Raw genomic sequence first — 72,089 nt, forward strand, 5'->3', positions numbered from 1 at the left:
AGCCAGAATGGTCACACAATGCAAATGGATTGGTGGCACATATTTATATACATATGTCCTCATTTAATAGGTTCCCATTTAAAGCCATTACCGGTTACACCACTGTCGTTAAAAATTATACTATAAAGGTATTTTTCATTTGTTTTATAAATTATTTCTTTCCCTACAGCTCTTTATTTTAAGTGGCTCCTGAAAAATCTGAAACGCATTTCTATCATGTGCTTAAAATGGGGGGTAATGTAGAGGTGCTCATCCTGAGCACTGGACTACTAACACAGAGTTATTTTGGCATAAAGAGCACTGCAGTATTTATTTTAAGTTGATTAACATAGTTATTAACACAATAAAGAAATACTGTATAATGAGGCACACCGGTCATCTCAGCTGGGCCTAGATTACATGGAAGGCCCAGGAAAGTGACCAAACAGAATGACATTGCAGTGACTGCTGGCCAATGACAGCCCAGCTATGGACAAGAGTTTTTACTAGTGCTATAATTGACCAGTAACAAGTGCTAGGATTGATGGACAGGCAGAAGGTCTCTTGCTCGGTCAACCACCGCTGCAAACATCTGCACTCATATCTCTTTCCACTTCTGTCCAGCCTTCTTCCATCCAACCCTGCACTCAGCCATTCTGTCAGCTCTTCTTGAATGCCTCACTTCTAATTTCTACTTAAACATGGCCAAATCTGAATTGACGTCTCCCATTCACTGCCACTGAGAAGAAGGAATATAAAGACAGTGGAACTGAAGCTGTGGAGTGCTGGGAGGGAAAGACAAACAGACTGAGTGGTGCTGAGAGAAGGGATACTAAAAGACACATGCTTATCACCTCCTGATCATTTTGCTTGTATGATATCCATCTTATGTATTCACATGGCCTGCCTATAAATCTGTATTATCACTGTATATCTGAGCACCTCACAATTATAAATGTTTTTTATCCTCAACACCTCTGTGTAGTAGGGAGGTATTATCCCCCATTTTACAGATGGAGAACTGAGGCACCGAGGTACACTAAGGACTTGCCCAGAGATCACAGAGGAAGTCTGTGGCTATGTCTACACTTGGAGCTGGGGGATTTGATTCTCAGCTTAAGTAGACATATTTGCGCTAGCTCTCATCAGGCTAGAATGCTAAAAATAGTAGCATAGCCACAATAGCAGCAAAGGCTAGCTGACCAGAATACAAACCTGCCCAGACCTAGTGGGTATGTGGTTGGGGTGGTTAGCCCATGCTGCCACTTGCAGCTGCCTATGCTAGTGCAGCTACACTACTATATTTAGCACATGAGCTCAAGGAGAGCTAGCATTAGTATTTTTACTTACGCTGAGAATCACACCCACAGCTCCAAGTGTCGATAGCCTGTGGCCAAGCCAGGAATTGTACCTAGATCTCCTAAGTCGTAGGTCAATGTTCTGTCCACTACACCATTCTTCTTACCATACTAGCATGCTGTATTTCTTTCCTCTGTCCTTCAACTGTCTTTATGTTAATGTTTATTTTAACATTAAAAATGTTTATTACAAAATTAAAGATATAGTTGGATTAAAACAACATGACTTGTGATGTTGGGCATTTTTTTAAAACTACACATTTGTGATTTTTGCCTTTTTACCATTACAGGGCATTTTGCACAATTTACTGTGTCAAACAACGAGTCCTGGCAATTCCCATTACTACTTGCAGCTATTCCCAGATAACAGTAAATTGAATGGATTTGTATCCCTCTTTGAGAAAATTCCAGGGGATTATAGAATTCATTAAGATATCAGGTTTCAGAGTAGCAGCCGTGTTAGTCTGTATTCTCAAAAAGAAAAGGCGTACTTGTGGCACCTTAGAGACTAACCAATTTATTTGAGCATGAGCTTTCGTGAGCTACAGCTCACTTCATCGGATGCATTCAGTGGAAAATACAGCGGGGAGATTTATATACATTGAGAACATGAAACAATGGGTGTTACCAGACACACTGTAACGAGAGTGATCACTTACGGGGGGGAGGGAACCTTTTGTAGTGATAATCAAGGTGGGCCATTTCCAGCAGTTGACAAGAATGTGTGAGGAACAGTATGGGGGTGGAGGGGAGGGAATAAACATGGGGAAATAGTTTTACTTTGTGTAATGACCCATCCACTCCCAGTCTCTATTCAAGCCTAAATTAATTGTATCCAGTTTGCAAATTAATTCCAATTCAGCAATCTCTCGTTGGGGTCTGTTTTTGAAGGTTTTTTGTTGAAGAATTGCAAATTTTAGGAAATGGCCCACCTTGATTATCACTGCAAAAGGTTCCCCTCCCCCCAGCTCTCCTGCTGGTAATAGCTCACCTTACCTGATCACTCTCGTTACAGTGTGTATGGTAACACCCATTGTTTCATGTTCTCTCTGTATATAAATCTCCCCACTGCATTTTCCTTCCAAGGCTCTCACTGCTGCTGTCATGCTTACTGCCTCTTTGAGGTTGCATGGGCAGAAGTGAGTCAGGCCTATTGTGTATATCTAGCAAATTTATGTAGTTGTGATCTCATCCTTCTCCTTCTCTGCCAACGCCACTCATCTTCACGTGTCCTTTGCATTGTTCTCCCACACTGCCCCCTTCAGCTGGAATGATCTTCCTGGTCTCCTCTCTCAAGCAGCGTCCCTTTCTTCCTTAAATCCACCCACAGCATCTATTTCTTTCAGTACATTTCCAGCAATAACCCACCACAAATCCTGCAAAATGTTATATTTTAAAGGAATTAGAACATTATGTACATTACAAAACCATCTCATGAACATTTGTCTCCCCTTACCCACCGCTGCCCCTTGCTTGATCTCATTTCTCCGTATGTCATGCCAGACTACAAAATTCTCAGAACACGGGCCAGTTACATTTTTTTCTATATATGTAATGTGATGCATACCAGTGGTGCTAGAGTTTTAATATTATGTTCCCATTTCAAGCTTGGACCATGATGTTACCTTTCAGATGGTGAATGCAATAGTCATTTGTATGTCCACATCTTCATCATGTTTTGTTTCTATAATGTCAACCATCATCTGCCTTCCTCGCATATTGTTAGTATTTTGAACTTTTTTAGACTCCATACAAATGAAAGCATTGAATTGGCCTGGTCATCTCTTTCATCTTGAAGCCCTCAACCCTGTTCATTTATTCCCTCACAATTTGTTTCTAGATAGCCAGATGCAACCTTTTCAAGTAAGCCTCCTCTTTGATTTCTGTGTACAGAGATTTCAAATTGTAGCCATAAACCATGCAAGCACCCTGCAAGATATCCCATTATAAGTTAAGCTGAAATTGTCTCATCTTGCCTGCAGATGTCTGGTTGTTTGTTTTTTTAAACTTATTCCTGAGTAACATACAGTGTTATTTCTACAAATGTACATGTTGGAGAATATTAAATACAGCCTTCCTTAAATAAAAATGGCTCTTCCTTTAGCATAGTAGTGCATAGGGAAAGTAAAAAGGGAGAAAGAAAGAAAAATTTCAACAAGCCACACACACACACACACACACACACACTCTTCTGTTGTGGAGTGGAATGTGATATTTTAATGCAAACAAAGTCAGAAATTTCCATGTGTACTTGTAAGCAAACAGTAGCAATGGCATGACCTTCCCTTTCTTGTTTCACATGGGAAAGAAATATCAACAGTGCTAATGCAGACATCTGAATCTACTTACCTAACAAACAAATACCGTTGTTTTAAAAAAAATCTAATAGATCATTTCTTACTATAAAATACAGTAACTACATGACAGATGTTATCTTTTTAAATTCTGTTGTACTTACACTTGATTTAAGAACAAGGTTCGTGTTTTATTACATAGTTCATTATCTACTACTAAGGGATTGATTCCAAACTGACATTTGCCAGCTTGTAATGCCAAAAACTGGCACAACCTATGCAGAGGAGACATTTGCAACAATCTATGCTCAAAGACAGCTGCCTTTGAACAGTCTTGTGATAAATTTGGGTCAGACCCTTGGCTGGTCTAAACTGAGACGTAAAAGAGAAAACGGGACTTTTCCCACTATTCCAGAACAAATTGGAAGTGCTTTTTTTTATTTTTTAGGGCTGTCAATTAATTGCAGGTAACTCACACGATTAAGTTTTTTAATCATGATTAATTTTTTGGGTTAATTATGATTAATTGCAGTTTTAATCATACTGTTAAACAATAAAATACCAATTGAAATTTATGAAATATTTTGGATGTTTTTCCTACATTTTCATATATATTGTATTCTGTGTTGTAATTTAAGTCAAAGTGTATATTATTTTTGATCATCATTTTTACAGTGCAAATATTTGTAAATGAAAGAAATAGAATTTTTCAATTCACCTCATACAACTACTCTAGTGCACTCTCTTGGTCATGAAAGTGCAACTTACAAATGTAGATTTGTGTGTGTTACATAACTGCACTCAAAAACAAAAGAATGTAAAACTTCAGAGCCTACAAGTCCACTTAGTCCTACTTCTTGTTCAGCCAATCACTCAGACAAACAAGGTTGGTTACATTTACAGGAGATAATGCTGCCCTCTTCTTATTTACAATGTCACTAGAAAGTGAGAACAGGCATTTGCATGACATTTTTGTAGATGGCATTGCAAAGTATTTACATGCCAAATATGCTAACCATTCGTATGCCCCTTCATGCTTTGCCCACCATTCCAGAGGACGTTCTTCCATGCTGCTGATGGTTGTTAAAAAAAAAAAAAAAAAAGTGTTAATTAAATTTGTGACTCAACTCCTTTTGGGGGAGAATTGTCTGTGTCCTGTTCTGGTTTACCTGCATTCTGCCATATATTTCATGTTATAGCAGTCTCGGATGATGACCCAGCTCATGTTCATTTTAAGAACACTTTCACTGCAGATTTCACAAAATGCGAAGAAGGTACCAATGTGAGATTTCTAAAGATAGCTACAGCACTTGACCCAAGGTTTAAGAATCTGAAGTGCCTTCCAAAATGAGAGAGGGACGAGGTGTGGAGCATGCTTTCAAAAGTCTTAAAAGAGCAACACTCTGATGCGGAAACTACAGAACCTGAATCACCAAAAAAGAAAATCAGCCTTCTGCTGGTGGCATCTGACTCAGACGATGAAAATAAACATACGTTGGTCTGGTTTTGGATGGTTTTTGAGCCAAACCCGTCATCAGCATAGATGCATGTCCCCTGGAATGGTGGCTGAAGCATGAAGGGACATATGAAACTTTAGTGCATCCAGCACGTAAATATCTTGCAACACCAGCTACAACAGTGCCCTGAGAACGCCTGTTCTCACTTTCAGGCGACACTGTAAACAAGAAGCGAGCAGCATTATCTCCTGCAAATGTAAACAAACTTGTTTGTCTGAACAAGAAGTAGGACTGAGTGGACTTGCAGGTTCTAAAATTTTACATTCTTTTGTTTTTGAATGCAGGGGGGTTTTTTGTTACATAATTCTACATTTGTAAGTTCAACTTTCATGAGATTGCACTACAGCACTTGAATTGAAATATTATTTCTTTTGTTTTTTTACAGTGCAAACACTTGTAATCAAAAATAAATATAAAGTCAGCACTGTACACTTTGTATTCTGTTTTGTAATTGAAATAGATATATTTGAAAATTGTAGAAAACATCCAAAATATTTAAATAAATGATATTCTATTATTGTTTAACAGTGTGATTAATCATGCAATTAATTTTTTTTAATCTCTTGACAGCCCTAATTTTTTTAAATTAAATAAAGCACTCAGGGTACTATTATTCAGCATTTTTCCACTCCAAATTGTGTTAGGTACTTCACAGGGTCAAGACAATAATTGCAAGATCTCTGGTCTGAAGAGGTTACAGTCTAAGGCCCAAGACCTGAAAACTCATACATAGGTGCTTAACTTTAAACACATGAATAATGTCCACAAACATAATAAAAGTTAAGTATATATGTAAGTGTTTGCAATATTGGGTCTTAAATTGAGACCTGACACTAATGAGGGTAATAAACAAACACAGGGCTAGACTGTGACGTGGAGTCCACGTCTGTTCAGGGGAGTAACAGCGGCATCATTCACTATGGGACAAGGGAGGCAGCTGTCCCCCAAGACTTTTCCTAGGTCTCTATGCTCCATTAGGTCTTCCACTTCCCTCCCCATTTTTTCAGGATATAATAGACACAAAAAACTCTGCCTCCCGCTCTTCACCCAATTTTTTTCTGACATGACATCCCTAAGTAAAACTCTCTAATAAGCCCAAACACAGGCTACTGAGAATTTTTGGTCCAGACATCTAGGAGTTAGCACAGTTACATATCCATTTATTTCCTCCCTTGGTGCAGGAATTGCTGGAGTTTTGGCTACCCAGCTACTGTGCAACACCACATAGAGTCAGTGTAGGAAAGTGGAGTAGTAACTCATTCGTACTACTCACAAAAAGAGGACCAGGGAGCAGGGAAGGAAGTGTCATTCTTGCCCTGGGATGCTCTTCGGGTAGCGTAGTAATGTGCCATCCTTTATTATGGGCTGCGTCTTCATGGATAATACAGAAAGTGGAGTAAGATGAGTTTCAACATATCAGAAAGGCCTGTGCACATTGGTAATTCTGTTCAATCTCTTTATCTTGGTTTGTTTGTATTACCATATTTCACTTCTTATAGACTATCCTATACATTTGAGAATTGACCCATCTTTGCAGGGGAGTGATTTTTTTTTCCCTCCCACACCCTTGCTGCATGCTGCTAATAAACTCAGCTATGTAGTTTTGGCTCAAGCCATCCCCCAAATATAGATACTGAGTGGATATGAAAGATTTTGAATTTGATTCTAATTGCCGTTTGTTAAACTGGAACTCATATTGACAATGTGATAAAGCAAATGTGTCACTTGTCAGTTTATTTTGCAATAACTGTTGAAATCAAGTAAATAGCATGTTGAAAAGAAAGGTGCTACTTGTATGTACTTATGCTTAGCTATTTTGTGTCCAGCACAATACTGGAAGGTTCTTTGCTGTATATAATAAATAGAGGGTCAAGATTTCAAGTTTCTAATCTAGTAAATACAACTTCTACTCTGGAATAAAAAGATGTATTGAAATAACTGATCAGTACAACAGGGAGTCTTGAGATATGTTCCTCTCAGGGAAGGTTGTGCTGTAACTTATTGTTCTCAGGGACTGTAGGAGGAGAATTTATTCTGTGTTTAGCTAACAATTTGTCCTCAAAACCACACTGATTTTCACTTTCAGATTGTTTCCAGGAAGATAATACAAACACGGATGATCTATAAAACTCTTATTCATGTAGGTTTTGTAAATAGTATAAGACAGTGAAAGACCAACTATAAAAACAGGCTTTTCCTTAGGCAAGTTCATGAAAAATATTACAAGGAAGTAATGCAAGGTCTTCAGAAAAACTCCATTAACACCCAGAAAAGAAACAAAATGAAATGCACTAAGATCCTTCCCTTGAGTTCAAAGATCCCTAAAAGCTCCACTTAAGAACCTATAAATATGGGTTTCCCCAGAAGAGGAAGAAGATTGAGATGGTGCTGCTACCAAGAATGTCCTTCACTGTTAAAAGATGTACTGTCAAAATAAGAGAAACATGTAAATGAGGGCTCCCTTTAAATGTCTATGAGAACCTCTTTCGAGATTCTTTGTAGGAACAGAATTCACAGATTCCAAACTGGTTTGCCCTGTGCTTCACAAATCAGCCACCAAGAAAGTGCTGAAAGAATAAAGCAAAATGAGGCAAATCTGACAGGCTGGGTGGGTCAGCCAACAAGTGCTAATGATATAACATTTATTTATATCTCACCTTTACTTACTAATACCTGGTATCTACCTGGCATCTAAAATTTGGTTAAAATTGGGATGAAAGAGATATTAAAATGAAAGGCAAATTGCTATGTCTGCTGCTACGAAAGGTGGCAACCAATTCTATAAGAGGAGAATATTTTTAGGTTAACTGTTCTGAATGATTTACCATTTGCTTCTTTCCAGGATAGCTGTGTTTCTGTTGATAAGAAAGAACAAACACTTATCTTTCAGACAAAATGTAAAGCTGAGCCTCTGGTTACCTGTGGGGACAAAAGATCCCTTGGTACATTTAGGGGTGTTAGTCCTGGTGTCCTAGAAAATTTCATCTTGAGGAATTAGGGAGTTACATTCCTGCCTTGTAGTTTCAACTTTATTATTTATTCTTCACATCCTGTCCTAAAAACAGTTGTGTAGGGTTGATGTAGAGCTGTTTTAATGTTTCACTCTACAAGTGGGTGCATTGGTGCATTTAAGTGGTGTGTGAAGTGATCCATATAAACACACACATTATATATATTTAGGACAGTGCTATAACAGCTCCTCTGACACTTTCCACCTGCCTGCAGACACAGGAGGGGGGACATGGAAAAGTGGGCGTAATCAGAGTATCCCTGCAGTCTCTGATCTCTTGATGCCATAAGGGCCTTTGTCAACCAGCATAGGTTAGAAATAGCCTGAAAGATGTTCTCATTTATGCCAGGGACTAAATAGACCCTGGCTGGCCCCATGATTAGAGGAGCACAATGTGATTCAAGCACTCCTCAGCTGGACCCTGAGCGTGAGAGAGCGTGAGAGTGTGTGAGAACTGAGGCCCATAGGGTCTGTTTTATTTCATAACACTAGTTTATAGTGCCTGGCACAATAGAGCCTCTATTCTCATGGAGGCCTTTGGGCACAACTTCAATTAAATAATTTGCTATTGGTAATCTCCACCTGTGGGGGAAAATATGAATTAACCTTATTAAGACAAATAATTCTTATAACTGTATTCTTAATATAGCCTACAACATACAGCCTCAATTCTGAGCTATTCACTTATTCTGTGTACCTGGCAGGTTTTTTAAAAAGCTGATTAGAGAAAATAACTTGTACTACCAAGAATTATGTTAAACTTTAATAAAAAATTAGTATTTAATATTTACTCCATCTCTTTGTTATATCGCATTTGAACTTCACTGTGTTAAACCTAAATCAGGATGGAACTCAGAAAATGATTGTGCTAAGCAGATGAAAGAGCTACAAGGAACAGAAGTGGCTTTCATATTGTTTTTCATTTTTTTTATAAAGTGACATGAAATATTGAAACACATTCTTTGAAACTGCAGGATTATTCCTAGGGAACAGCAGATCTGTAGGAATGGCATGAATGTTTTAGAGCAGATTTGAAGTCTGTGTATGAGAGACAGAGAGAAATTGAGTGTTTTCCATGCTCCTGTGTTTCTTCTTAAGAAACAAAGACATATAGTATGGCAGATGCCCATTCAACCTTCTCTGAGCTGTAGCAACAATAATAGAGACAGCAGCTTCATAATGGTGTACCATTTGCACTAGCTAATGAAGCATTGTGGTGAGCAATCAGCCTAGTAACAAAGATGGCTCTGGCATGGCAGGAATCCTCTTATGTCACTTTGTTCTTGTTCTGTGAGTTTTGTAAAATGATGATATGCACATACACATATCTCTGCCTTAGGAGTACTGCTGAGACCTTGCCATTTTCCTACTTATGGACCATTCTGCAACCTATACTCATTTTATTGCAGAGTCCACCCCACACTGGTGTCTCCTGTGGCCCTGGTCCAATGGAGCTGGCTAGAGATTCAGCTTCCTGCTCTAGATGGTGCAAACTCTGGGGTCACAGCACTGCTCAGTTGTGCCCCCACTTCCTGTGGGGGGCCACCTAAGTCAAATTTGTTTGAATGTCATTGTGACCTGGTGCATGGGGTCTTAGCGCCAGTCACTCAAATTTGGCCCAGCTGGGCCAAAAGTGAGTGGCGCTCTGACGCTGGAGATGGCAACACCAAGAGAAGGGAGCCAAGCCCAGCCAGTCCCATGGGACCAGAACCACAGGAGATGCCCTGGGCTCCTTTGAAACAGTCTGCTGACACAATTTGGGGTTGGGAAGCCCTGCTTTATACCATCTGTCTACCATAGTGTGTTCATCGCAGTATTATATAAAAACCTGTGTAAAATTCTGGTGATTTCAATAGGCCAACACAGGGTAGTGATTTCCAGTTGGTTCTGTCTAAAGCTATATTCAGACTTGCAGTTTTATTATAGTTGCTTCTTTGGCTGAGTTGTAGCTGAAATCCAGGAACTTGCAGGATATTTTCCATTTGGGTGAGAAATAGGTGACATGAGGTCACATTTTCTTAGTGCAATTTATTTACAAATGTATTTACCAGACCTGTGTTCCTCAGCAGCTGTATAAGCAATCCCATTTTTATGCATAAAGGAAACCCATTTTTGCAGGAACTCCAGGTAAAGAGTCACTGCCCTGTCCCAAGAATGAAGCTGGTTGGGAATTCTCCATCAAAATATTTTTTCAGTGCAAAATGCCATTTCCACAAAATTGAAATTACTTACAGGATGGGGTACTCTAGCCTGGAAAGCAATGACTTGAAAAGATTTTGGAGTTGTGGCACAAACAGCTGAACATGAGCTCTCAGTGCAATACTGTGGCCAAAATGGCTAATGAAATCCTCGGATGCATAAACAGGGGAATCTAGAATAGGAGTAGAGAGTTTATTTTACCTTTCTATTTGGCATTGGTGTGACTGCAACCAACATACTGTATCTAGTTCTGGTCTCCAAAATTCAAGAAGAATGTTGATAAATTGGAGAGGGTTCAGAGAAGAGCTATGAGAATAATTTAAAAATTAGAAAATATGCCTTGTAGTAGTAGACTCAAGATGTTCATTCTATTTAGACGAACAAAGAGGAGGTTAAGCAGTGACTTGATCACAATCTGTAAGTACCTAAATGGGGAACAAAATATTTGATACTGGGATCTTTAATCTACCTGAGAAAGGTTTAACATAAACCAATAGATGGAAGTTGAAGCTAGACAAATTCAGACTGGCAATTTTGAAACCAAGATTTGATGGGTTATTAAAAGAGTCCTGTGGCCTGTGTTATAGATGATCAGACTAGATGATCAAAATGGTCATTTCTGGCCTTTGAATCTATGAAGTTTTGCATAGTATAATTTTGATTTTGCCAAAAAATTTATTTTTCTAAGAAAATTGAAATAAAATACTTTTGTATGTTAGGTCAGTTCAACATTAATCTGTGTCTGCCTGAGCTGTTGTGGTGCCTCATGGGGAGTTGTAGTTTGGGTGTCTCAGGCCCCCATTCTCTTCCATGGCCTGGGGTCCCTGTCTGAACTACAACTCCCAGCAGGTAATGTGGCAGTTTAGGGGGACATGGATTAATGTCAGCCAAGCTGAAACAGAATGTTCCATCTTAATTCAAGAGTATTATCAAACACTTCTATTTGGGAATACCAAAAAACTTTTCCTTCCTTCTCTTGGAAATGTCAAAATGACATTGCTCAGAAGTTTCCATTCTGTGAAAAACTTGGACTTTTCATCTCTACTCAGGAGAAAGCAAGATTGAAATATCAGTTTCCCAGAGGGCAGAAATTCTGCTATTCAACTAACTCTACTCAAAAAGCAGCTATTCTTAGCCTCTCTCTCTCTCTCCAGGTACTCACAAAGACTCACTGTCCAATGCAAACTGGGTCCTTCCAGGGACTGCACCAAACTTGAGCTCTAAACTGCATAACAGAGGAACTCAGGACTGGAAGGGATTTTCTGGGTCACCGAGTCTAGTCTCTTGCTATCAGAGCCAATTTTTAATCCTATTCATAAATGTCTCAAGTTCATAACTTTGTTCCATTTTCCTTCCCATGAGTTTGAAACCTAGGAAACCTGTTAGCTCCACACTTGCCCTGTGGACCCCATGATCTCCCTGGTAACTCCAGGGATGAGCCCCCTCCTTGGAGCGCCTCTGTTTTATACTACAAGAGGGGTCTAGCTCCTCCTGCTGTAAGGCACAAAGGAAAGTGCTTTAGACACCTGTTCACAGAGGTCTGTGATCAGTTTACCATCCAAGATCTCTAAAGGTGGCGAATTAATGCCTCTTTCATATCAGTAATAGTACATGCAGTTGGGAGAGAGGGTAGTTCACTTTGTACTCCAACATAAACTTTTTCACTTTCCTATACACAAACAACCCTCACATTTGAGGCAGCCAGCTATGCCATCATTATTTACAAAACAATGGACAACCCTCAGATATCCACCTCAAACATTCATCCCCAATCACATCAAACTCATCCATAACAATTTTATATTCAACAACGAACACTTTTTCCAACTGAAGAGGAAAAGCCCTGGGTACCAGGATGGCTCCCCAATACGCCAACCTCTTCAGGGCCACACTAAAGTAGTATTTCAGGACAAATGCACCATGAGATGTATTCACAATATTTTCATCCTATGGATAGACAGCTTAAACTCCCTCATTGATTTCTACCACAACCATCCATCCATTAAACTCTCTGGAACACTCCCACACTAGAATTGACATCCTGGACACCACAATCAGCTTCAACAGAACCCTACAGACAACTACATACAAGAAACCCCTGGATCACTGTACTTATCTTCATAGAGCCAGTAGCCACCACAACCACACCAAGAAATCTGTTATCTACAGCCAGGCACTCAGATACCACAGAATATGCTCTGAGGAGCAAGTCCAGGATATACAGAAGAATGGCCATACTGGGTCAGACCAAAGGTCCAGCCAGCCAAGTATCCTGTCTACCGACAGTAACCAATGCCAGGTGCCCCAGAGGTAGTGATCAAGTGATCTCTCTCCTGCCATCCATCTCCACCCTCTGACAAACAGAGGCTAGGGACACCATTCCTTACCCATCCTGGCTAATAGCCATTGATGGACTTAACCTCCATGAATTTATCCAGTTCTCTTTTAAACCCTGTTATAGTCCTAGCCTTCACAACCTCCTCAGGCAACGAGTTCCACAGGTTGACTGTGTGCTGTGTGAAGAAGAACTTCCTTTTATTTCTTTTAAACCTGCTGCTCATTAATTTCATTTGGTAGCCCCTAGTTCTTATATTATGGGAACAAGTAAATAACTTTTCCTTATTCTCCACACCACACATGATTTTATATACCACTACCATATGCCCCTTTGTCTCCTCTTTTCCAAGCTGAAAAGTCCTAGCCTCTTTAATCTCTACTCATATGGGACCAGTTCCAAATCCCTAATCATTTTAGTTGCCCTTCTCTGAACCTTTTCTAATGCCAGTATATATTTTTTGAGATGAGGAGACCACATCTGTACACAGTATTCAAGATGTGGGCATACCATCGATTTATATAAAGGCAATAAGATATTCTCCATCTTATTCTCTGTTTTTTAATGATTCCTTACATCCCGTTTGCTTTTTTGACTGCCGCTGCAAACTGCGTGGACATCTTCAGAGAGCTATACACAATGACTCCAAAAATCTCTTTCCTGATTAGTTGTAGCTAAATTAGCCCCCATCATATTGCATGTATAGTTGGGGTTATTTTTTTCCAATGTGAATTACTTTACATTTATCCACATTAAATTTAATTTGCCATTTTGTTGCCCAATCACTTAGTTTGGTGAGATCTTTTGGAAGTTCTTCACAGTCTGCTTTGGTCTTAGCTATCTTGAGCAGTTTAGTATCATCTGCAAACTTTGCCACCTCACTGTTTACCCCTTTCTCCAGATCATTTATGAATAAGTTGAATAGGATTGGTCCTAGGACTGACCCTTGGGGAACACCACTAGTTACCCCTCTCCATTCTGAAAATTTACCATTTATTCCTACCCTTTGTTCCCTGTCTTTTAACCAGTTCTCAATCCATGAAAGGATCTTCCCTTTTATCCCATGACAACTTAATTTACACAAGAGCCTTTGGTGAGGGACCTTGTCAAAGGCTTTCTGGAAATCTAAGTACACTATGTCCACTGGAAGCCCCTTGTCCACATGTTTGTTGACCCCTTGGGGGGGGGGGGGGGAAACCTGGATTTGTGCTGGAAATGGCCCACCTTGATTATCATACACATTGTAAGGAGAGTGATCACTTTACATAAGCTATTACCAGCAGGAGAGTGGGGTGGGGGGAGAGAAAACCTTTTGTAGTGATAAACACCCATTTTTTCATGATTTGTGTGTATAAAAACAAACATCTTCTGTATTTTCCACAGTATGCATCCGATGAAGTGAGCTGTAGCTCACGAAAGCTTATGCTCAAATAAATTGGTTAGTCTCTAAGGTGCCATAAGTACTCCTTTTCTTTTTGCAAATACAGATTAACACGGCTGTTACTCTGAAACCTTTAATAGATTAGTAAGACATGATTTCCCTTTACAGAAACCATGTGGACTTTTGCCCAACAATTTATGTTCTTCTATGTGTCTGACACGTAGAACATACTCAAAACCACCTTCACAAACAAGGACTTTCAACCAGAGAATTAGATTGCATCATGGAATGGGCCACCCAAATACCCCCAAAGAAGTTGATTCAATACAGAAATAAATCCTCCCCCCCCCCGACCACAAACCCCTAGTTGTCACCTACCACCCTGCACTGGAACTCACATCGTATATATCAAATAACTACAACCCATACGTGATAGAGACCCCATTGTGAAAGAAATCTTTCCTGAATCCCCATTTCTGGGCTTCAGCACACACACACACACACTCCAAGCTCATCAGAAGCAAGCTCCCCACAGACCAGGGCACACCAACTCCAAGGGGCACCAGACCTTGACAGAACAGATGCAAAACTTGCAGACATATCCTCACTGCTACAATGATCAATACCCTCCACAAGTCCCATGGGTCCTATACACGCCTATCACAACATGTGGTGTACCTCATCCAGTGTACTAATAACCCCAACAACAACTATGTGGGTGAAACCAGACAATCACTACACTCTCAAATGAACTCACAGGAAAATGATAAAGTGATCACTCTATATCTGACGTATCAGTCCTCCTCCTCAAAGGAAACCGGCACACCACCACTTTCAAAAGACAGGCCTGGGAGCTTAGATTCATAACTTTGCTAGACACTAAAAATCGTGGTCCTAATAAACACACTGGATTTATCATAGAATCATAGAATATCAGGGTTGGAAGGGACCTCAGGAGGTCATCTTATGGCTTATTAAAACAATCTGTAACCCACTTAACCTCCTTTTTAATCTTATGAGGATAGGGGTATTAACAGGACACTTCACCTTGAATGGTCCCTTAGAACGTGCGCTAACTACTTATGCTAAACTATCTGTTGGATCTTAGCTGAAGAATCTGCATAGTTCAAAAGCTCATCTCTCTCTCCAACAGGAGTTGAATTAGAGAGATTACCTCACCCAGCTTGTCTCTCGAATATCCTCGGACTGACATGGCTGCAACTACACAGCATACACAAAACCTTGGTTATTCTGCCGACACTACCCATAAGAGGAGTAGTGATTTTTGTGAAATGTAGATATCTGTTCATTTGAAACTGTACAGAGGATCACTGTCTATTTCACACAGATAGCAAAGTCTTTTGTTCTTATTTAAATGCTTCTGTGTCTGGTTTGAGTCTGTTGAGCTATGATTGGAGAAAGTGAAATGTAACAGCTATTCAGGAGTCTGACAGGACAAATCCACATTGACACAGCCACACATAATAGGCTGCTGTTCTCCAGGATATGTTCTTTCGATCATCAGTGCTCCTGTTTCACCAGATGCTACCACCTCTGGTTTTGTTCTATGTCCTTCCAAACAGGATTTGTTGGATGGCTTAGAAAACCTGCACAGCGCATGAGAATTATGCAAACCTGAAAGTCCAAAAGCACCTTAGAGATATTAACCCATACAAATGAGCTTGGCTCTTTGGGTTTGCCAACACTATGAGAATCTAAATCTGGTTTTGCAGTTATAACTCAGACCTTAAGAAATACTCACAATTGCCAAATTTCTCTTCTGAAATTGGCCCTATTCCTCTTATTATTTTGTATGACATTTTTTAGATTGATCTGAAGAACTGTGAGGCCTGTGCAGTGGCAGTCCATAAAGATGGAAAACACATGAAAATGAATAGACGTGCAAATACTCACATAATGGAAAACAAATTGGAAGAATAAAGTTGCTTTGTTAACTGTAGAGGCATCTTATTTTTGTGTGATGTTCCCCATGAAACATGCGTGCAATGTACCTAGACAAAACTGAGCAACCAGTAACAAAAACATAATCCCTTTCATTTTGTTCCAAGAAAGGGAACAAAGGACATTTTATTTCTCGGAAGGGAGAACTTGGTGCACCTTTGCAGCTAGCTGTAAAATATCTGAACCGGAAAAGAGAATTGAAAAACCCCAGCCCTGCCTAGCGCACAGTGGTATCCTGGGCTATCGGCAGCATAATGCTCTGTAGGTGGAAACAGAGAATGGGGTGAGCTCAGCATGCCGCCAGAAAAAGCACCTGAAACCCAGCCGTTTAAATAGGAAAAAAAATTATCCTGAAAATGAAACTATTGAACAACACGTATGTACTGAAACTTTAACTATTTTTTTTATAGTTTTCCTTTTCTCAGGTGTCTTCACAGTGCAGCCTCAGCAGGGAGAAATGATTTATAGGCAAAACCCTCCTCCTGACTCCTAAACTAAAATGTTTGGGGCTAGGTTGTGTGCAGTCCCTGTAAGGGGTAAGCAAGAAGCTTTTCCGCCTTCCACAGCTGTACATGGGCCACACCCAATGGTGTTTCGGGTACCAATAAGTGAGTGGGTTTATGTGGGGAAGAGGCAGAGTCATGACTCCACCTATCCCCTACACATGGGTATCAGAAAAGAGCGGAATCAATTTGCTCACCTTGCTTTGTGGAAGGAGCACACCCCAGCAGAGATTGCATCTCACCCAAACACACTTTTTCCAGTGCTCCTCCTGGGGCAGTGGCCCTGTGCACTGTTCCCTCCATAGGATGTCACTTCAAAGCCACAATCTAGCTCTAAAAATTTAGATTTGATTCATTTTGGTTTTTTTTCTCCTTGACATGCAGGACAAAGTGTTGCCTTTCTCAAAAAGCAGCCAACTAAAATACTTGCCTGTAGTATCAGGAGTGAAGAAAGATCTTATGACCCAGATGAACTTTCTGAAGCAGTGAGAAACCTTTCGGTAAGTGTCTGCACTGCTAATCACATCAAGACATGCTAGATACATGGTATGTTGTCAGTCAAATGCCAACCAGATTAACGTACCCAGGTTTATTGAGACAAAGGAACTTTATCAAACAGGCTCAGCCCATCCTAGATAAAATTAAGAAAAGCATGTGACAGTGTGTCCAGTATGATTTTGTATCTTATTTTCTCAGAAAATTTATTTGCACTTATGTAAATCTTCCAACATCAAAATTCTCTTAGTAGATCATTTGTTAGTTGTTCAATAATATAAAATCCTGATTAAGATTTCTGGGAAAAGATAATTGAAAAGTGAAATCCTACACTTTTGTCTCCGACACAATTTTATCAGGTACACAGCAATAAACCATTGTTACCTAGCAGCTCTGTGTTCTTGGGGAACCAGGGCGCAGTACCGAGCCTGTCTGACTAAGGAAAGACCTTCCCCTCCACCTGCACCCCCAGCCTCTGCTTGAACCAAAACTGATCAGAAGGAAGACTTACAAAAAGCAATGAAAAGGCAGTGGAAGACACACCTAAACCTCTGGAATAAGGGTGACAGGATTAAGGAAACTCCCCTAGCCTCATTTGCATTGAAAATAGAACAAGGAGGCATCTCCATTAGCATACAAAATGGAGAACAGAGATTCCAATGCAAGAACCGCACGGAACTTTAAGACCAGAAAAGCAAGGAAGCACTGCATGATGGGGGAAATCTCTGCTCCAGGTGTTAATGAACCCATGCCTGCACACACGCAGCTCAGTAGTTATCAGACCAATTCTAGTAATAAATCCGTTACTGGTATCCAAAATAGTTAAGCTCCCAAATTGCATTGTGAGATCCCTCCAAGGAGCACTGCCCATAGTCAGGAATGATCAGCTCCCATTGTCTAACCTGAACAAAACAGCTTTGGTATACTCCCTTGAGCTATCAGTTTACACATAAACAAATCTAGTGTTCTCCCTTGAACCACTGAGAAACTTAACAATAACAAGTCACCAGGACCAGATGACATTCACCCAAGAGTTCTGAAAGAACTCAAATGTGAAATTGCGGAACTACTATCTATGGTTTGTAATCTGTCCTTTAAATCAGCTACTGTACCCAATGACTGGAAGATAGCTAATGTAACGCCAATATTTAAGAAGGGCTCTAGAGGTGACCCTGGCAATTACAGACTGGTAAGTCTAACATCAGTACCAGACAAATTAGTTGAAACAGTAGTAAAGAATAAAATTGTCAGACACATAGAAGAACAAATTGTTGGGCAAAAGTCAATATGGTTTCTGTAAAGGGAGATCATGTCTTACTAATCTATCAGAGTTCTTTGAAGGGGTCAACAAACATGTGGACAAGGGGGATCCAGTGGACATAGTGTACTTAGATTTCCAGAAAGCCTTTGACAAGGTCCCTCACCAAAGGCTCTTATGTAAATTAAGTTGTCGTGGGATAAGAGTGAAGATCCTTTCATGGATTGAGAACTGGTTAAAAGACAGGGAACAAAGGGTAGGAATAAATGGTAAATTTTCAGAATGGAGAGGGGTAATTAGTGGTGTTCCCCAAGGGTCAGGCCTAGGACCAATCCTATTCAACTTATTCATAAATGATCTGGACAAAGGGGTAAACAGTGAGGTGGCAAAGTTTGCAGATGATACTAAACTGCTCAAAATACTTAAGACCAAAGCAGACTGTGAAGAACTTCCAAAAGATCTCACCAAACTAAGTGACTGGGCAACAAAGTGGCAAATGAAATTTAATGTGGATAAATGTAAAGTAATGCACATTGGAAAAAATAACCCCAACTATACATACAATATGATGGGGACTAATTTAGCTACAACTAATCAGGAAAGAGATTTTTGGAGTCATCGTGGATAGTTCTCTGAAGAGGTCCACGCAGTGTGCAGCGGCAGTCAAAAAAGCAAAACGGGATGTTAGGAATCATTAAAAAAGGGATCGAGAGTAAGACTGAGAATATCTTATTGCCCTTATATAAATCGATGGTACACCCACATCTTGAATACTGCATATGGATGTGGTCCTCTCATCTCAAAAAAGATATACTGGCATTAAAAAAGGTTCAGAAAAGGGCAACTAAAATGATTAGGGGTTTGGAACCGGTCCCATATGAGGAGAGATTAAAGAGTCTAAGACTTTTCAGAGCAGACAAAGGGGGGATATGATAGAGATATATAAAATCATGAGTGGTGTGGAGAAAGTGAATAAGGAAACGTTATTTACTTGTTCCCATAATATAAGAACTAGGGGCCACCAAATGAAATTAATGGGTAGCAGGTTTAAAACAAATAAAAGGAAGCTATTCTTCACTCAGAGCACAGTCAACCTGTGGAACTCCTTGCCTGAGGAGGTTGTGAAGGCTAGGACTATAACAGGGTTTAAAAGAGAACTGGATAAATTCATGGAAGTTAAGTCCATTAATGGCTATTAGCCAGGATGGGTAAGGAATGGTGTCCCTAGCCTCTGTTTGTCAGAGGGTGGAGATGGATGGCAGGAGAGAGATCACTTGATCACTACCTCTGGGGCACCTGGCATTGGTTACTGTCGGCTGACAGGATACTTGGCTGGCTGGACCTTTGGTCTGACCCAGTGTGGCCATTCTTATGTTCTTAACCATTGTTGTTGCTCTACAAAAATCCCTAACCATGCTCAAGTAAGTGTTTGATGCCTGGATCTTCATCTGCATCAGTTCCATTGGGACTTCATCTTCTCCTGACTGATTGTGCTGGGGGCTCTGCCTGACTTCAGCACTCCGGACCCTCAGCTACCACCACCTCCTAGGACCCAATCAATTCAAGATTCACGGAGTGGTGAGAAAATTGTGTGTGTGTGTGTGTGTGTGTGTGTGTGTGTGTGTGTCCATCCTTCTGACCCTGACTTGTGTGATCAGTTACAGTTTCCTAAACTTGACTTTTATAATCAAAATTAAGTTAGATTTAATATTATCACTGTTTTGTTTGTCTCTCCTATGGTTATTACCTGGCAATAAATAACTTTCGTGATTAAGCTGGTTGCTTCTCTTTCCCCCTCGTGGGTGTTTTTTGGTTTCCTCATTCACTCTGCAGCCATGCTCCTCGTACCTAAGCTAAAAAATCCCTGCAGCGCCCAAAAATCCTGTGGGGTTTGCTCATCAAGTGGGTTACTACCAGAACAACTGTAATATGAAAGGGGGGACAGGGACATGCTGAACCTGGGACATATGAGGGTAGCAGCTTGGAAGTGCTGTTTGACCGAGCCTGTTGAATCCAAGGGCCTATGAGGGTGACAGCTTGGAAACACTGCTCAACCCAGCCTGCTGAGTCCAGGGACATATAAGGGGTCAGCTTGGGAGTGCTGATTAACCCGGTCCTCTCAGACACACTCTGTTAATGTGTATGTGTGTGTGTGCTTATCTGATTCTGGGGCTGGAAGAACCCAGCCCTGGGGAACCTAGGTCCTGCAGGATAGCTCCATTGGGAGGAAATTTGCAGCAGGGAGAAGTAGAGCTCCGTATGAGAACACAAGTGACACAAGCAGTACATTGACAGAAGTACAGAAACCTTCTCCCCCAGAAGAGTAAGCCTAATTAATGAGCATACCCCAAAGTAATGGTAAAGCTGGTAATACCATCAAGGGGGAATGATTAACTCAGACTTGTTTGTATTGTCTCAAAGCCAACCCAGACCTATAACTGAACTTAAACTATCTTGCTTATGCCTAACTGCTGGATCATCCCTTTCCATATTAGGAACTTAATCCATTATGCCATTAGACAAAAGTATTACTGATTCCTTGAAACCCTGAGCAGCTCTTCCTAAGACTAATTCTGAATAACTCAGAAAGTCAGCATCTGCAAACCACAATAAAGTTCATGCATTAACCATCTATCTACTGATAAAAATCTGAAGGGTTCACCAGTAATCAGTTATAAGAATAGTAACCAGACGACCTGGACTAGTATATGTTTACTCTAACTCAGTGTCCTAAGAAAACATCTTAATAAGTACATATTTTATCATTCAAGTATGTTTAATTGATTTGAACTGAACATTCAGAAAAAACTACCACATAAAAAATATTTGATGCAATCCACACATTTTTCTTAAACTAGCATGTGTTTAAAATATAAAGCATAACATTGTGAATAATTTGTTACTAATTAATTATTAACTACACAATCAGTTTACAATGGTGCAAAAACCAACATGCTGAAAATAACCTTAGTCAATATTAGAAAAAAATATAATTGTTTGACTCAAAGCAGTTAATAGATTTTTTATTATATGTAGATCTAAACAAATCACTCAAGTTCTGTGTGCTCATTACACAATGAAAGACAAGACAAGCATAAAGATGTGCACAAGAAACAAAGGAGTATTTGAGTAACAAAAGATAGATGTCCTTAAACTGAGAGAGAACATTGCTAAGTTCTCTCAGCTGCAATATTTCTAATTCCTACTGGAAACTCTCATTAACTAGTTCTGCCATCTGATGGGACGTTCACATGTACGTAAGTGAAAGAAGGAGTTTGTCTAGGGGGAATGCCAACTGGATAAACTGTCACCTAAACACAGGCCTATGTGATTTACTGAGAAAGAATGAAACAATAAAGGGGAAGATAATGGAAAGGAAAAACTAACTATGGTGCTCCATGGTTCTTAAATTGAGTAATATAGGTAATGACAATCATTGGACAAGTTTTTTATTTCACTTTAACTTCATAGGATAACAGTCTTGTCTGCAACTTTCCACTCATGTATGTTGTCTTTGTTAAATACATAGTGATAGCCTGTCTCACAGCTCACTGTCATGACTGTGATGTGGAGACCATTATCAAAAATAATTTTGATAAGGAAAAAAAAAAATCACAAAAGTATGACACAACCAATATTCACTACAGCCACTCCAGTAGGGTCAATGTTGAGTGATAAGAGGCTGGTTAGTTCCCATCTATACTACAAAAATGCCATTTTTAAAGCCTCATGTCTAGTACAAGAATGGTATGTTCTCTCTTCTGTGAGCACTATCCTCCTAAATAAACTAGAGACATTAGCAAACGGCACCATTGGCTCGGTCTCTCCTTTTTCCACCAAATGATCATTACAAGACCAAAAACTGTTAAACAAGAGAGGAAGCTACAATGATGTACATTTTCTTTGTTAACCATCAAATCTGATGGATCAATATAGACACTTAATATTTTAGAAACTCAAAATGAAAGTGACTATAAGAAGCAATTGTGAATTGTAGAAATATTTTTTTCACACCTGACAGTTCTGAATAGCACACACTGCATTCTCATTTACTCCTGGGCAATGGAATATATACTGTACTTTTAAAAAGAAAAAAAAACAGGATACTCAGTAAAGTATTGGAAAATTGCAGAAAGTGCTTTTTTGACACCTGGTCATTTTCTGAACAGGGGCCAGTAAAACTCTGTTCTTGCATGAATTAGGGCATTTCTACATAGCAGTTACTAACTTACTTAATCAATTATGTAACTAACCTAGTTTTCATTTCTCTCTCTTTTTTTAGAGGGACGTCGAGACTGTACTTTTCCATTCACTGTGATGCAAAATGACACCACCATTACATAATTAAGTGACATTGCTAAATATATTACAGGTAATGCAATGGTAGCATTTTCTCATCAGCAACACACACATTATACAGCTAACACTGTCTCTCACACTGGAGGTCACTATGTCTAATCTAATCAATCTATATAAAAATCTAAGATAATATAGCATAACCAAGTAAACCTTGCTCTTAAGCAGAGATGGTTGAACCATGTGTTGCAAACAACTTATTCATTGGCTTTCACCCTTTATTTCTGTTCATTAACTCCGGTCATGCTTTCCTGAATCCGTATGGGGTTTTCAGTTGTTCAGACGCGCTTGGGTTCATGAGTTTTTCTACAAGTCTTCAACTCAAGCACTGCTCTGTGTTTTCAATGTTTGGAATAATGGCTATATGATTTGGTCACTTAAATCACATGGTAGAATATCCATTTCCTGATTGACTGACCTAAACATTATTAGATTGAAAGACATTAGTGACTGCCATCTAACCCAGTCTATGATTAAGCTGAGGGGTATACTAAGCCACCCATCAGGCTATGTGGAAGGAGTAATTAAATGCCCCTTTGAGTAGTGGTAGCTGAAACAATAGAAGCCACAGTCCAATGCTTGGGCAACATGGCTAGGCTAATCAGAAGCAAAGCTGTATGATGGAAAGCTCTCTCAGCCAACTGGCTGCAAATGCAGGAGCTGAGGATTGACTGGTTGCAGCTGTGTGTCTGTATGCTTAGGAGACAGAAAGCAAGAGACGCACTGGTGAGTATGGCTCTGGAAGAAAGCCAAGATACAGTATTAGTTTTGAGCACAGTACTCACTGAAAAGGCAGATTTGGATTCCTGAACAAGAAAAATGCCTTCTGTTTGTTTCTGCTGTGTTAAAGGAAACAGGACTTTTTGTATATTCTTTGAAAATAAAACAGGATCGTACGACAGAAATACCTGACTTATAATCACTTTTCTCCTAATGAAAACCACCCAGCAAGGCTCCACAGCTAGAGCTTCAGCTGAATACAAGTAATATTATAAGTAATGAGAAATTCCTGAAGATATTACTGTCTTCCATTTAATGGACAGATGTGAGGAGTACTGTAGGGACAGAGACACAGGAGTTAAGGAAATGGCACATTTCAATTATTTTCCTGTTCTTTTTGTAGAAGAACAAACATTGAATTTGGCTATATGTGTGGGGCCCAGGTTTAAAAATAGCTTCATTCTTTCCTTAGTGAGAGAAGGAATAACATAGGACAGATATATTCGCAATCTAGCATATTTCACTTTTCCTTTTCTCTTGTCAAATTCCCACCAAATAATTGGAAGCATAGTATACATAGGATATCTGGGCAAGTACTTACAAAATCCTTGTTTATGCACATACATAATTTGTTTGTGTAAATATATCTGTATTCACTTTTGTATCAAGCTCTTCCCCAAACATTTATCTGAACAAAAAACGGTTGCTTTAATGTCTGTGGAAAAGCCAATACGTAAAGAGTAAAACACATGTGGATAAAAATCACAAATTGGATTTAGCTACCATATTCTCAAATACATTTTTCCATTCTTCACCCAGCTGAGCTCTTCAAAATAGAATGTAGCTCATCTGAACAGAAATACCTGATGTTCTGGAGACTTAAGTTCTGTATTCCACAAAACTGATACAATAGAGGCAGGAATAGTGGCAGTACAAACTTCCCCACATGGCCCCACCAGTGTATATTAACCATGATATCCAAATACTCAAGGGTCAGAAAATAGTTCATCCCCATTCAGTCTCTGCCAGAGAGACTCCCAGTCACTATTGGGCTCCTCTGTACTAAGCACTATAGAAACATATAGGAAGACACAGCCCCTACCACAGTCTAAGATGACACAGCATATCTGAAGAGTGGGATGCACACACGCGCCCGCACACATGCACACACAGGGAATTGAACTGAGTTTCACATAAAAAGGGAACTGGATATTCATCAGATATTGACAAATTCCCTAGGGACCTGGAATAACTTTAAGCTTTGCAGAGACTATGTATTTATAGGGGTGAGCAAAAAGTGCACAACTCAAAATTTAAGTTTTTCCATTTCATATGAACTCAAAAAATGAGTAATTTGTTGAACTTCTGACAGAGACACACAACATTTGAGATGTGTTAAATCTATTGAAAATAAATGTCACATGTTTTAGTGAAAATTTTTCCATTTCTTTTCAAAGCTGTCACTAATTCTACACAGCCTTAATCAATTGGCTGAGCCACCCATTCCTCCATATCTCTATTGTATTTATCTCATCACTGGGCTAACTATCCATCTATTACTACATGAGCAGTTTCTGGGCAATAGCTTTTAAGATATCAATTCCTTTTCAGTTCATTCCTTTGATGGGCTGCCCCCACACAAAAAAGGCCCAGAAGAACACTACATGGCTCATCACCGAGCCAGCCACCAGGAATGCAGAGGGCTATCCTTGGGACATCAATTAACATCCTACTATAGTTTCCTTCTTTTAGTAGCTATCTGTCAGTAGCTATTCTTAACAAGTTTTGCCGCACCAAGACAGAGCCTGCTCCAACTGAAGTAAAGGGTACAATCTATCCAAGTTCAATGAGATCAGCTCTGGCTTTCATCTGCCATACTGCCTGCTACCTTATTATTTGTCAGATTACTTGCTTTTTTTCTGCAATATTGATTTCTGCCTTATTACCTGCTATGTTAATTGTTTTTCATCTCCCATATTGACTGCTGCCTTTTTACCCACCAGAGTGTTTGTCTTTTATCTTCCACATTGACTGCTGCCTTATTACTTGTCATACCATTATTTACCACTTTGTTTACTGCTGTCTTTCTGAAGAATTGTTTGTTACTTTCCTATTCCTCATAATGATCAGCTGCCATCTGGCCTGACTCTACTATTTTTTACCGTTGCCCCCACAGTTACCTCATTTCTCTCTGCTCCTTCACTGTCACACTAGCCAAGTTTCCTATAGTCCTGCACTGTGCTGCCTGCACTTACACTCCTTCAAGGTCTTGCTACAAGTCCATTCCTCTCCCCACCCTAAGTGCATCGTCACCTCTTCTGTGCCCCACGCCCTTCCTGCACCGGCTGACTCCATGTCCTCCTTTAAAAAAAAAAAAAGTTTTTCTTCTTCTCCTCAACTCAGTACCACTACCTAGTTTTTCTCATGGATCCCTGTTTCATCACAACATTTTCCTTTGCATCTTCATTTCAGCTACTAGTAGAGCTGTGCAAATCTTTTCAGACTAGTAGTTTATTAGCCAAACATTCAGTTTTGATTGACCCAAAATTATTAATATTTTACACACTTTTGGCCAAAAATATTTGGCAAATAATATTTTTTTCAGGCTCCGTTCAGAAGGGGACTTAGGCGCCATTCACAAAATGGCTGGAATCTGAGAAGGAGGAGGAAGAAATGCCCCCTTTATTAATGTTTAGCTCAGTGATTAGAGCACTCATCTGAAATGGACTTTTCCAATTTGCCAAAAATATAGAAAAATTCCAGATTCGGTTAGGGTCAAACCAATTTTTTATTTCAGTTTTTTAGAACTGCCAACAAAGGGGGAAAAAAATCAGCTATTCACCTGGCTCTAGTCTAAGTAATACCAATCAAAACCAGGTGCACCTTTCGTGCCCATCCTCTCCATCTTCCATGTTCTTCCTTGCCCTTTTCTGCTCCCTACAGACTCTACACCAATCAACCTTATTCCCATTCCAGGCCTTTTGCCTACTTTTCAGCTGTTCAGTTGCTATTAAGTTGTTTATCCTTTGTAGTATTTTAAGGAGTTTTACCGTGCAGACAGCTGAGGCAGGCATTTAATACACAAAGAAAATAATAAAATGAAAATACTAAAAAAAGCTAGTTCTGTGCACTGATTACTTAAGATACACTTAGAAGAAATTATTATAAATATGGGAGCTACTTCATTACTACATCACAGCTATTGGTGAATCATTGTTAGCATTGTTCAAATATTGCAAAACTAGTGTTCAGGAACATTTAGCTGAACTGTAAATGGTTATTTGTTTTCACCATTTTTATATGTTCAAAAATGATGATTGTAATGGCACTCTCACAAACAGGTTTTGGAGAATGGCTCTTGATATCTATATCTACATGTGAACAAGGCATATTTGTCATTCACAATTTGTTATTCTCTTTTTTTACAAAACTATTCTTTCAACCTAACAATATCATGTGACTTAGTCTATGGATAATAAATAGCAAAAAGTCAAAAGGGACAGTTCATATGCAATCTAGAGACTGAAATGTGCTTGAACAAATTACTCAAATAAATTCAAAACAAGGTCTATCTGAGGACAAATAACCAGAAACAAGGTTACATTTATCAGATAACATATTGGCAATGAAATTATTCAACCATATCTAGTCATTGTTCAAGATCAAGCTTTTTAAGTTAGTTTCTTGGGAGTCCAGCCTATATGGCCAGAGAAAATATTTTCTCAGATGACCTACTTTTATCTGTGGTGATGTGCATGTCAAGTGCTGCATATCAAGCACAGGAAAGGATAACTTGGAATTAAACTGGTGATGGATGTCTCTTGAACAATGATGAGTTCTGTGTGATTATGAAATAATCTCAGTAGTAACACGACAACTTCATTACTACAACTTGATGATAAATGGTCTTGGATAAAACAAAGTAGCTAGTGTATTTTTCAAGATTGTATTAAATGTATCTGGTTACCTTTCTTGGGATCAGTTGTTTCTTTGTTGATCATTGTCAATGTTTAGCTTGGACTTTTGGTGTCCTCTGATATTTGCTCTGAACTGACATAGCTAGCCTTCAAGCAATGCAAATTTTCACTTCTCAGAAACTTTAGCAACATGGGGTCCCATTGGCCATTACATATGTGTAGGCTTACATATGTGCTCAGTCCACAAGTATGATGGACGCTTATTTTTGAACTTTAGATATTCATCTTTTTACCTAGGTAGCACATGGCTCTCTCTTGCACATTCTGTTATGTGGCAATATGGTTATGATCTCGTTTATATGCCAATGGAACCTCTAGAAGTCCTGACATGAAGTCTCACTGTCTGTTCTTTGTCAGGAATGCCAAGAAAATAGAAAGCTTTCCTCAAATAAAAAGTTTCACAAAAGATGCCCTCTGTCTGGCCCCTCCCCTTACACCCACTCAATCTCCAAAATGCTGCTAATAAACTGCTCTCCTTGTCCTGACACTTTATGTTATTCCCCTCATTGAATTTCTCCATTGGCTTTGTGCATTCAGTCTCAGATTCAGCCTCCCCATTCTCACCTTCATTCTCCCCATCTCACTTTCTTCATACTGTCTTATATGGTCAGAACTCTGCCACTGTTTGCGCCAAACTACCACTACCTTCTCATTCAAGTCCCTGGATTAAAACCACTAGTTCCACCCAACCTTTCAACAATAATCCATGAAAAGGGAAAAGATCTATACCAATTGTCTGTTATTGGATATATTATGTGTAAGTAAGGTATTATTTCTATGCCTTGGGTCTTCATCTGTGTTTGTAGAGCACCTAATGCACTTCTGGTGCTCTGTGAATAATACTAATGACAACAGTAGACTGAGTTTGTATACACACAGACAACTTGCTTTATAAACTCTATCATACACCTTTCAGGGACATACAATTGTGAATAATTCTTTGGGACCAATAGCATCTATCCCTTTAGAAGTCTTTTTCAGAGATGTGAACTTATGGGATCCATTGAAAAAATAAAGCGGGTCTCATTTCTAACTTAATGAGCAGTCTAGGGGACTCATCTTTGAAGAAATCATGTGTGCCTGTTCACTTAAGTAGTTGCTTTGTTTAACTCATATGTCCAGTTTATGCAACAAGATTTATAATGTCACGTTTTATCATTTCAGATCATTTGATCCATTTACCAGTAATTAAATGTAGTTTAAAGTGAGAGCAAGTCTCACGCTATGGATCAGACATTTAATAGGAATTATTACATGCAATCACAGCTATGATATATTTAATCTCTATCAAGATGTCATGTATGTCATTTGTTCCCCTACATAAACCTTCTCATGTTAAGTACATGTCTTATTTTGTCATGACTTACAAGTTTTTAGATTGTGTATAAAATAGAAAGCAACATCCTAATGACCTTTCCCTTGTGTTGGATATATATCAGAAATGACAGAGGCATGAAGAAAGTATAGAGTTAGGATTCAGCAACTACTTAGTTTTAATCCCAGCTCTGTTGCACTGACTTCTGTGTGACCTTATGGAAGTAATTGCACCTCTGATTCAGTTTTCCCTTCTGTAAAATGTTTGCTCACTTACCTCGCATGACCAGTTTCCACTGCCCCTTTCCTGCCCAAGAAGGAGGACGTGGGGAGGATTAATTAGCTAATGTTTATAATAGATTTTGACCATGTAGTGCTGTATTATTTTTATTATTACTAGAACCATAAGTAACATACTGTAGCTCTTAAAATATAAAGCATAACAACCAACATGTCACCATTTTATGGCTCCTGGACTCTAACAATGTTTTAATATATGCACGTCTCTAGCCATTTTCTGCTACAATTTTATTTTTATTGCCTGATAGCATTATTGTGCAGGGAACATGAAACTAACAGAAAATCCAGATTAGGATATATGCCCACATCCATTCATTGTCTTGTGCTTTCTCAGTCACATTGTGTGACAGGCAATAAACAGAGAGTGTAAGGGCAGTAACGGAATAGCTGTTGCCTAATCAATTCATGGATACATTCACAAGCGATCCTGGGTATGGCACAGGAGAATCATCATACTTATAGAATAAAATTTATATTTTAAGATTAAAAAAAAAGCCCATGACCTGTTTCATCTGCACCTTTGCTCCCAAAGTAATGGTGCTGCTATGACAACAAGCTAATTGACAGCATGAGTTCAGGAAGATCAAGAATTCCCTTTAATATGGCAGGTAGCGGACAGACAATTGAACTCAGGTATTCATCCACAGGGAAACTTCATTGGTCTAAGCTTTCTTCAATAGAAATATCCTTAATAACTTGAGCTCAAAATAAGTTTGGCTTTAGGAGAAATCATATGCAAATGCGCACAAAGGATGTGTGTTTTTAGTTCTCTCTCAGGCTGGCATAAGCAAAGGCTTCCAAGGCTTAGCCCTAGCCTAATCCCTTTTAGCTAAAAGCTCCTTTAGCTGGAGGCTCATCCGCCAGCTCTCCATCAGTCCAGCAATTTCTCATGTCAGCTAGTGATGAGCAATTACTGACACATTAATCCTGTATCACTTCCTCACAGGACTGACCTTTGGCTGAGTTTCAATAGATTTAGATGAGATATATCCACTATTTGGGACTACCTGACGGGGGGGGAGCTGGAGGCACATAAAAAGACCGAGGTTTTATTTAAAATCAAGATTTGTCAAGATCAAAGAGACATAACCATCATCACATTTTATAGTTCATATTTAAAAGATAGAGCTTACTTCTGAGAACTAAAGAGAGCAAAAGCCTACCTTTAAAAAGACAGTTACATGCTGCTAACAAGAAAGAAACATCTGAATCACATCCAGTGATTATAATTGTAGAATTTCTATTAGCAACATCACTGGCATATTACCTCAGATTTGCAACTGTACGTTGTTTTTGTTTTTTCATTGGTCGGCGTTTTGTTTGTTTGTTTTTGTTTTTAAGTTACATGTGTTACAATATCCAGTTTTTAACTTGATGGCAAACTGGGTCCTGGATCGAATTTCCAACTATCTAGCTTTTGAAATGTTTTAAATGAAGAAATAAAAACAAGGTTTATTGTCCAAGGTGAACCTCATAAAATTATCTAATATTTGTAACGGGAATGTGTCAACTTTGTTCAACTTATTAAAGTGGTCAACCCATGAAATAAGATTAATGTTGTGCTAGACATGAAAATGAGATATCAAAAATTATACTGTCACATGCATTTGATAAAGTATAGTGCTTTGACCTTTTCAATATTCTGAAGTGTGATTGGTTTTCTATTCCTTCACTGGCAGTGAGGAAGGAGGAGAATGGCTGAGCAATCAACATACATAAAAATGATAAGGACAGATAATGGAACACGTGGTTCTAGCTATAAAATTCTAAAGTCCCATTTTTGTACCAAAGACTAATATGGAAAAAATGTAAAAGCATGAGTCAGTTTTCAAAATTGTAATGAGAAAGATAAGTGTTACATTAGCCTTTTTTGACAGGGAAGGAAAATATGAGGGGGGACTGAGTCTTTATGCTGTACACCTGAAATATGTGCTTCAAAATTTAGGCATAGAACTTCAGCTCGTGTAAATCAGCATAGCATACCTGAAATAAAAAGAGGTACATTGATTCACACTAGGAGCGATCTGGCCCTGTCAGTGTGTATGATGCACAAACTCAATAAAATGCCTGTCATTATGCCAATTATAATTTCTTTTCAAGGTCAGTTACAGCTACAGACATTTTTTCTCATCTCAAATCTTGTGGTCTACCTCCAAGTCCTCTATGGACTTCCAAGGAAAATAATATCATACACTAATGACCTACCTAAGCATAACTGGATAATGTATAAAATAATCATAGAAGGAAATGGAATTGCAACAGTTATTGTTTTCGCAAATGAAATTAAAAGGCCATTTACCAAAAGAATGACTTGCTTATTCCCTAAAATATCCTTGTACATGCATCCTCTGTTTCTTGAAAAGATCTGTAAGGTTCAGTGTTTCTTTGGAAGATATTGCTATAATGTTCCAGTAGATGCATCTTTAATAAATATCACAACGCTGGAGGCTCCTTAAAGACTTATTCCTCAATGCTGCACCAATTTACACAAGTGCTTAATTTTCAACTTAAGCATGTTCATACGTCTTTGCAGGATGTGGGCCTTATTTTCCTAGAAACTTAACAGAATTAATCTGATGCTTAAAAGGATGTTTGGAAAAATACGTTTAGATAGTCTTTCTTTAAAGTTAGAATAAGCTGTCCTACTGCAAAAAGCATTCAGTTATATCATACCTGAACATTAAAACCATGTTTTTCAGAACTTTCCTTGCCCATTTAGACAATTATTAGAGATAGCCACAAATATTAAAACCTCTTACATCATGCTGATATATCAAAATGCAAATTCTGTGACAACCATTATCCTAATATCATATAATACTTAGTCCTGGCATGAGTGCAGGGGACTGGACTAGATGACCTCTCGAGGTCCCTCCCAGTCCTATGATTCTGTAACAATAAAGTGTCATACCATAAACACAGAATTATACAGTCACTGCAGGATCAGAGAGGAGGACAAGCTGAGTGACAAGAGAGGATCGTTTATGAGCCACAACTTCAGCAATTAAAAGGGAAATATCGAAAACTCAATTCAAAGTAAATTACTGTTTATACAAGTGCTCTTTTGTTTTAAGTTTCCCCAGCGTGCAAGTGCTCTTCAAAGCTGGTACAGTTGTGTACTGCATATAATTTTTGTTTGACACAAGGGACTTCTTGGGTGAAAAAAAGAAGTGCATTCTGCTGTAAAAAAAGAAAAATAATCACCTGAATTTAGCATGTGTTCATTAATTGTAATTTACCTAAATTATTACACTAGAACAAGCAGAAAAATTGTAAGCATGTGTTCTTCTATCCTAACCGAAGGCGATATTGTTTTAATATTACAGGACGTATGTTGAAATATCCTGATTGACTGACTGATCTCAGTGTGTTTTACAGTAGTTTATCATATTGACAAATGAAATCGTTTAATCATGCATGAACTTAGAGGTGTGAAATGCTCAAAGAAACAGAATAAGTAAATATAAATAAGGGGGGGGGGGAGGAGTTTTCTGCTCAATGATCAAGTTACAATTTGCTTGAAAAGAGTATCAAAAGCAGGAATATAAATTGCCCTGGCAGTAAAATATAGCATTTGCAATATCCCAATAGTTGGTCAGCAAGCTATTCATCGTAAACTCATGAGCATTCAGGTTCAAGCCTCTCCCAGACCTGTCCCCTTTCTCAGCACATGGCACTGAATTGCAACATAAGAATGTGGAGACAGCTCATGAACTTCTTTCACATTGGTGAGCAGCAACTTACCTGAGCAGCACCTGTGACTTGAATAGAATCAGTTGGGTGAGTAACTGCTTGAGGTTCATAATATGGCACTTCATTGAATTTAGCATTCTGTGCACAACCCCACTGTTTACTGAATTCATCTGTGCCATGGTCTCAACCCCACATGGTGGCTACGACTGCAGAGTGCTAAATCTGCTGAAATTGCTTTGTGACAAAGTAATACCATATGCAGCCTCTCTCTTGTGCAAAATGAAATGTGCATTTGGGGGACTTATGTCTGCATAATCCATTTTCCTGTGAATAGAGCCCTAAGTTCTTAACCTGGATATATTACTTTCTATGTGAATCCCTGAACACACCAATTTTTAACTCAGACTTTATAATAACCAGTATTCTACAGTTTGATGACAAGTGTTCAATTTGTTATGCAATTTAAGTTGGCTGAAACACCAGTTAAATTTCACATCTATACATAGAATCCGCAGAGAAATAAAAGGCTTCTGGAAAGGTATTACTGTATCTCATGGGCCAATACGGCCCACAAAAAGTCAGGCAGATTCATTAAATATACCTTGGACTTCTATTAGAATTTCTTATGGAAGGGTGTTTTTCTAGCAATTAACTTTATTTCTGATTCTTTTTCTTTTTTTATAAAAGTCCATGCTAGAGTTCACTGTCTGAAGACTTTCCAATTCGGGTGAGATGTCATTTTCAGAAATAATTGTTCTTTCCGATACTAAAATTGAGACAGCACACAGACTTTTCAGTACATGGGTTTGCAACTCCTAATGGTGATAAAGGAGTGGAAGATGGTAGCCTTCATGTGACCCACTCTGTTAAATGATAAATCACGACCAATACCATCAACCCAGCGACCAAACATTGATCAACGATCTCACAGTCTTTAGAGCAACAACAACAACTCAAGCTACCATAATTAACCACCTAAATGTAAAATTACAGGAGTTGTTCTAAATCAGCCACATGAAGAAGATGGTGATAAAGAGCAGTGAATTATGGCCCAAAGCTTGGATTGTTTGCATTAAAGTTTATGGAGTGGCTCAATTTAAGACAACATTTGTATTCAGGACAGCTCTTTAAGCACAAGTGTAAGTGCTTTCCTGAATCAGAGCCCTAATCCCAATATGAATTTCATCAAGAACAGACTTGTAAATATAATTATGAGAGTGCTGTGTCTCACATGATCTGACATCAGCCTTCAAAATAAGTATGTAAACAAAATAAGTGTTCAAAACAAATGTTTGATTCAAACTGGGTATTTATTATGTGCATGCCTTTGTACACAAGACATTCTATGCACCAAGAAGCTTACATTCTCTGGGACAGATGATGACTTTACCCTCCCACCATGGTTAGAAGTCTAAAGCATCCTGTGTGTGTTATTGCTTGTAAATTCTTAAGAGGTCCTTTAACTATCTAGCAGTAAGGAATATGGGGCACTATATGTTCCTTCTCATTGTCTCAAAAGAGTTTCATTCTGGTTCTTACAGACCATTGGGGCGGGGGGGGGGGGAATCCCCAAAGACATTTTTTTCTGGATTTATTCTTACCCAATACCACTGAAAAATATGCAGGGCAATAATTGCCTGGCAACCCCTTAGCTTCCCAGAGATCCGTGTAGGGAATTCCAGGTAAGAGTGAGACCAGCTATGGTGGTCTGGGGGAGGGTTGAACAGGCGGTGCTAAGAGACAGAGGTTGGACCCTTAGACAATTGGGGAAACAAGGTTTCCCTTGGAGGCTCATTTTACCAAAACCCAAACTTACATGCAAACCAGGAACATGGGAACATAGGTCAACCAACTACCGCTGATAGTGTTCTGATCACATAAGAAACAGGAAACAAGAACTGCTGTGTTCAATTACTCAGTCTGTTTTTGTATTGTACCCCAGCTCTCCGGTTTTTCATAATATAGTAGATCCCTCTTAGGAAAGTCATTTTTCACAGAACTTCATAACTATAACGTTGCCATAACCCATGGGTTCCCAAACTTGTTCGTGGCTTGTTCAGGGTAAGTCCCTGGTGGGCTGTGAGATGCTTTGTTTACCTGAGCGTCCGCAGGTACGGCCACTCGGACCTCCCAGTGGCTGCAGTTTGCCTTTCCCAGCCAATGGGAGCTGCGGGAACAAAGCGTCTCACGGCCTGCCAGGGGCTTATCCTGAACAAGCCGCAAACCAAGTTTGGTAACCTTCAAAATCAGATCTGCAATTTAAACTTATATTTTTGATGTGTTACAATGTATAAGTCCACTGTGACTTGTTCTTCTGTATAATAAAATAGCGATCTGCTTTTGCTGATATTGAGGAGAGATTAAAGAGACTAGGACTTTTCAGCTTGGAAAAGAGAAGACTAAGGGGGGATATGATAGAGGTATATAAAATCATGAGTGGTTAAGTCTATTAATGGCTATTAGCCAGGATGGGTAAGGAATGGTGTCCCTAGCCTCTGTTTGTCAGAGGGTGGAGATGGATGGCAGGAGAGAGATCACTTGATCATTACCAGTTAGGTTCACTCCTTCTGGAGCACCTGGCATTGGCCACTCTCAGCAGACAGGATACTGGGCTGGATGGACCTTTGGTCTGACCCAGTATGGCTGTTCTTATGGTGTTGTGTAACCATAACCTAAGATCTGGATCTGGGTGGTTTTGACAGCAGGATGTTTTCCTCATATACTTCAGGAAGAGTTCAGGAGAGAGCATATCAATGATCATCATTAAAGTGTCAGTATATGCAAGCAACCACCACAAAGGTACCACAGTTACTTCTTTATCTACACATAGGAGGGAACTGTAGCAACTCCAGTACCACCATGTGGTAACTGTAGCAAAGGACAATCTCTTAATGGCAACCACCCTACAAATTCCAGTTACAACCCTTTGAAGAGTGGTGGAGGAATTAAGGAAGTAGGATGGGAGCTGTTACGGCCACATCCAGCAGTGTATTCTGGTAAATTCAGTTCATGTTATTAACTGAATTCACAGCTGATAGCAGAGTCAAGGTAAAATCCCAGCCTACATGCCAAGATTTCTGCCTCAGAAGGTATTTGGTGCCTGGGTGCACGGTCAAACTGCAAGCACATTGCCAGCTGGTGATACAAATCACCATAATTATATTATCTACAAATAAAACTAAGATGTTACCTGTTTTTCCAAAGCATGAGGAGCCTCCAACTACCCAGGACTCAGTACATAAAGGATAATCTAAAGAACCCACAGGTAGACAGTAAATATTGTCAGTTTTCCGTAAGAACAATGGATGCTCTACTGCAGGGAAGTCCTGTTAGTTATGACCCATTTCAAAGACTAATTATTTAATATTATAGGAGATAACATTAGAGTCTACATTTTGGATTAGTTGCATGGTATATTTAACAGACAGCCACGGACTACTCTCCCCTGCGAGTCCCTCTGCTTTAGCAAGATGAGAAAACATTATCAGGATAACAGCATGAATAATGTAATGCAATATTAATATAACTTTCACTGGAAGCAAGTAACATTCTAGAACTATAACACGCTTACATATTTCCATTTGCTAAATAAGGTTATTCATTAGACAGAAATATTTATCTAGTGCAATTCATTAGTTTACTAGTTTCCCCCTTGTTGCATTCATTATACAATGGTTTCCCAAAATTGTTGGGTCTATTACTATTTGCTCATGATTTTCATGGCTGTCTTTTTTCTTTCCTCATGGATAAAAATACAGATTTATGCTCCCAGAAGTCAATGGGAGTTGCAGCTGTGTTACCAAACGTAGAATTTGTTGCACTATATTGTTGCACTGTATTGTGTTTATTTTAGTGGAGTTTATTTTCCTCACAAATAGCTCCAGACCCTGATTTTCCACTGCATTTCTTCTTGTAGCAATTTACACCTGCACATAGTGGGTATAAACTGCTTCCATTCTCATTTAGAAGCATTTTACACTCCCTTTACAAAGGGGTACATTGACATTATTCAGCTTCCATTATAGGAAGAGGTGTTACAAGAGTACTCTATATCTCTATATGTGTAAACAGTTAGAGAAAAAATGTGCAAATAGATGGCATTCAAGAATATGTAGCCTTGTTTCTGGGTTCTGTAGGCCCAAAAAGGTTTGTTGTTGTGGTGCACTGCAAATAGCTTCCTGTGCTGTTCTTTATAATAGGGGTTAGTATAAATGACTTCACAATGTTAAGGACAATGGCAAACAAGGATTGTTATCAATGCAAATGTTGTACAAAAGATTGATAGGGATATTAGATGGCCCATGTTGACATTTGAGCTTAATTATTTGCTTTTCACTGATTTTTGATGGGCCACAGAGAGTTCACATAAATAAAGTAGTTCCATTTCCCATAAGTTTCATCTAACAAAGTTTTCTTTTCCCAAGCAGAATATAGGCAATGGGATAGAAAAGTCATAGGTTTAAATGTACCATATAAAGAAATAAGCATTAACAATAAACAAAATGCAAAGCTTGTTTGAACCCCATTATCCATATGGCTAAACAAAGTGTCTTCCAGTGTGATATCAAGGAACATAAAAGCAATCCAAAGAGAGAACAGAAGAAGGAAAGGTAATTTGGAAACTACATTATTTCTTCAAGTTTTTTTTTTAATTAAGAAGTTCAAATTTTATTTGTGAAGGAATTTAGTGCCCATGGATGGATATGAGGAAATAATTGTACTAGCTTAAGCCAGGCATCTCAAATTTTGACTTTCAACCTACCTATTATTTCACTCCTGGCTTACTGCTAATTATGCTGAATTTTGCCAAAAGTTACCATGAATGTGTGCCACAAGTATGAGAATAAAGATGAGACCAAACTACTTTCCTTCACCTAACCAATTTAGGAACCACTGCATAAAAGGCTTTTACATAAAAGGCTTTCAACAACAAGAATGACATTCTTAACATGGACATCTCACCTACCCAACATCCCTTCCCCCCAAAAAAGAAATGAACAAGTGAAAATGCAAAAACCGGGAACCACCAACTCAACCACTAAATAAAATAAATAAAACCCAAGAGAATATTTTTACTTCAAAAAGGGAAGGGAGTCTGGGAATTTTGAAGACTACTAAGGACTGTTGATTTTATATAGAAGGCACTCAGATACGGTGACCTACCAATGGGAGATATAATAGATCTACAAACAAACAAAAGAAAGAATGTGACGAAGCATCAAAGCACTTAAGCATGTGTAATTTTATCCATGCAGTTATGTTGTAGACTTCTTGGTCCCAGGATATTAGAGGGACAAGGTAGGTTAGACAATCTTTTAGTGGAGAGAAACAAGCTTTTGAGAAGAAAGCTTATCTCTCACCAACTGAGGTTGGTCAACTAAACGATGTTACCTCACCCACCTTGTCCCTAACTTTAAACATAGGAGTTGTCTCATTAGGTCTGTCCTGCACCACTAAAGTTAATGGGTGCAGGATGGGTCAATGGGACTACTCCTATGGTTAAGGTTGTCCACGTGTTTAAGTGCTTTGCTGGATTGAGGCTAAAATACGGGGAAACATCCCAATGTAAACAATTTTTTATTGCTGAGCAAGTGACCTTTCTCCCACAAAGATTTAAAAACATCTTAGAGCCCAATATACCCAGTTGTTCTATCTGTCACATGAAAGGTCTTTGGGTGTGAATGGTAGGGCACTGCAACTGTAAAATTTCAAGTTTCATTTTGTTTGCAAACATTGTAGCATTTAATATTGATTGTTTACCAATTAATAATGCTCACTTTTCTACATACACTTTTCTGTGTAAGTCAAAGGCTTTTTTCCCCTCTTAAGAAAAAAAAATTGTCTTATGCCAAAAAAATACATTTTCTTCACAAAACACCAAACTGAACATTTTTATAAGTCCACCTGGAGAAAAGTGTTTTGTTTAATCAACAGAGCAATACTTCCTGTACATCTCCTTCCACTTAGGACACCAGAGATGAAATCATAATTTACTATCTTGCTACATCACCCACCTACTTGATGACAATGTTTACAATAAAGTACATTCTATAAAAGTTTAAATGAACTGGCAGAGAACAAGGACACTTCTGGTGCCTAGAGTGTATATATGTTTTATTAAAGAATTGCCCTCCGGTCACAACACTAAAGGTACAAGTATGGCAGCATTTATATTATAAACCTTGTTTTTCCATTTCTTTGACAGCTTGTCTGTTTCAAATTGCATTTAGTAGAAAGTGGGCATAGAAACAGACATTTTATATGTAAATATGTTCTATTGGGAACATTTCTTAAAACGGCCACGGTAGAAAGGTACAAAGGATTAAGTAGCAAATATTGCTGAATCAAGCTGCAGACTAACACTACTAATGGGGAGGAGGGTGAAATCGTGGCCGTTGAGGTCAGTGCCAAAACTCCCATTGACTTCAATGGGGCCAGGATTTCAGTAAAGAACTAGCAGGTGGTCCCCACAAAGATTAGGTTATGGGTAGCAAAGGGGTATCTGGGCTATTTAAAAAATTTTGAGTCCCTTGCCAACAACCCTTCCTCCCCAGAACCCAATGTGCAGCATGATTTAACTACTCTATAGGTGAAAAATTTTCAGGATGTGATGCAAGGAATTTAATACTGTGGTTGTTTCCTTCCCTCCTCGGGCCCTAAAAAAAAAAAAAAAAAAAAAGAGTACTTGAGAGACAGCGCTAGTGAGAGTGGGGAGAAGACTGGGCCCTTGAACACAAGAGGAGAACTTCTCTTTAGTGGGTGAAAAGCAGGATAGTAAGAGAAGCCTAATTTAAAGAGGGCAAAAAAAGTTTGTTGTTGGGGTTTGGAGGAGCTCTATCCCTAAATGGGGAGTTCCACCAAAGGAAGTTAAGGAGGCTCCAGGAAACGTCATTTTAACGATTGCTGTTCTATTGCAATACTGCTCAGCTACACATGCAAGGGTTTCTGTCCCTTTCTATTTTAGGGTTGCCAGACCTCCAGGTTTGCCCTGGAGTCTTTAGGCATTAAAAATGAATCTCCTGGAGACGGCTGTGAGAAACCTGGGGAAAAAAGTCATAGGGAATTCTCAAAATGAATATTGAAAGGCGATTCAGATTTATCTCATCAGCTTCTTACTAGTTTCATACATTACTGGAGACTCTATACACCAGCCTGTGTTTGAAATGTCAAATCAACACGTGCTTGCCATCTCTCAACCATCTTATTGGTATACAGATGCTGTGAGTTATGTCTCTACAGCAGGGGTGGCCAACCTGAGCCTGAGCCAGAATTTACCAATGTACATTGCCAAAGAGTCACAGTAATACGTCAGCAGCACCCCATCAGCTCTCCTCCCCACCCCTGCTCCAAGCACCTCCTACCCACCAGCAGTCCCGCCGATCAGCGCCTCCCCTTCCCTCCCCACACGTCCCAATAAGCTGTTTCGTGGCATGCAGGCAGCTTGGAAGGGGAGGACCAAGGGCACGGCAGGCTCATGCGGGAAGGGGTAGAGCGGGGGCAGGGCCTTTGGCAGAACCAGGGGTTGAGCAGTGAGCACCCCCTGCCACTTGGAAAGTTGGTGCCTGTAGCTCCAGCCCTGGAGTCGGTGCCTATACAAGGAGCCGCATATTAACTTCTGAAGAGCCACATGTGGCTCCGGAGCCACAGGTTGGCCACCCCTGCTCTACAGTAAAGTCAGTGCTGTCTCAGTGACCAAATGTAACTCTGGCTCGTGAGCAATAACAGCATTTTGCACTTTCAAAAGGAACAGATCAGTTTTTCAAAATGGATGATTTCAGTGGAGACTCTTCAATATCAGCTCTGAAGGCATTGTGAAAAGGAAAAAGTATGATTGTACTTACAGTGATGACTGGTGTAAGGACCCAGAATATAAGAAGTGGCTTCACATAATAGATGAATTGACACGATGTGTTTTGTGTCAAGCATTTTCCATTTAATATGAAGGGAGATGAGCCATTGCCATTCGTGCTGAATGTACAAAACACAAAGATGCTGTGAAAAAATAAGAAGTTAATCTCCCCCCCCCCCGGCCCCAAAAGAAAGGAAACCTCAGGAAAATCTAGTGACAACTGAAAAAGATAGGAGAAGTTTTCCTAAACTGAGATTCATCATTTATGTTATTCTAGTCAAAACTGCAACAACAAGTTGCTTCCACAGTTTTGACTGGATTCAGAAATTGAAAGAAGGACATACAAAAGCATCTAGTATTACTGAAAATGTTTTGGCACCAAAACCACAGCAACTTTAGTTAATGATCTTGAATTAGCACTGATTGGAATGGTCTCCTCAAATAAAGTTTTTCCCTGTAACTGTTCTTTATTTTTCAAAAAAACCAGAAGAGATTATTTTATTTGTACCATGACAATGACAAGACTTGCTCCACTCATTTCAAACATTAAATAAAACAGCCTTTGTATGAACTGTGTGTCGGCCTATTTAGCTGATAACACCTGTTAATTCTGGGAAACACAGGTCAGTTCACCACGAGCTGAAACAACTGAATGACAGAATGATTCAGGATGGCTGCAAATACCATCTAATTCACAACTACGTTAGGAACAGCGTGAAAGCTTTGAGGTTTTGAGGCTGAATGTCTTATTCTGAATCATAGTGAAGTCTCTTCCTCCACTAAGACAGAATCTCTCAGTTCAGTTTTTGATTTTGTAGAAAGTGAGTATAAGGAACTTCTGCATCATGTGCCAACATGGCTATCCCCTTTGCCTGTGATAGAATGAGTCCTACAGTGCTGGCTTGCACTAAAGTCATTTTATTTCAGAGGGGAAAAAAAATATATCCAGTTATATGGGAAGAATTCAGTGAAGATGATCAGGAGTCTCTTCCTCTTTGTTGCATTTATTTCCTTTATCAAGCACTCAAAATTTTAGCTTTTTTTTCCCCTCTCCCTCCCCCCCACGCCAATCAAGCACTCAAACTGTAAAATTCAGCAATATCAACTGTACAGAACTAGACTGTCATAGAAGCTCTTTATTCTAAATTACATAAAATGAAAAAGGACAAGTTCTGTGGATTATCAGCTCAGGATAATTTGTACAATGTCTCTCAGTGGAATAGGAGAAAAATTGGGGAAGAAACAGATCCATGGTTGAGCTAATAAAGGTATGGGGGCTACCCTCTCTAGCCTTCACTCGCAGCAGCTTTTCGATAAATATTATGCAGTCAGAGGATGCTATATAGGCATAGGTTAGGTAGGCAGCTACCTGGGGAGGCACAGCTGTCCATGGTGGCAGATTCATGGCAAGTTGGGGTATGATCTACCCCACACTATCTTGTCCCGGAACAGATAGTCAGTGTGCACCCTGACATGCATTAACTGTTCCTTAATGTGCTTTGATCATTAACACAGGTACAGTGACCTCAGCACAGACCATGTGGCTGGAGGGCCTGGCCCAGCAGGAGTGCACAGCCCAGCCCCTGATGGGCTCTCCCTGAACAAGACTAAGGATGAGGGGCCTGAGCAGTGACTAAATGGCCTGCCTGTTCCCATCTGCCCCCTGCTATAGACCTCCTGCTGCTTGGGCCTATTCCCCCCCCCAGCTGCCACAGGCCCCCATTTCCCCTATATCCCACTGCCCTAGTCTTTCTGCCCCCATCGCCTCCCTGTGTCCTCTAGATCATCTGCTACCAGGGTCCTGCCCCACTGTACCATCATCCCCCTTCTCTACCATCCTGCTCCACCTCCCCACTCTACCTGCACCATGATCTGCTCCCTGTTTTCCTAGCCCGCCCGCCCACCTCCTCTGGCCCCTTGGTCCTGGTCTCCCCAGGGTCCCTGACACCCATTCCCCACCCTGTGTGCAGACTCCAGTCTCCCATATTATTTCCCCAACACACTGTTCCACCCATGTATCGCTTGCCTTCCCCCAGCTTCAAGTCAGGGACCCCACTCCTCTGCCTTGCTCCTAATGCACTCTAGGGTGCCCTTTGGATTGATGCTCAGCATTAGGGTCAAAGTCCAAATGTGTGTCTGTGGTGGGGAGAGGGGGCATACATGAATCTCACAGTGCTTTTGGAGGTAAATCCCTAATGCAGGGCTGCTGTCTTCTGGGATGGCACATCCAGTGGGGGTCCTTCCAGGGAAGCCTGTTGATGGAGGAGCACACTGCTCTATTTGCCACTCTGTCACCCCAAAAAGGCAATGGACTTTGGCAGGTCAGGAAACTGCAGGGGGTCACTTCTGTCTCCATAGGGTGTCCTTTTTGTTGTGTGTGAGTTTGAAAGGAGTCACTTAGGTCCCACACACCTTTATACTCAGACCAGGGCTGTAGCCAGGGGTAGCACCACAGTTCAATCCAGGTTGTGTGGGCCAGATTTTCTGTTGGACCCTTAGTTTCAAATAAGGGAAGTTTGCTATGAAAAGGTAACAGACATTTGCAAGGAGAAAACATTGAAGGAAAAACAGTCTGAAACTCATGCACCCTACCGGATATATTCCCCACTTTGTCCACTAAAAAGCCACCACACACACTATACATGAGTGTTATTATATCCCATACCAGGCTAATTCGTCTTCTTATACTTGGTCAACTTGCAATACAGTGCTAGTTTGCTGGTCACTATAGAGAGGCATGATAAATTTGTGTGGAATCAGCAAGCCCATAGGTATAACTGAAGGTGGCACCACTAGTAACCCCTTCTCTGCACCCTCACCCCCTGCAAAACCTAGCTTTGCCACTGAAGCAGATAAGGCATTGTCAAGCTGCATCACACACCTTGAGAAATGTTTTCAAACAAATGTCAGTCCCCTCACTGGACAATGGTTTGATATTGAGAAGTTGGTTGAAGATTTTCACCTTGAGATTGATTTTGACAAGCTTATATATGATGGCTCCTGCATTTTACAGCAAAGAAGAAGAAATAATTTCAAAGGAGCAAAAATTTTAGTCAAAGATGGATGAAAGTTTTCAAACATACACTCTAGTGAAAACGGGCATTTTCAAACTCATATCTTTCACACTTGGAATTCCAATATCAAATTTATACTGTGAAAGGGTTTTCAGCTTAATGACTCAGCTTCAGAGCAAAGAAAGAAAAAAAATTAAGTGAAAGTGTTGTGAAAGCAGAGTTACCAGTGCAGCTGGTACTCATGTCTTACGCTGACTCTTACGAATGTCAAAAAGTCTGCTGACTTGCTGAAAGCAGCAACCAACCAACTTATCTACTGGTTTAAGAAAGAAACTGGAACAACGGCAACTACAGGAAATCCAGCTTCCATAAAATAAATACAATTCCATTTATTTTAAGTCTAAATAATGCATTTTTGCTGTATCAGTCTTTTGGCATTGGTATATTATTAGCTTTTAGTTATTTTTAAAACAGAATACACACACAAAAGTAGCTTGAACCCTATCACCCTTGTAATAATGTGAACCTTATTTTTAAAACGGGTGATTTTTCAATATTGCTTATTTTGTAACGTGTTTGAACTTTGCTTGCACATGAAAGAGATACACATTACTCCTTGTTTTCCACCGGAGGTAAACTGCAGACAAACTGCTTGCTCCATAGTAAATGGATTTTTGAAATAGCTATTGTGTCATGTGATGAAACCTCCCAGAATGCATACAACCTGCGTATATGCCCACCAACTGTTCCTTCCATCCAGGGTGCAACCAATGTAGGGGTTCTAAAATCATTCCTTTTATGGGCAATTTGGGAGGTATTCACTTGTTTTACACAGACTCTTACAATGGAAGAATAATGGATGAGGAACAAAAAACCTTATTGTAAGATACAGACAAATGACTGTCCACTTAAAGCAAAATATTCACACAAAGCAGTCAAACAACTGGGGCTTGTATTAGTAGGAAACTAAAAATCACTGTGCTCTGATCAGAGAGGCAGTTGATCACTTAGAGAACAAGAACATCGCTCAATTAGAAGATCGTGAAATGTACCTGCTCCTGCTATTAAAGGTTTTCATGATTGTGGCACAAACTGAAAAACCAGGCTGCTGTAATGGCTCTTATAGAATCCCCTACCCAAGATTCTGGTGCAGTAGCATAGCTGGGGGGAGAGGGGAAATAGATGTGGCCCGGGCATTATTATGGCACAGCAATACCCAGTTGCAGGCCCCTGGAAACAGTTGGCAGTCAGCAAAATTTAGAGCCACCTTTACACTACTCTAATATAAAACTAGCACATCCCAGTCCTGAGCTGTGGCAAATTCTCTTCAGCTACAGCTCAAGATTGGGCCCTATCCATTCAACAAAGGGGTCCCGTTTGACACAATGAATATCTGCCATGTGTACCCCATACCAAATCAGTACAGCTGTTTGGATTTGGGTTTCATGTTGGTGAGAGAGGCATTTGTAATGACTTATTTACAATTTCAGTATACCCCATGGCTTCACCCTGCAATAACACTGAATTAAAACATATAGATGATTATGTATGTTTTTATTTTGTTGAAGTACATGTGGTATGGTACTGTACATATCTGCAATTCCTTTGTTAAGTTGGAAATCACACTGATAATTTCTCCATGAATCCAGATGTTAAAGTGGAGTGTGTAGTAATATTGACAATTTTAATGTCGTGGCTTTCTTAATTTCATTGTAGTTTTTAGCCTGCTAAATCAGCTAGAGGTCACATATTCAGAGCTACTGATTTTGTGGTGAAGCGAGCATCTCTTCAGATGGTATTGACTGTGGAGAGCCTAGCAGACTAACACAGTATGTTTCATTGTTGTTCAAATTCTTATTGGCATGCTGTATTTCTTTTCCCCTGTCTTTCATAGTAGAGATTGATTGCCACAGAAAAGTAACTGCAGGAATCTCCAAGTAAAGGTAAAGCTGTCAAAATAATCTAATCAATTTCAATAGATCAAAAACACCTTTCCAAAAATGACTGATGAGTTTTACAAGCAAACATTAAACATTCCCACTTAGAAATAACTCAGTGAAGCAGAATTCTTTATAGTTCATTCTGTATTTGGTAGAATATTTGTTTATTTAACCCAGCAGAAAGTTATAATAGAACAGTCAAATAATTACTTCACATAATGCTCTGCCTGATTAAATGTTTAGATGTTCTTGGCAAATAACAGGTGCAAATCCTGGTACTACCCTCCTCCCCAACCCACCCATTATCTGTGGTGTGGTTGGCCTGGTAGGATGGGGAAAACAGTATAGTTATGATGCATGGGGGCAGGACAGCACACAGGGCTGTCTGTACCCTTTATATACACACCATGCAGTCATGCTTTGTGGGTCTCAGTCTGCCACAGTGTGGAAAGGGGTGAGGGACAGCAGAGATACTTATTGTAAGTAGTATTATGTTCAGTTAACTCTAACTGACATGATATGGAGCAATGTGCATCTCCTTGTATCAGCTTGGGGACGTTCAGTCAGAGAGGCCATTCACCCATCTGGCCTCTACATTACCGGCCTTCGCCAGCGTTCCACTAGGGAAGGGTAGCTTTAAATTCTGAAGAGGGTCTATGTGAGCCCAGACATTGGAGACTTCCCAGGACATACACGTAATTAAATGTATCTTCCACATGTTGCCCCATCTGCACATCAGTCAGGCCTAACTATTTTCTGGGCTGCACCGGCAAGCCCTGGGACCTAAAGCAGAGTTTCAGGATGGCAGTTCCTGTGTTGATAGCAGAGTTAGCAGATATTGCAATCACAATACCTTTGAGTGGAGAAGCCCTCTTAATGCTTGTTAAGATGCAAGCTAGCCTGTTAAAAGCTGTTCGCTTGCCATGTTGTAGCTGCCTCTGCTTCCAATGTACTAACCTGCATCTTTATAAGCACTGAGTCATTGTAACCTAACTCAGTTGAGCTAACGGGGCTGTTTGCAGGATCGCACCCATTGCCTGTTAATATGCAGCATGCTTGTCCGTAATACAAGTATTCAGTTAGCAGTATAGGCATCAGTGCAGTTGAGACCATTAAAACTTCCATACTTCTTTATCTGATATAATATCAATCCTCAAAAGGAACAGGGTTTGCTCTTTAATCTTTCAGCGGGCAAGACATGGTTCAACTTCTGCCAGGATTTCTGTGGTGTCCTGGAACAATTTTTATTGTGAGGGTGCCGAGAGCAATTGAACCAAACCGTAAACCCTTTATATAATGTAAATCACTTCAAGCCTGTGGGTGCAGCAGCACCCCCAGCACCCCTAGTTCCAGCAACTATGTCTGTGTTACAAATAGAAAAATTGTAAAAAATTCATAAAGCAGAGAAACCAGAAAATGGGTCAGTGTCAGTGATGTATTAATTTTTCAACACAAGAATGTAATTCTCTTGCACATCCTTTCCAGTAACTCTTTGAAGTAAATAGCAGTAAAACTGGAATGAGTTTGCATTTGAAATCTGCATATTGCAATTTTTAATGTTGCTGTATATGAGTACAAAGAAAATTAATGAGTCTTTTAGAACTACACAATTTTATGTTTTGCTTTGAACGTGCGGTTACATGGAGAAACAAAGTTTGTGCTAATCTAGTATAAACAAGAAAGACAGTGTCATCAGCAGTGTCTCAACAGTTCAAAGGAATACCATGGGGGTTCTGCATCAAAACACAAAATCCCCACCCTTCATTACCATTGTCTTGAAACAGGCATTTGAGGGTGGGGGGTGATTATGAGGAAGGGATTAGCTTGCTTTTTTTTTATTTAAATTAATGTGTAGTTTTGAAACTCTGCAAACCAGGATCAGACAAGTATATGGAAAACAAAACACCTTATCGGCAGCATGACCTTCAAAATGTCATCTACACACTATAACAGTTCAAAGAATTTCCAGATTCATAAACTGCAGTGTGCTGCCTTTGACAACTTTATCAAATGTTTTTCTAAAGCACTTTTGGAAGAAGGTTAATCTAGTCTCTCGCATTCAATAAAATACAAAGGAAGGGCTCACTCTACAGATCCATTTTAAATAATCCAAAATTGTAGTCTAACTATACTATTGCTCTAACACTGGGATGTTTATGTTTCAACTAAAGGATCAAAGGAAATGTAAGTACATAAGAAAAAGAGATGGTTAGGTAGTGTACATGACTGTAGGGGAAATGAGAGTGATGTATTATATTATGTATATATCTTGCAGTACAAAGAACCCCAGATGAAGATTTAATGGGAAATTTTTCCTCCCCATAATTTCTTCCCCAATAACCATAATCTGTGCAATAGTTTACATTTTGTTACAACACCACACCATGCAGAGAACAGGCAGATATGACCCATAGATAAACCCGCTCACTCTACAAGTCAATCTCACAGAAATTAAAATAGATACATTTATTTGTATTCCGTTCCCCCCCCCCTTACAGGTGGGAAGCAACAGGATAAATGCAAAAAGTAATAACTTGATTACAATTATTACCTGTAATCTAGCTCTGTCAAGCCTTGATTCTCCTCTCACTTACACTGGTGTAAAAAAGGAATAATACCAGTGAATTCCATGAATTTACACTAAAGTATAAATGGTGTGAGATCAGAACCAGGGCCCATATTTTTATCCAGTCAGCTTTTGAGAATCCCTACTTGTCCATTCACACAGAGAGTGGGTGACACTTTTGTATGGGCAAATAAAATACTATTTATACAGTAATAGTCACAGTAGTACAGGAATTGTGACTAAAGTTTGGGTCTCAGCCAGAAGATGTTCAAGATAGTTTTTCTACATACAAACATTACAGCAGAGATAGGCTTCCTTTACAAACAAAATACGTTAACTGTCATTAATAAATAGTATTGCAGGACAAGTTTCATCTCAGTACATTACTGTTGGGTTGAAGTTCATCTTCAGCTCCCAGGAATATTTTTTTCTTTTTAAAAACTTTCTGCTAAATATAACCCAAACCAAGTTTATATGTCATAACCTAATCTAAGAGAGGAAGCCATCTGTAGGTTTGATAGTGTAGTTCAGACTTCATTTCCATTTCTGCTTCCCTACTGAGACTTTGCCAGGGTGCCAACTAATACCAGTTGTAAGTAATGCTTGGTTTTGCGATGAGGAAAGTTGCCAGTTGGTAATGGAGAATGAACAGCCAACAGGATTCACAGTCATCAACTATCACTTCATAATGACTTTTGCTCACTGTTATCCCACAAACTATCTATCTACAGATGAAAGGCTCTGTAGTTGATTGACAATCCCCTAGCCTTCCTCTGATTTTTTTCCACTGATGTCATCTGTTTAGTCTAAGAGATGGAACGAAGCTGTGTGTTACAATAACAGTGTATCATGGTCCAATGGTTGTTACTGCACCATTGATATAGTTAACAAATAATCCAATTTGCACATTGAAAAACCTTGACCTGGATTCTGGTTTCAAATACATCATTGTAAATCCACCAGAGTCAATGAAATTACATCATGTAAAAGTGTTGTAAGAGAAGTCAGAATCCAGACCCCTTATTTTCATAAACTGCAAGAATAAATCTAAGTAAGACTGCAGTGAAGAACTATTTGCCAGAGTTGTGAACATAGGAGAAAAGCTCTTTAAAAGCTCATCAGCTTTCAGCCATTTGTTCACAGAAAGGACAGCTGGTGCTCAAGTTTAAATATTAAGTATGGAAGCTTGCCAATCTGCCCTTATTGCAAAGTAGGCTATACACAGTAGATATTACAAAATAATAAATACTTCAATTTTAATGTTCGCTGCAGATTTAATTATCAAACATAAAAGAATAACTTTTTTCCCCTCCTAGGGGGAGCCATGCAAAATTCTCTCAGGCTCTTACAACAAGAATCCTAGTCTGGACCTTCCATTGACAAGGGGTAAATTTCTCCTTACCTCCTAAACCAGGGGTGGGCAAACTATGGCCCGTGAGCTGGATCCGGCCCCTCAGGGCTTTGGATCTGGCCCACGGCATTGCCACCCCCGTGGCGCCGCGGGCCCCGTGCTGTTCCCAGAAGCAGCTGGCACCATGTCCCTGTGGCCCCTGGGGGAGGGAGGGTAGAGGCTCTGCGCACTGCCCTTGCCTATGGGTACCTCCCCCGAAGCTCCCATTGGCCAGGAACGGGGAACCGCGGCCAATGGGAGCTTTGTGGGAGGTATCCACAGGCAAGGGCAGTGCACAGAGCCCTCTGCTCCCCCCATGGTGCCGCCTGCTGCACCCTGCACCCCAACCCCCTGCCTTGAGCCCTCTGCTGTACCCTGCACCCCTCCTGTACCTCAAACCCCTTCCCTGAGCCCCCTCATGCAACCCACACCCCTCCTCTGCCCCATCCCCTTGCCCTGAGTCCCATCCTGCACACCGCACCCCCCCACACACACACCCCGCACTCCCTCCCACACCCCAACCCCTTGCCCCAGCCCTACATTCATGGCCTCACATGCAATTTCCCTACCCAGATGTGGCTCTCAGGCCAAAAAGTTTGCCCACCCCTGTCCTAAACCATACTCACAATGCAGTCTAAACTGAGATTAAGTTCAGAGTCTCCTTTATTAGACAAAGTTGTCCCACTTGGTAGACTGAGAGCATTTAATTTCTTACTTATGAGTTGCTCATGTATCCTTGCAGAACAGCCTTCCTTTCTATTTATATGTTACTGGGTGAAGTTGCTTGTGTGCTGAAGATATGACCCAATACCCACTGAAAGAAATGAAAAGACTCCAACTGATTTCAGTGGGCTTTAGATCAGGCCTCAAGGACCTGATTTTCCAGTGCCTTTACTTCATGCAGTCATTTATACCTGTACAAAGGGAACATAAAATGCTACTTGTAAAAGAGCCCCCTGAGGTTTCTCACTTAGATGAGGGAATCTGACCACATCAGTTACTGGCACTGGGTGTCTCCAGCACAGGCCCCAGCTCCTTACAACTTGCAAAGACCCCTTGTAGGCCTTTTTAGGACTTTCTGGCTTACCCTGGGAGTTCACAGGTATCTCAGGGTGAAGGTCTCCTGGCTGGAAATTCCCTCTGTGGCTCCAGGAGTCCTTGCAGCAGTCTCCTGCTTCACACACTCCTTCCCTAACTGACTGCGGTTTTCTCCCTTTTAAAGGCATCCTCCCTACAATACATGACTGACAGGTCAGGAGGGGTGGGGCTAGCCCTACTCCCAAAGCCTGTGTGGCACCTTCTTCATCAGTGTGGGGTCTACTCCCCCCATCACACTACCATTCTGAGCTGAACATATTTTACATCCCTTCTGAATTAAGTGTAAAATGACTCCATAAGATACAAGTCTGAAGAGAGTGAGGCTTTGCATGTAGGGGCTAACAGAAATAGCCTATGGCTTGATACGATTAAAAAAAATCTTTTTCCAGGCTATTGCTGTTTCTGTTACAGAGCTTAAAAAAAAAAATCATGTGCAGTAATCTTTCAAAATCCCTCACCCGTGTGTACAATTGGTTACTCCAGGTCACCCATATAGACAGAACATATAACATATAAGACTGAAGGGGAGATACAAAAAGCTGAATTGCAACCCGCAGTCCTCAGTGTTAACTAGTGGGTCTCACAGTATGGTTGGGAGACTCAATGTTGCACGCATATATTACAATAGTTTAGACTAAGGAAATCTTGTTTCAGTGCCATAAGAACATCTTATTCAGGTAAGTTGTCTTTTTAATTACTTTATAAAAAAAATCTATCCATAAACTGCAAAGTTCATTGTTAAATCACTGGAAAATAGAACATACCATTTTCCTATTATTCTATCAAATCTCATTCAATATGGATGATTTTGTTTTATGGAAAAATCCATGTCTATTTTCTCTAAATCCATAAATCAATGGGTAGGTTAGATTCTGATGACCATATTAATGGTGGAAGAGTGGGGAAAATGAGGCTTTGGTGGGTTTTTTTTTACGTTTTGATTGCACATTCTCATCTGAAACAAAATGAGTATTGGTCTCTGAGGAAGAAAAAGAAAATCTGGAATCAGCCAAGGCTGCCCTGTTTTCCCAAATGCTTAGGCACTAAGGAAAGGAACTAAATACATCACAGTATTACCATTAAATGAATTATGCAGCACCTTTGATAGACAGGATTTGTAATTCTCTCTCTTTAAAAAAAAACCCTCATATAGTTCTATTCCTATGATTATGTGGTGGTTATGCTGAAAATAAGTAACCCTTTATTGTTACAAATACACAATCATATGGGATTGTATGAAATGAATATCTTTGCAGAACTCATTTTAGAGGCACATTAGCTTTAGGGCTGTGCTGATACTCCAACATCAACCTTATTTTCAGAGGTTTATAATTTGGCCATAAATACTCAGTCCAGATTGAAATTCAGTGTCAGGTAAAATGCGCTTTATATTAATCTTTGTATTGCAGGTTTCTCTTGATTTGTTCCTTTAGGATACTGAATATTTTAGAAAACTATCTTTAGATGATGATTAAAAAGTGAAATAAACCAATGCAAGCCAGAAGGATTCAGTCAAGACTGACACTCTGTACTCTATTTATATTGCCTTTTCTTTCAAACAGATGACTGAACTTTTCATACCAAACCATAATTTTGAGGGATTTATCTCCAAGGGTTCATGATACCATGCCTCAGAAAATCCACATAGCCTTTTTCTACAAACCTTTATCAGATTTACCAGGACAAAGACTCCTTTTACAGAAGATTTATCTACACTGTATTAACAGATGTAACAGAAACTATGAAAGGCTAGCGTAGTAATCATAGAAGCTTGAAAGATGGGGTGAAACCTCTGCTTTTGTTGCTTCCAGTCTTAGTCATGGCAGCACTTATATAAAATAAAGTAATCTTTGCTGCTTACACACAGAGATCTCCCGGTGCTTCTCAAAGCATTACTCTTCTCGTCTTAGAAGTGGAGAAACTGAGGAACAGAGGGTGACATCACTTGTCCAAGTTTACACAACAAAATCAATGGCGGAGAAAGGACTAGAATGGAGTCTCCAGATTCCCAATCTATTGCCATCTCCACTGAACTATGCTGTCTCTTCATATGTGATTAGATTGTGGGAGTTAATCACAGCCTTGGATAAGGGGCAGCACATAGCTGTGCCACACCAGGATGAGCTCTGGGAACCATTGTTTTTCGGGAAAGCACTGTGCCTCCCAAATCTCCCAATTACACTGGGAGTGTAATAGGAGTGTGTTTCACCTTTTTAGAGGTACATACGCTGCCCCTGTCTCACACCCAGCCATGGCTCCAGTTATACCCACTCACTGTCCATTCCCCCGCCCCCCGCTTAGGGATATGGGGAGCAGCATTGGGCACACAGCTCTTGTTCTCGTACTCACACCCAGAGCAAAGATTCAGGCTGTCCTGTCAAAGTCACAAAGCGAAGCAGTGCTTGATCCCCTATGTGACTAAGCACAATATAGCGTACAAGGAACCTTCCTCCCACTCTTAAACATTTGCCTCAACTTAAAGCAAACCCTCAAATACATTTTTCCTGACATTTGGTTCCTTTTTCCCATCATGGTTTGTTTTTCTGTGTCTCTGTCCTTCTGTATTCCAGCCAGGCTATGAAATGGAAATGCTAAAATGCAGTGAGGTAAGCTATTCTCAAAGTATTTATGGGACGATTAGAAATAGGAACTATCCTAACTGTCAGATATCCAGCCTAACTTTTTAAATAATTGCGGCAAGCGCTGCTCAAGAGTTCAGATTTAGCTGTTTATCCAAACCAAACTTTTTCAGGTTCAACCATTGAGGTTTAACTATCATAACGGTTATCTACCATAGGTACTTATATGGTCACTATCACCACAGTGTTATGTGGGGTGTAACCCATGCAAGTCCTGAGTGGGCTAAGGTGGTCCTGAGATGACATTTAACATACCAGGCTGCACCTAGATGGGGAGCCAGGCTTAACTGATCGTGAAGCCCAGCTTGGCAGCAGCAGGCTGGTTTGTATAACAAGAGGAAGTTTAGCGCAGAAAAGTGCTGCAGGGACAGAGTCTGCAGTCACTCTCTGGGAATAGAGAGGAGGTGAGGAGGAAGCCAAGGGGGACAGAAAGGAAAAACAGGGATCCTAGCCAGATGAGAAGAAGGCTGGGAAGAAAATCTGAGCTGCAGGTAAGGGAATCGCCCCTGGGCACGGGATGACAGGGAAGGGCAGGACTGGGTGAGGGCTTTGAAAAATGAGTTAAGCCCCAGAAGAAGGCAAAGCTAGGGACTGTGTTATGGAAGAGGCCGCAACTAAAGGGGAAAGAAACAATAGAGGGGCTTGTAGGATGGAGCTTGTCCCCTGAGACTGCCCCTGAAAAGAGAAGGCAGCTGAGGAGGAGACTCTTAAAGCAAGCTTGGAAGAAGAGAGGTTCCAGAGAAGAAGACCTGACAGTCAGTGGTCCAGAAGGGGCTGGGCCTCTAGGGAGAAGGCCCTGGGAGGCAGCTGTCTATGCCAGAGTGAGGAGGAACTCTGCAGAGCCTAGGAGTGGGCTGAAGAGCATGAAGAGGATTGATTCTAAGAATAGAAGAGGTTTTTATTCCTTTCTGTTGCAACATTATTACCCGAACTCTCTGGGACCATCCCACCACCTCACATGGTCCTAGAGCCTGGGCTCCAGCCTGAGCTCAGAAGTCTACATAGCAATGAAACAGCCCTGCAGCCTGAGGCCCATGAGCCCAAGTAAGCTGGCATGGACCAGCCACAGGGTTTTCTTTGCTACGTAGACATACCTCAGTGACTTAGCCATACAGCCAAGCCAGAGAAGACCTGGTCAGAGCAGACGGCCAGCCGGAGGTTCTGGAGATGGGGCCCTCTTGCACCATGGCACCCTGACACAAGGGGGCACTATAGGTGGTAAGTACACAACCTTAAACATAATATATGAGCACCTTACAACACTGGATGTTTTATTCTCACAACATCCCCATGAGGTATGGAAGTACTGTTATCTCCATTTTACAGATAGGGAATTGAAGCAAAGAGAGACTACATGACTCACAAAAAATCTGTAGTCCCAGGCTGCTGTCCTAACAGCTGGACCAAATATCTATCTACCTACCTCTCTTAAGTAGTTCTATGATGGATATGTCTACACTGAAATGGGAAGTGAGACTGCAGCTTGTGTTGGCATACCCATGTGAGCTTTAAGCTAGCTAGCACAAAAACAGCAGTTAAAAATAGCAGTAAAAAGAAAAGGAGTACTTGTGGCACCTTAGAGACTAACAAATTTATTTGAGCATAAGCTTTCGTGAGCTACAGCTCACTTCATCGGATGCATAAAGTGGAAAATACAGTGAAGATGTGACACCATGGGCTTCAGCATGTCCCAGCCACACAAGAGTGTACCTAGATTCCCCAGCAAAAGTGTGCTGCTGTATCTACACTGCTATCTTTAGCTGTGCTACCATAGCTGCTATCACACCTCAAATTGCAGTGTAGACATACCCAAGGCCCATCCTTGTCTCAGTGGAGTCAAAGGCCAAGCTCCCATTGATTTTAATGTGAGCAGGAGTAGTGCTTTATAATCTTTAACATACAAAATCTAGACTAACATCAATCTCTAATCAAACTCTCCCAAAAAGTACATGAATCAATGCACATAACATAAGGGCTAGATTAAGATGTACCTCCTGTCTATGGATTCACAGTACATGTTTTCTTATTTTGAACGAATTTCATGGAATTCCCACTTCTGTGAATTATAGCCGAGCAAGAAAGACACATAGCCAAACACACAATTTTGACAGCTAATTCGGGTCTCTTGTCCAGTTAGAATGGCTGGAATTCTTTTCTCATTTTAGCACAAATATCAATCTAGTACTAGCCAAAGTCTTTCTTGGAAAAAAAAAATACAAGACTGAAACATTTTTTTTCTGCATGTAAAACTTAAGGCTTAGGACAGTCTTTGAAATAAAGAACATCAGTGCTAGAATGGTCCTGGTTTTGTCAGTATTTTACATCTTTTTATTCTGAGAAACACAGACCTCTGAATAAACAGGCCTTGGCTTTCTTGTTCTTTCCATTACATTTATTGGGATTTATGCTGCAGAGGAGATGTTATTAATTTTCAAATTTCTTTTGCATGTGCAGCAAATTCCTGGGTGCTGTGCTGGGCACATACAAGCAGTGAATGTCAATTTAAATAATGAAAGAAGAGTGGGGTTTATGATCTCTGCAGAGCAGGAAATCTCATGAAGTATGAATGTTTTGTATTGACGTGTGAAAGGAAAGGCAAATGTTGAGAGTGATGATGTCTATGTGACTCTGCCAAAGTTTGATATATTATCTAAGAGTGACAATTAAAACAATACCCTTATTCATTCAGTTTATACACTGATTCCTTAAAAAAAAAAACCTCACAGTTTGTGATCTTATGTTACATTACATTAGGTGCCATTTATTGTTTTAATCTGGGAGGTGGGGCGTTTATAAGACTAAACGGATCCTGTAAGTCTCTCACAATAAAATAAATGGGGGTTAGGGATAAAGTAATGCACTGCTTTCATGTCATGATTTCTTGCTTTGCACCAACCCTTACTGGACACCTTCTAGGACTGGCTCTGAGGCATTGGCAAGGGGACCAGAATTCTTCTGCAATAAAGCCACATTATGAACAACCAACCCCAAGCCATTTCTGGCCCCTCAATTATACAAGCTTAATTTATTAATACATTTTCCCATACCACATACAGAGCAGGGACTATTAATTAGCATAAATTTTGCAGAATAAAAAATTCAAATTACATAATCTAGCACTGCTACCTCACAAAACAATATTGAAATTAACCTTCACCCCCTCCCACCCAGATAGTGCTTATTTGTAACTCAGATGTACTCAGTAGCCACTAGCTACCATTGGGCTGTGTCACGCCAGAGGGACCTGGTCCCAAGCCACAGAGTTTGGATCTGGAACCTAACTTCACAGAATTTGGGGTGAGTTTAGAGATAGTGGTTTGCTTCTGTCAAGCTGTATGCAGTGGCTCAAGAGCATAGTACCAACCTCAGAGCAGACTGTTAAGAAGCAGGGCACAAACCCCAAACTGGTTGTGAGTTCTGAACTTAGATTTCACCAACCAAGCATCAAGTATGAACTCCTGAGAAATTATAACAGCCTTAAAATGGAGTCACAGACAGTGCCCTTGGGTACTCTGATCTATCTTGCCACCTAGGCAAGCTTGTCTTTATGATAGATGGTCTCTCACACCAAAAATCACAACAGTATTCAAATTACTCTAAGTCCCAACAGACCAGTCACTTACCGCATGTCAATTGCATTTTAGATCTTACACCAAAGACAACACTTGTAGCCAATCCTATAATAAATTAATTAAAGATTTATTAACTAAGAAAAAGAAATAAGAGTTATTTACAAGGTTAAACCAGGTAAACATACACTCACAAATGAGCCACAGTCTTAGGTTTCAAAATATAATACAAGCTGCTGTAATATGCAAGCTTTTAGATGTTTTTTTAGAGCTAGGCCCAGCTAAGTAGCTGAGTATCCCTTGCTTATGTTTCAAAATCTTGCCCTCCCAAAGTCCAAGCAGCATAGAGAGATCCAGTTTTTTCTTGTCAGGGATTTTTCTTCCCTTTCCCCAGAGTTCAAGTTGATGGGACAAGTCCACCTACATGTCCCCTCTTCACTGGTGTAGGGGGAGCAATCAAAGTCTTTTTTCCTCTGATATTCCACAAAGGTTGCCTGGTGTCTATGGGCCTTCTGTTGCTGGGCAGGAGACAACACCCCTTGTGGCAAACAAGTATTTCACACTTGGTAATTCTTCTTTTCTGAATGGTAGATTCCAGTTTCAGAACAGACATTTTTACAGTTACAGAGCAAACATTTAAATATTATCTTATAACATGGGATACCAATATTATAAGTGAGATTGACCCATGCAACAAGCATTTCATAAAGTCTAAACACATTTTTATAAATCTAACAATACTAACACACAGGTGAGCCAGACTGGTTTCTAGCTGAGCATTTCTCAGTGTTCAGGTGAAGCCTTGGGCTCTGGCATGAGCTGGCACCTGGTCTCCCAGAGTCACAGTTTCCACCCTATTTCTAAACAGCTGGATGCCCAACAGCTGGATGCCAGGGTGGTGTAGAGTAGGTTGGGTGCACTGGAGGTACAAGCTGGGAATGCATCTTAGGCCATGTCTAAACTACCATTTATGTCAGCAAAACTTATGCCTGTCAGGGGTGTGAAAAAACATTCCCCTGAGTGACAAAAGTTTCACTAGCATAAGTGATAGTGTGAGAGCTTCTCCCACCATCACCACTACCACAACTCATTGGGGTGGTTTAATTTTGTCGATGGGAGAGCTCTCTAAACTGGCACTAAACTGGGAGGAGGAGTAGATACGCTGGAGGTTAGGGATAGGATACAGAGGGACCTAGACCAATTGGAGGATTGGGCCAAAAGAAATCTGATGAGGTTCAACAAGGACAAGTGCAGAGTCCTGCACTTAGGATGGAAGAATCCAATGCACTGCTACAGACTAGGGACCGAATAGCTCGGCAGCAGTTCTGCAGAAAAGGACCTAAGGCTTACAGTGGATGAGAAGCTGGATATGAGTCAACAGTGTGCCCTTGTTGCCAAGAAGGCTAATGGCATTTTGGGATGTATAAGTAGGGGCATTGCCAGCAGATCGAGGGACATGATCGTTCCCCTCTATTCATCATTGGTGAGGCCTCATCTGGAGTACTGTGTCCAGTTTTGGGCCCTACACTACAAGAAGGATGTGGAAAAATTGGAAAGCATCCAGCAGAGGGCAACAAAAATGATTAGGGGACTGGAACACATGACTTATGAGGAAAGGCTGAGGGAAGTGGGATTGTTTAATCTGCAGAAGAGAAGAATGAGGGGGGATTTGATAGCTGCTTTCAACTACCTGAAAGGGGTTCCAAAGAGGATAGATCTAGACTGTTCTCAGTGGTAGCAGATAACAGAACAAGGAGTAATGGTCTCAAGTTGCAGTGGGGGAGGTTTCGGTTGGATATTAGGAAAAACTTTTTCACTAGGAGGGTGGTGAAGCACTGGAATGGATTACCTAGGGAGGTGGTAGAATCTCCTTCCTTAGAAGTTTTTAAGGTGCGGCTTGACAAAGCCCTGGCTGGGATGACTTAGTTGGGGATCGGACCTGCTTTGAGCAGGGGGTTGGACTAAATGACCTCCTGAGGTCTCTTCCAACCCTGATATTCTATGATTCTATGATCAGCATAGAGCGGCTACATGGGAGATCTTACAGCAGTGCAGCTGCATCGGTACAGCTGTGCCTCTGTAAGGTCTCAGGTGTAGACATAGCCTTAGTGAATCATATAGCCAGGGCACATGCTGGGAAGCTCAGGGAATTATTTCTCCCACAGCTTAACCTCTCCCAATGCTCCTACTGGGATGGTATGACTCTGCACTGCCCCCTTCTTGGGTTGCCACCTGTCAAGCACAATTTGACCCCAGACAATTCTTTTCTGGGGACTGATGCAGTTTTAGCAGACACATCCTACAAAACCATGCAGAGTCATGTATATTGAGAGACTACTCTAGAGATAATAGATCCGCCTTTGTTTACTCTATTTTGTAAATGACACTTAGGGTCCTAGAAAAAAAATATAACTGGACTCCTGAAGTCTCTTTGTGTGCCAAGGAAAACCTAATACATCATTGTAACTATGAGCAGAGAGTAAAAAAAGAGTTATCTATCAGACTTTAAACAAATGCTGTCTGAACTGTTGCGTGAACAGCACAATATAACATCTAGTCATCAAAGTGATGAAGTGTTGCTTCCCGTTTACAATAAAAGCTTTAGATTTATATCATACCCATTCCCTTCTCCCCCATCCATTTATCAAAAAGGTGTAACCTTTTATTTTTAAAAAGGACAAAGACAACATTTTTAAAATGTTACACAAAATGATAGACATTAACAGAATAAATGTCTATGGCAGAATAAAGTGGGAATCCAAGATGGCAAGCAGACCGCCTTTAGTAGTGCGCTGCTTTCAATTGCTCTATTTTATTTGGAAGTTTGATTCTTTTGACTATGTGATCGTATGGTAATAGTTTTGGGAAAGATGACCTGATATGTAAGCTCCCTGGATTTGACACAAATTCTACTCAAACTTGTACTCGCACCTTCAAGACCCTGAATAACACCAACCTGTATCTTGAATCTCACACCTAATCATGCCCACCATGCTGTCCCTTTTTGCTCAAGACCAGTGATGCCATTCCCAATGCCCCCTTCATGTTCTTCATTTCACATCTTCCTAACTTCTTCCATGTTTGGAACAATTTCGCAACCCCAGCAGGCCAGGTTCCCTCCTTAGTCAAATCCCTCCTAATGATTCAAAGCTTCTATAAGGCGCACAAACACTGACTTGTTCCTCTTCACCCCCAACATAATAGAGGAGAGAAAGTAAATGAAGGAGAAAAGGAAGACATAAAAGGAGAAACAGTGGTAACTTCACCATATGAATGTAATAAATCTCTCTTACTCATTTCACCCCCTCCTCCGCTTTTCTTCCTCTCCTACTACTACACAATCTCTCTCTCTCTTTCATTGAATCACATCGAATGTGAGATTATAATCTCCTAGGAGCAAGGATTATGTTGTATTTGTTCTCTAATACATGCATCATAAATTAGTTTCTATATAAATAATAATACTTCATAAATGTTTAGACACGGTTATTCTAGCTGTAATGGAGAGAGTGTTGATTTAAGCAGGCAAGACTCTGAAAGGCAACCTGAAGACTTGGAAAAAACTGCATACTCTGATTCACAGCTTTCCATAATGGCTAAATCAATGTACATGGTGGTATTTGACTGGAGAATATTGACAAGGACAATGAGATGTTGAATTGGTAATTGGTTACAAAAGCAGATTTATACATTATATATATATATATATATATATATATATATATATATATATATATATATATATATATATGTGCTGCTCATCATCCAGGCACTTGGGTGCCTTGCAACAATATAACAAACAGTAGAACATGTTGTTAATTATTAATTATTATTATTATGTGTATTACTGCAGTGCCCATGAGCGCCACTCATGGCCAAGCACCCCATTATGTTAGGCACTGTACAAACACAGAAAAAAGACAATTTATGCCCCACAGAGCTTTGTCCCATTTCCAATTCTTGCTGTTTTATTATTTAAAAAAGTCAATGAAGCACCAGGCTAATCAAGTCATTGAAGATCACTAAACATGGACGCTGACAGACCACCAGAGACAGCAGATACCTGAGCCATCTCCTGAGATTCAAAAATATATGAGATTACTGGTTGGGTTTCATGAGATGGAAGGAAAGCACGGTTCTCTTTCACACACACCTTTTGCTTTTTATAATTAAAGAATGTGCTGGTTGTCTACAATTTTGGATTTCCTCTGCAGTGTTTCAATACGTACCATTTTGGAAAGGCCACTCATGCAACAGCCTGCATAAGACGAGAGGAACACGCCACTGATACTATGAGGCAACTATTGTTGAAACTGGCAAGTAAGTCGAGTTTTTAAAGTTCAAGGGTTTTATATTATCTGGATTTTCAATCCTTTAGTTCTTTCAAATTATTTAGAGAGCATTTATGACCGTAAAATAAACCAGTGGAGTTATGCCTGTTTATACCAACTAAGGATCTAGCTATAAATCTGAAATATATTTGACTCTGTCATTACAGGATGAGGGTTTCCTGTGGAGACCAGATGTACAATATACATCTTTTCTTATAAACAGATATTGTAGAGTTTCTAAGAATAATAATGACTCTATCCCAAAGGAATGAGACAGCTTCAGATCTTTTACCCTTTAAACACAGATATTTTCCCCCTGGATAGATTTTTTGTTTCTGTTTTCTGGATGCTACTAAATTGGTGTGATAGAGCACATAGAATATTAAAAGTACTTTATCAGTGTAATTGTCGTACATGACTACTTCTGTCCAGGGGAGTATGGCAAGGGAATGATATAGATGGGAGGCACAGTGTGCTAATGAATTATTTTTGCAGTTGTGGAGAGTCTCAGAGAATAGTTCTATAGCTTTAAAATATTAGAGCAGCTAACAGAGTGAAACAGGAAACAAGGGGCTGGGGGAAATTTCAAGAACGATTCAAGCTGTGTAACTTGTGAACTTAAATTAAAGACCATTTTTGAACCACTTTAATCTATCTTGCCTTCCTAATCCTGCATTGGTCACAGCAAGTGCAAATGAATTTGATATTCCCCACCTACAATAATTTTTCATTTGTTCACACCACAAAATGACCACATAACTTGCAGAGTTGATATTCTGCATGAAAGAGGCCTAGGATTAGAATAGCAGAGTTGCTGCAGGTTAGCACTGATATATGTTTCAGAATAATTTTATGGAGAGGTTTGCACAGCAGCTCATACATACAGGATGGTTAATTTATTAGCCCTTTGCTTTCAGAAGCCATATGTTTACTCACAGTTTTAACAGAAAATTTCTGCTCATATAAAAAACTTACTAAGGACAATGAATGCATTTCTTGCTGAAATGTACATTCTTCTGAATTACTCACATATATTACTAACTGAAAATGTTATAAGCCCTAATATAGTAAAACCTATAGGCACATTGTGAGGGGTTCAGTCACAGAGACCCCTTTGGGACTGCCACCTGATGTGCTGAGACCACCTCTGAGCACATTTTCCCTGCCAGCTTGGGACTTCAGAACCCTGTCTTGTTGAGCCAGACACACTAGCCTGCTGCAAACACAGATCCAGGTCTGAACCACGTCCTCTAACAGCTTCAGGCTTAACTGAAAACAGCTTAATAAGTGTTCCTGTCTCTAACACCCAGACACCCAGCTCCCAATGGGGTCCAAACCCCAAATAAATCTGTTTTACTCTGTATAAAGTGTATATGGGGTAAACTCAGATTGTCTGCCCTCTATAACACTGATAGAGAGAGATGCACAGGTGTTTGCTCCCCCACGTATTAATCACTTACTCTGGGTAAATTGAAAAGCAAAAATGATTTTATTAAATATAAAAAGTAGGATTTAAGTGGTTCCAAGTAATAACAAACAGAACAAAGTAAGTTACCAAGCAAAATAAAACAAAACTTGCAAGTCTAAGCCTAATACATTAAGAAACTGGTTACAGATGAAATCTCAGAGATGTTCCAATAAGCTTCTTTCACAGACTAGACTCCTTTCTAGTCTGGGCCCAATCCTTTCCCCTGGTACAGTCCTTGTTCCAGCTCAGGTGGTAGCTTGGGGATTTCTTATGACTACAGCCCCTTTGTTCTGTTCCTCCCCCTTATATAGTTTTGGCACAAGGTGAGAATCTTTTGTCTCTCTGGGTCCACACCCCTCCTTCTAAATGGAAAATCACCAGGTTTAAGATGGATTCCAGTACAGGTGACATGGTCACATGTCCTGGGAGACCCCAAACCTTCATTCTTCCTGGCCTGACTCAGAGGAAGGCTTGCAAGTAAACAGAGCCATTTACAACCTAGTTGATGGGAGCTATCAAGATTCCAAACCACCATTAATGGCCCATATTTTGCATAATTACAGTAGGACCTCAGAGTTATATTTCATATTTCTAGTTTCAGATACAAGAATGATACATTTATACAAATTGGATGACCACACTCAGTAGATTATAAGCTTTGTAATGATACCCTACAAGAGACCTTTTGCATGAAGCATATTCCAGTTACATTATATTCACACTCATTAGTATATTTTCATAAAATCATATGGAGTGCAATGTCACACACATAATTAACTTTAATCGCAGTCATATGCTTAAAATTAAGCATGCGCTTAAATTCTTGGCTGAATTAGCACCGTAAGTGGCAGAAGAAAGTACGGGATTGCAACTACAAGTTTTTTTTGGCAGAAGAACAGATTAAAAGCAGTATCAACTTAATATAGGCACATAATGTAAGATTTCATCAAGAGCATGTTACATCATGAAGATATATTTTATAGTTGTTACAAAAAAGGGGTTGGAGATCTTACAAAACATAATATGTATAGAAAGTTTTTCATTATTGTTTTGAAATTCAAAGGCTAAATTGTTCCTATAGTAGCTCTGGGAAGCTCTGTGATCCACAGACACTCATCTGAGGTATAATTCCCTCCCTGCTTCCCCCTGGTTCCATTGCAGAATAATTTGTCCCTGGCCTAGGTCAGCAGCAAATTATAAGATCCGATACCAGTCAGTGGGTGGAACCTTAGACTTGCTCATTCCCTGGGACTCTTCCATCCACTCCCCAAAAACTTGTTCTTCAGGGACATACCTGCACACCTCTTGTCTGGGTCAAGGTAGCACAGTCAGGAATGTAAAGGGGTTCTTAATTCCTGAAAGTATGTACCGGTAGTCCATATGTATGAAAGTATGTACCGGTAGTCTGAAAGAAGATTGGGATTTTTAATTTAAATAGGCAGTGGTACTGTGAACTCAAACAAAGAAAGCAAATATATAAACAGACATGACACTCATCAGTTTAGTTTCATGGTCCAAGCTCTGGGAAATGCAAAAGGGACTTGTTATCAGTAAACTCCTTTAACTCTCACTGCCCTTTGGGATAAGTAGCATGTTCCAGAATTAACTGCATATGTTCTGTATTGTATGAAATATACTTTATTTAAATGATGTGATAATGGGTAGCTTATATATTAACACTCCTCCTATTGTCATCATACAAGCTACTCTACTATGCAGAAAGAAAAGGAGGACTTGTGGCACCTTAGAGACTAACAAATTTATTTGAGCATAACCTTTCATGAGCTACAGCTCACTTCATCAGATGAAGTGAGCTGTAGCTCATGAAAGGTTATGCTCAAATAAATTTGTTAGTCTCTAAGGTGCCACAAGTCCTCCTTTTCTTTTTGCGGATACAGACTAACATGGCTGCTACTCTGAAACCTGTCTACTATGCAGGTAGTTCAAAGTAAGTTTCTGTATCCTGAAATTTGGAAAGGACTTCATAAACACACTGTATGCCATAAAAGGCATCTAATAATTTTAAAGACTTTGACGCTAACTGGGCTTTATATTGTTATAGTGCTCATACATTAGACTCACTGATTATTTAATTATTACCATTTGTAATGATTATTCTGGTATAGGGATCTAATTGTACTTTACAAAACCCAGTTCCCACTTAATCCATTTATACTGATGTAGTTGCCACTGCTTATATTGATCATTGGGGCATTTGGTTGTAAAGATCAGACTGGATATGATTCCTTTGGTTTACTGTGATATTTTCAAAAGTAGTAAATAATTGTACAACTTTTTAGCATGCAGCTTGAATTACAGGAGCCAGTTAAAGCCATTGTAAATTGACTGACTAGCTAGTAGAACTCATGGTTTTTCTAAAATGGAAACTTCACTACTATGCATATGCCTTATTTGGGAAGTTCCATATTGAATGGATCTACCTGTAGTGATCCTTTGGATGTTACATTCAAAAGAGGGATTGCCCAGATTGATTCTGAACATAGAATTCACTTTATATGATGTATTATTGAATGACTATGTATTTATATATCTGAAAATTTGACAAAAATGTATTCTCAAGGGGAAATTGCCAACCTAAATTCTTAAATAAACCATCAATCCCTGTTGGTATGTAGATTAATGGCTTAAAAACAGACCAGGGACGTCTGATCCACAAAAGAGTAGTGGCCAGGCACATAGTAGAGAGGACCTAATTGTTCTCAAGGGGAAGGTGTACTGATAACACTGTTCTTATTATCCATTACCCTCCACAATAAGAATGCACTGAGAAGATAAGATTCATAAACACTTTATTAAGTTATAATAGAATCAATACATTCACCCCTGCAGATGAGCACTGATTTGTTACTGTTTGTATTCACATTAACTGAAATAACTCCTTTTTCATCATGAAATTGCTTTGTACAGTTTTTATATTTTCCTTCTTCTAATTTAGATTTTTTGGGTTTTCAGAATGTCTAGTTCCTATCTTGCTTTAATTTCCAAGCTAATCAACTCACCAATCTACAGTAAAATCAAAGCACCTGCTTTTCATTCATTTAAAATCCCCTAAGAGGCATATTTCAATCACATTTAATGGGTACTGCTGCTACTCACTGCCTTGTGTTGGGCTTCTCTTTTAAAAAATAGCAAGAGCTCATTTCAGAGACATGGTTTCCATAGAATTCAAAGTAAAGGATTAAATACAAACAGTCCCCACATGACTTGATCATTGCCTAAAATAATGTACACTCTGAATATTTTAGAGATCAAGTTTGCTTTGAAGATTTTTTAATTCAAAACTTTCAAGGACAGGAAGTAGTGAATTAATTCCTAAAGTGGTGAAAATAACACTTTGAAAGTGGAACTGTGATCAGCTTCTATGCTAGAAAAGGTATTTATAAATTGCATTAAGTTGTGTGCGCATGCACACACCCACACAGTGCATGCTGACAGACATAATATTGCTTGGAGGATTTTCGGACTGGAATGGAACTCAATTCTTGATTCAGTGCAACAATTTTCTTTTCACCATTTTTCTCCTCTCCTTGGCAGTGAGAGGAAAATTGAAAACTTACCCCACCTTCCTCAAGTCTTATAGAGATTAATAGTTCCTGCATCAGATACCGGGTTAGGAAAGTAGACTTTGAAAATCAGTAGTCAGCACAGAAGGAGAGCTTCCTACCCGCAATAAAAACAACACTGCATTTCATTTCCCAAGCAAGAAACACTGGGAAACCAATTTTATTAAAACTGAGGAAAAACTATAACTATACATTGCAAACCACATCCACTGCCAGGAGTCCTGGTGCAGATAAATATGCTGAAAGATAAAAGGAGTTGTGTTTTTATCAAGAATGTAATTATAATAAAGTTAAATATATTTGGAGTGTCAGTATAGTTTTAAGAACTCCTTCTGAATCATGTATGGTGGAAGACCATATAGAAAACTCTCACGTACTCCTCACTAAGGGCCTGATCCACAGCCCAGTAAAATCTGTTGGAAAATCTCCAATGACTTCAATAGATTTCAGTTACAGGAACCAGTTGAAGCAATTGTAAATTGATTGACAGGCTAGCAGAATTCAAAAGGCTTTGAGTCAGGCCCTGAGTTGCCTGCACTGATCCTCTCTTTGGAGTTATGACCCCAGGAGCCACTCAGAGCCAACTAGCAAAGGGTCCCCTCATGCCTGATACGCTTATTGGTCCAACACACTGTTGTCATAACATATATTCCAAGGGTGTCATGTAAGGTATTATATGTAAACTAGTGATACACTGGTCCCAAAAATCATTCCTTGATGTATGTACAGACTGTATGCAATGAGTTATCGATGTGTGCTGGAAATATGTCTTTAAAATATGTTTGGGCGGCAGAGCATAAACCCAACCTGCCTTAGACAAAGGAATGTGTATTTACGTGTCTCACCAGCTTGGTTACAGGCAGTGGACAACAGAAGTACATTTACGTGTAAGGTAAACAAAGCCATCAAGCTAGACAAATGGGGAAGAAAACTCGTTAACAATCAGGCCAGAGGACAGAATCTGCACCTCAGGAAGCCTTCCTGGCTCTTGACACAGAGAGCATAGACTTCGGGTAATATAAGTGGGACAAAGAGACATTTTTGTTCTACCTCACTGAGGAGACCATAGGGCACAGCACCCGTTGAGCCTATGAAAGCTGGATCCTCTTGACCTGAAAGGCAAGAGATGCTGGTAACTTGATATAAGTAAGAAAACTGCTTAGGCAATAACTGTAACTCGCTAAAATTAAGTTTTAGTCACCAGAAAGAGTGTTTTGTTCTGTTTTCTTTGTTACCATACCAGTCTGTTTTATTCTTGCTTAATATCACTTAAATCTCCATTATTTGCTAATAAACGTATTCCTATTTTATTACAAAACTCATCCAGTGCTGTGTATTAATCATGGAGGGTGAGTCCTCAGTTAACCTACCAGGCTGGTATGTATCTCTGGAGGCAGATAACTTAATATCTTCTGTGAGTGTCCAGTGGACACTGCAAGAAGACGTCTCTGGGGAACTCTGGAACTGGGGTTCACTGACTGTTATCTGCAAGGCAAGGTTTGGACTGGCAGACAGTGGAAGAGTTTTCTGGCAAGGCAAACAAGTTTTTGCACCAGGAACTGACACATAGCTTAGCAGCAGCAAAGCTCATACCTGCTAAGGGAGAGTAGTAACACAGTGGCTCACATCACAGGAGTCCACACAACCTTTGAAAGCACTGAAAATAGTTAGCTACAAAAATGGTTGTATCCTATCTTGTGTGTGCCTCTCAGCAAAGAGACTGATGCTCTAAACAGGTCTGCAGATCCTATTCCCTGTTTCTTATTTGGTTGCTTTTTAAGTATTTTGTTACCTGATCTCAAAAACCATTGAACGATCTCTAAAACACATGGTGGGAGGATGGGATATAATCTGAAGATACCAAAATTTAGGAATATGTTCCTCATCTTCATTCATTAAGTAGTATTTTTCCTTTAAATTGTTTTACTATTAAAAAAACTATTTGTTTCTACTTGTCCATCAGCACATTATGGCTGATGGAAATAAGAATCCAGTTCTTAAAAGTTACAATATGATTCAAAAACATAGAAATTGCCTTTCGTATCCATTCCAGAAGGGAAGCTGACTATACAGTGAAAACCTTTCTCCGTTTGAGCTTTCAGCTATGCTTTGGTTACAAGAGATGGTCGAAATGGCAAGTTGGAAACTTTTTATTTATTTATTTATTGCAAAGCAAGTCCTATTTTTAAAACTGATATCTTGCACTAAAACCTTTTGGTGTTTTCAACATTTTTCAGTTTTTGGTCAAAATTGAAATTTTTGCAATTTTCAAAAAAAAATTAAAACATTTTGAAAATCTAAAAAGGCAGTTCCAATTTGAAGCCCATGAAATGGAAACAACTTCTGAAATGTCATAACTTCCCATCCCCCCCACCCATTTTTTTTAACACTTCTACTGGTTACATATCCTTGTGTGGTACCAGTCATCAGAGAGTACATGCTTTTGAAGTTGGGCTTGTTCTTGCCTTCCCTTAAAGTTCATCTTTCCTGTAGATGGGATAGCCATCTTTGCTCCAGGGGGTTGTACATAAGGGGATTTTGCCTAGAGTAAGATTTTAAAAAGTGTATTATAGACTCCATGCTAAGTTAAACAGAGTGGTATAGTTATGCGCACCTTGTGAAAAATTTCTGAGGGTGCCCTTACAGGCAGGGATTCCTCATCCTGCCTGCATCAAATCTCTGATACTAGCAGCATGGCTAGATAGATATCAAAATTAACTTTTATCCAAAAGCTAAGGCTAGATCAGAAGCTCATTTTCAAGAGTTGTCTTAAAACTCCTAAACCCCCTTCCTATGATGGACTACTGCTGGAATCTATAGATCTGATTTCCTGAGGCAGATAAAAAGCTTGCTTAACAGGTCTCTGAAAATATTGCTTCTCAGATCCACAAGCATACTTACCCATTGCTGCTTCTGTGGAGGCACTGTGTTTTCCATACTGAAAGAGAGGTTTGTGAGTGGCAGCAAGTGGCTCCAGCTAGTGATAAGTGGATTCAATGGTTCTGAGATTTACATGCCATGTTGTATGGATCTATGGCAGCAATACATTCAGAGTACTCCAGTTAAAGGTAAGTACCAAGTTAAAGATATTTTTTAATTAAAATGTAGTTGATAAGCTCTGGTGTTAAACTCCAGGGACTCTATGAATTACAGTGGAGGACAATGAGAAAAAGCCTTGGTAATTGATAGCTTAACAGCTATCAATATAACTGCAATCACTACTATACAGTGAAATTTAGCTCTAAGAAGGAACCCAATACTCAATGTCCAAGGGTGCCAAAGTCAGATGGTAGATGATGAAGGAATGAAGAGATGACAGTAAACTAAAGTCACATTAATCAATATATCAGCTACTCTTAATAGAGCTGTCTCAGACTTACCTACCTCCCTTTCTGAAAACACACGAGAACTCCATTCTGAAATTCAGTTTTCTGGAATGTGAGAGTAAATAATATGCAATGGCAGGTTTACGTGTTTTACTTCTTTCCACTGACACAGAGAATGTAACTGGCAGAATTTCAAACAAACTAGAAGGACCTCCCTAGTTTGAAATCTACTCCCAGATCCAGCTCTGTGAAAAAGTAATCTGTTTCATTAATGCACTCCTTTCACATTTTGGGTGGCACCAGTACTCCTACCTGACACTAGCTTTACTGGTACTAAAGAAAGTCATCCTAGTAGCACGCTGAACATGTCATTGAACCAACCTCAACCCAAGATGAATGGTGTTGACACAGAAATGGAGTATGGCTGAACAGTGACTGGAATGAACATAGGAAGAAATAAAAGTTTAGTACATTTGGTATGTAACAAAGCTGTATAACTTTAATTAGTTTGTGAAATGAGCCAAAGTATAGACCTACTAACATCTCCATGGTTCTTATGCCTAGGGTCTAAGATGGAGCAAAGGCAAGGAGGAGAACAGGGAGGGACTCTGAACAGAAGAGAGAGAGAGAGAGCGCGCGTGCAAAATAGACAATATTTCTGGAAGAAAGGATAACCATGGGTTTGGAGAAAAGGAAGGGAAAAATATACCTGAAGGAAAATGCATTGTTTTGAGATCTTGTAATAAGCTGTGGTCACTTACGTAAAGTGTTGTTTAATGTGGTGCTTGCAAACCAAACTCTTCAAGGATCAGTTTGTGGGGTTTGCAAAATTTGGCAGCAATTTTAGCACTTGAGTTTGCTTCATGTTTTGGATTCAGTGAACCTAAATCTTCCATCTTGCGAATAGGCCCTATAATTGTTGCATGGACATTGCTGTTGGCTTGTTAATCTCTCTGCTGCTGGGTCTCAACTTCTGCAGGTGCTCTTACACCCTTCCCCTTGGTACGGCGCACTGCCAACAATACAGTAGGGTTTTCTGGAGGGCTAGCAGGAGCAAGGAGGACCTTCCACTTCTACTGTCTTTATCCATAATATTGGGAATTTGCAAAAAGCTACCCCATACCAAGGTGCTGCGTGACCTAGAACTATATGTAATAAAATAACCCTGTTATAACATATTTGCTAAGAGTTCACAATCTCATACAAGGGGTTATGGGCTTTTAAATATGAGTGGCTTTGGCATCAGGAGTGCTTCTGTTCCTACAGCAGTATGGAGGTGAAGTGTGTGAATTAGATTGTTTCTCTCTCCTGAAGACCTTTTTCTGATGCAAAGGGCAGTACCTTGCTGGCCTCCCAAGCGAAGAACTGGGGGCAGAGTAGCCATCCAGCAACCCCCGATACTCCATGAGGAAAGGGCCCCTTGGTTTCGAAAGACGTCAGATCCAGGGGGTTATGGACAACAAAGTTAAGAGGGTTTGGCAATGGCTTGTGCTGAAGAGAAGGAAGAATACTGACTAGGGATAAAAGTGAAAAGTCAATGAACCTGGGCAAAAGTTTGGGTTTGGTAATGAACCACGAACTCAAAGTAAGTATAAGCAGGATTAAGGTTTGCTGCTCTAGCAACTATCATAAGCATCTGGCTTTGAGCTGTCAAATCAGGATTGTCACCTTGGAGATGCAGCTGTATATATATATATATGAATATCACTGATTTTTGTGGTGGTTTAATTAACATTCTGAAAGTTACTTTAACTTTAACCATTTTTGTGGTTTAATTTTGGAGTAGGGCTTGTTTTGGTGAAATGTCTTTTTGTTATGTATGAACAAACACAAGCTAAATTTCTTGTTCCAAGCCTGAATTGAGAAAGCCTGTTATACAAAAATACATGACAGGGGCTCCTCCTATAACACAGTTACGGTTAACCCTGGGTCAAAATTTGAGTTAGAGAGCAGTCGGAAAATAACTGTGTAAACTTTTCACAGTTCACTTAAAACTTTATAAGGTATTCTACACTGCACAGGGCAGTACATTAAGCATTTTAAAACAGTTAAGTGTTGTGTTTTGTTATTTGGCCATGTGGTTTTTGTCATCACTGCAGCAGCATGTTGTCAATTGTATTTATTTTTTTAATAAAGTTAGAAAATGAAAACTTTTAAGTTCACTTATAAAGGTGTTTGAACAGCATGCTATGCACATACCGCAATTTACTCTGCTCCTTCTGGAGTCAGTGTGTGGGACACCTTATTCAAGCAGTCGTCATTATGCAATGGTTCAATATTGCCCCAAAGAAATTCAGAGGGCAATTTCAAGTGTTACCTCCCACTGTGATTAGTGTTCCTCGGGAATCACATGATATAATATTTTATTTTCCTTCAGTTCCCACCATGGCAGCAAAGTTGAACCCTTCACGTTGTACAAAGCCGTTTATGTGGGAAGAGAAGGGAAAGTATCCTGGTGATGTTGATGTGCTGCTGCTCTGGCAATTAAACTATACTTCACTGACGAGGCATTTTAAAATAAATGTTCCCAGTAGCTGAGATCTAGATCTCAACGCAGCACAAAGAGATTCTTTTCCAATACACAACCCCCTTGTCCATGAATCAGGGTCAGAAGCATTCACCAAGCTATTTTGTCCAACTATATGTTGGCACCCAAAGTGCAGT

The sequence above is a fragment of the Natator depressus genome, chromosome 5 (assembly GCF_965152275.1).
Source record: "Natator depressus isolate rNatDep1 chromosome 5, rNatDep2.hap1, whole genome shotgun sequence".
In the NCBI taxonomy this organism is placed as follows: domain Eukaryota; kingdom Metazoa; phylum Chordata; order Testudines; family Cheloniidae; genus Natator; species Natator depressus.